Raw genomic sequence first — 72089 nt, 5'->3', positions numbered from 1 at the left:
TGCAATATTAAAATTTTTCTCATTTTGAATAAATTTTGCAAGTTTTATAAATGTGTGGAAAGCATCACTTTTATTAGCAAGAAATAAAGATCATGTATATCTAGAGTAATCATCCACAATTACTAGAGTATAGTAATTACCTCCATAACTCATATTTAAAAGATCCACGTGCAATAGTTGGAAAGGTCTATTTATTGAGATAACATTTTTAGATTTAAAAAAGACCCTTTCTTGTTTTCCCTTTTGACATGCATCACAAAGTTTTTTTTTTTTTTCAAATTTGAGTTTTGGTAGACCAATTATTAGATCTTTTGAAACCAATTTATTTAAATGATCCATATGAGTGTGTGCAATTCTTCTATGCCATAACCATGAATCATCTTCCTTACTCATAAGACAATGTGCATGATTTGAAGGAATATCTTTTAGGTTTATCATATATATATATATATATATATATATATATATATATATATATTGTTTATTATATGTCCTATAAATTTTATTTGTCTATCATTTTTACTTTTAATAAAGCAATAAAGTGAATCAAATAATACCCAATATCCTTTATCACATAATTGACTAACACTTAATAAACTATGTTTGCGACCATCAACAAGTAAAAAAATTTCTATAGAGGTAGAGAGATCTTTAATGACATTATCGACTCTAAGGATTTTTCCTTTATTGTTGTCTCCATATGTTACATGTTCACTATTTTTCGAAGTAATGTGTGTAAATTTTGATGCATCTCCAGTCATGTGCTTAGAACATCCACTATCAATGTACCAACTTTGCTTCAAGAGATCCTTTAAATCAATATCACAATTTTGATTTAGGTACCCAAATTTCCTTGGGTCCTTGAAGGTTAGATTTGGGCAATGTGCCCTTCAGAACCCATATCATTTTTCCTATTGTATTTTCATTCTTTCTAATGGAACAAGTTGATACTTTACGACCTTTCTTTCCATAATAAAAACATATTAGGAATGGAGAGTTAGTCTTTTTAGATGATACAAAGAAATTTTTATAAAACTTTTGTTGACTTTTTTGGATTGTATCCTAATCCAGCCTTATCAAAAACACATCTTTGTTTTCATAATATGATGTCTAAATTATTTTTACCAAAGGTAAACTTTACAAGATTTTTTTTCAAATCATTTAGTTCTTTCTCAAACTTGTTGCAAGATGAGCATGAGTAGGATTTAATAGCATTCTCATACATCAAGCATTTAGTACATGATGAGTTTGCATCAATTAATCCTAAGGTTTCATTTTCAAGTTTAAGTTCCTTTATTCTTTGTTGAATTTTGAAATTTCTTTTTCTAAGTTTGGAACAACTTTCTTATTGGATGAAATAAATTTTGCAAGTTTAATGGATTCTTTATGGAAATCATTAAATGCATATGGAAGTTCATCAAATGAAATAGATGAATTAAGATTGGAGGATGTTACCTTTTCATCACTTTCACAATCTCTAGCCATGAGACTTAGATTTGCAACTTCATTTTCAGAGTCACTTGATGAGTCCATGGCATTCTCCTCCCATGTTATGTATGCTTTCTTTTCTTTGAGAGATTTCTTCTCAAGTTTTTCCATTTTATTTTTGTAAGTAGGGCATTTCATTTTCATGTGTCCTAGTTGATTACATTCATAGCATCTTGGATTTGGAGAGGATTTTTCACTCTTCTTCAAATTCTTCTTAGGGTTGAAATTTTTTGTAAGATCCTCATTTGGAATTGTCTTTCCCAATAAGGCAAGACGATTAACAATATGAGTAAACCTCTTTTGCATGTCTTGAATGGTTTCATTTTGATTCATTTTAAAGAGTTCATATTCATGTGTGAGAGTGTTTATTCTAGATACCTTGACATCACTCATTCCTTAATGTGTAACTTCTAAGGTGTCTCACATTTCTTTTGCACTTTGACAATTTGATACTCTAAAGTATTCATTAATTCCTAAGCGGATGTGATTATGTTTTTGGCTTTTAAGTTATGTCATACCTTCTTTTTATCATCATTACTCCACCTATCTCTTGGTTTATCAATTATTTGATCTCCTATCCTATTTTTAGGGATCTGTCAGACCCTAATTTCGTTCGGGGACTATCATTCATTGATATTTTGATTCTTGCTAGTTGAATTACAGTGTTTGACACCAGTTACAGTGTGAAGCAAGGAATCACTCCGTGTTTTGATCAAGAAAACAAAAAGATACCATGGAAGGGCGCAAAAGGTTTTTTTTTGGATTTTTCTAGACCCTAGCTCGCCCAGGCTAGCATCTGGCTCGCCTAGGCCATGAAATAGCTTCATGCCTAAGAAAACGGCTTGTTTGGGCGAGCTCATTCCTTCAGGGCTAAGCATTTGCTCCCTTGGGCAAGCTTCGACCGCCCCAAAATGACTTTTTTCCTATAAATAGGTGTGCTGAGGGAGGGGGGGGGGGGGTTAAGGGGTTCCAAGGTTCAGGAGTTGAAAGAATTGAGAGAAAAGAAGGAGAAAGAAGAAGAAACGAAGCCGAGGCGCTACCGAATCGCGACCGTGATCATTCCCTACATCGTTCTCTTGTTCTGCCTGTTATTATGTGCATATTCATCTTCTTCATTTATCATCGGTGATCTCATTTTTATTTGTAAAGTTTAATCCTAACCGATCACTAATGCCGTAAAAAACTTTGTTGTCTTAAAAAGATTGAAAGCTAATAAACAAAAACCAAAATAAAAAAAACCAACTCATAACTAACTTCTCTTCATCAAATATCACTTGAGATCGTTTCAAGGTCCAATGCCTTAAAGACCTTTTTGTTTGTAATTAAAATGAATCTTTCGAAAGCATAAAACCAACTCAACACATAAACTTTCTTACTTTAAAGAACTACATAGGTTTAAATTGCTCATCACACCTGAGGATACATAAGAGCAGGGGCAAGCCCTTTGTCGACCCCAAAAAAATAAAAATATAAGAAATGGAAAATAAATATTATTGAACTCATGTTGTGCACACTCGATTAAAGGTTTCAATCCCTTGTGACGGACAAGTGGCCTCAGATATCTTAAGAAGGGGGGGGGGGGGTTGAATTAAGATATCACAAACTTTTCCAAATTAAAAAATTCTATTTTGATTTTAACCCGTAACCCTAGATTCCTTAACAGTAAACTCTTAAGAAAATATGCAAGATAAACTTACTGAAAAGAAAGAATAAATAATAAGCAATTAAAGGAGTTTAAGGGAAGAGAGATTGCAAACTCAGATTTATACTGGTTCGGTCACACCCTTGTGCCTACGTCCAGTCCCCAAGCAACCTGCTTGAGAGTTCCACTATCTTGTAAAAGCCTATTACAAGAACTGAACCACACAAGGACAACCCTTCCTTTGTGTTCAGATTTCTTTACAACAAGAGACCCTCGGTCTCTTAATTCCCTTTTCAGAATAAAGAAGAAGAGAAGAAGAAATCTCTCTTGAATGAGATAGATTGAACAATTTGAGCACTCAAATAATTCCTTATTGAATCACAAGTGTTTTGGCCAAGGAATTTGTAAGAGGATAAAACGATTTTGCTTTTTAAGAAGATAAGACCTTTTTGTTCTGAAAACTCTTCGCAAATTCGTGTCTCAAGTCACATATATATAGGCCTTTGATGGCCATTCAAGAACCAAATGAAAAGATGTGACTGTTGAGAATATTTTCTGAAAATCTCCTCTGGTAATCAATTACAGTATGTGTGTAATCGATTACAAGCTTTAAAATTTGAATTAAAACATTCAATAACTGCTGGTAATCGATTACCATATATGTGTAATCGATTACACAGTGCAAATTTTGAATTCAAATTTTAATAGCTGTTGTAAATCATTTTTGGCCACTGGTAATCGATTACATCCTCTGGTAATCGATTACCAGAGAGTAAATCTCTTGAAAAAGACTTTTTAACTTAAATTTCTTGGCCAAACCTTTTGCTACTTCAATTAGGAATTCCCTTCCTATTTAATATATCCTTCCTAAGTCTCTAGAGACTGTCTTGATCATCCATCTTGAATATCTTTAATTTCTTTGTCTTGAATAAAGCTTTGAGAAGCATGTGATCCTTTGGCATCATCAAAACATTCAGCTTGATCCTTTGTCTACACACGTGAGGTGCTAATACCTTCCCTATGCGTAAACAACTCTCGAACCCTTTTTTTCAAAATTCGCAGACCTCTTTTGGTTTTTTTTTCTTACGTTTTCCTTAAATAAACGTTGGTGGCGAATCCCATGTGTTTTCTTTTTAGAGGACGCACATTTTTGCTTTTTTGCCCACACGCCCGTTGTAGGGTAGGTTGCGATAGATGACGACTCCACTAGGGAGTTGCTAGAGAGTTAAGCCATTTGATTGATGCGTAATTTTTATCGTGACTTCTTCTTTATTTATGTTCCCTTTTCTCTTTTATCTTTTGTTTTGTCCATATTTGGGTATAACCTTCGCTATGTTATTGTCTTTGGTGAGTATCTGTGTATCTATTACATTTGTAGTTAGAAATATTTTTGTGACGTTGAATCCTATGGTAGACGACATGTGACGTACTTGTTGCATCTGCCTGGGAGTTGTTTGTTTGCTTGGCAAGTAGGGTGAGGTGATTCTTAGATTGCTCTATGCACACATGGCACTTACACTTTTGCACACATGTTGAGATGTTAGGCCTTATACCCGGGTCTGTGTGAGCCATAGGGAGTGGAGGTCGATCTGTGGTCATGCTAGGTCTTCGACTCGCTTGATAACAGTGAAGCCTTATCTAGAGTATTCCTTTTTTGATGATGAATTGTGTTCGGCTTCCGGCAAGTGCACCGGATCGCACAAGTAGTATAAACCGGTAAGAATCGAGTATCGAACACTCGGGGAACTTGTGTTATTTGGTAAGCTATTTCAGCAATTAGGCGTCTAGTGTGTAAAAGTAAGTGTGAATATGAACAAGTGTATAAAATATCTGTGCAAAAAGAAAGAAAATCATGTGAGAGAAATGATGTGTAAAAACAAGTAGAGAACACGTTGGTCTTCCTAATAGGTGCCTGATGCTAAAAAGATATTCTCTATCTAACAATGCTCATGTGTTCTTATGGTGTCTCCTGAGATACTAAACCCTTATTCCTCATGATAGTTTAGCCTAATCCTGATCAAGCCTTGTCCGCAGATTCCTCTTGTAAGACTAAACTCAACCAGGACTGCATTAAGACACACATACTCAACTAACTTATCGCACCCCGATTCCTCGTGAAAGCACGACAACTCAGCCCTGTACTATCAAGGACTTTAGAGTCAAACCAGTTTCCACTATTGAATGACCCTAACAAAACATGCATCTACGTGATCAAGGTAAAGGCATACTAGAATGAAAAGCAGATAGCACAGAGAACACACAAAACATCATTAAATAGATAGAAATATATTTACATCAGGTACCTACAAGGAAGATCCAATAGAGGATTTAGCTTTCCATGCCAGGAAGCCTTCTTAACAACAAAGAGAAGAACAAGATGAAATATTGCAAAAATACAAGTGGTGAGGATGTCTCCTTCACCTCTAGGATCTCACAATCACTCACAAACTCATCTCAAGCTCTCAAACTGGCTCCTGCTTCAAGCTCTGGTCTCTGCAAATCTTTACACAACAAAATCTCTCAAAACTCTCTGGAACTTGGACCTTTCTCTCTCTAGAAACCCTAGAGATGCAAAGCTCTGAATCCCAGTCCAAACTCCTTTCTCAAAATCTGATTTCAGGCTTAAATAGGTGGCCTTGTTCGTGCTCGTGCGCTTAGCGCACGTATGGACCGCTTAGCGCACGTTAGTGATTTTTGGCTTAGCGCGCCTTTCTTGCTTAGAGGATGAATTGAAGCGGTGCGCTTAGAGAGATGAAGTGGTGCGCTTAGCGAACCTGTATAGCTCATCTTCTTTTAGATTATTCCTCACGCTTAGCCCAAGAGTGTTGCGCTTAGCGGATGCTCGCTAAGCCAACATATTGGCTTAGCGAGAAGGTGAAAAAAACCTTTTCCAAAACTTGCCTAATTAACCTGAAATTGTGAGAAAATGATTATTAAACACACAAAATGAAAATACTAAGTATTTATTACCTATACTTAACAGAAAATACTTATAACATTACAAAATAACCATAAATTGGTAGAGTTTGATACAATTTATACAAGTTTTATACACAAAAGTTAGTCGTTTTCACCGACTAACAAATTGTCACTGGTAGTCCCTACCACCACAATATTGTTACCTAAGAGGATGATATCTCTAGAAGCCATTAAAAGTTACATAAAACCACCCTTGGGAGTTGTCACTGGATAGCGAACTTTTTTTATCCTTTCCATTAGGTTCCTGAATTAGGGACACAGAACAAACTCACCATGCTTTGTTTCCTTGATCAAATCATGTATATATTTATAATGTCATAATAGGACATATCATTCATGTATTTACCATTTTATCATGTTCACACGTGACATTTTGCATAAATCATTACATTGTCATACTCGTTCGTTTTGCATGTTTCTTTGTGCTACCAACCATATACCTTCTGTTGTCATTAGTCGTTATGTTCACTCATGCATACTCCCGCCATATAGTTGCTCATGCCTTGCATTATTTTTCTTCACCGTCAAAGTCACAATGAAGCATGAAAGTCTGCACCTCATTCTTAGTTTCATGTGTTGGGTACCATGGTAATAACTACAAACGAACCATGATTGGGTTTATATATATTTCTTTCTCTCGACGATGATCGAGAGTTGAATGAACATGGTGCCCAATCCATTGTTAATAAGAAAGGGTGGTCTTTCAGGCGTCTTGTGTCAGTTTGATAAATACGTTTGTCATGCATAACATAACCATGCCTTGATGCATTCATCATATCTCCTCTATGATAGGGTGTTGAAGTATTGGTCATCAAAATTTCCATTCTTGTGAACATGGGGTCGGACCAAGCGTCGTCTTTTAAGAAAAGGTTCTATCATGTCAAAGTAAAAAATCTATAAGTAGCCAGCTTGCGAAAACTAGGGCAGCGGATGGATCAAGTTCAATGTCAGGCTTTTAGCAAGGTATATGGGAAGATTTGGGATCTAGCGATGATAGAAGTGTCCATTGAAGCCATCACATCTCTCACTCAATACTATGACTAATCACTCAGATGCTTCACTTTTGGGGACTTTCAGTTAGCACCAACCATAAAGAAGTTTGAAGGGATCTTAGGATGCCCGATAGGAGGAAGGAAGCCATATCTTTTTTCTGGGTACTATTATTCTATGGCGAGAATAGCAGGAGTGGTCAAGATCTCGAAACGAGAATTAGATCAAGTAAAGAAAAGTAAGAATAGAGTAGCAGGAATACCAGGGAAGTACTTGGAGGAGAAGGCAGAAACTCTAGTAAGCCAAGGAGAATAGGCTTCATTCATCGACATATTAGCACTGCTAGTGTTTAGGACAATACTATTTCCGAATGTAGAAGGGGTGGTGGATCTAGCAGAAATCATTGCCTTTCTAACTTATCACCATAACAAGGAAAGCCCGATCATTGTTGTTTTAGCAGGTGCGTATGATACATTCGACTTAAGATGCGAGAAGAGCAGTGCGAGAATTGTCTGTTGTACGCCTGCTCTTTATGTATGATTGGTATCCCACATATTTAATCATGAAAGTAGATCTGTCTGCCCCCTACAAGGTCATCACATATGCTTAGGAAAGGACAAAACAAATTGGGAAGAACTCTTGGCAGGCATGACGTGAGCGTCCATTAGTTGGTTCCCACAGTGGTAAGAAGGAGGGGCAAGAGTGTTATGCTCATGTGAATGATTTACGAATGTCCCTTTGATAGGGACGAGGGGTTGTATTAATTATAATCTCATGTAGGCTGTAAGGCAGTTAGGATACCCTATGAGAGGTGCGCCATCAGAGGAGACCATCGCCTTTCATAATGCGAGGTTTCGATGAAGCTAATGCGAAGATACTTCAGAGGATCTGTAAGGCATGGAATAAAGTGGGAAGAAAAGATAAAGAACTTAGGGGAAGTAGCAATGGTGTCATAGGCGACTATCACAAATGGTTGAAATCTAGAACGCAAGGGATAACTTGGCTCCAAAAGCTAAAGTGTCTGAATGGGGAAGAGGCAGAAGTGCCTGAGGAGAGTGAAGAGATGCAAGCTTTGAAAGCTGAGCTCGAAAAGACAAGAGTAGCAAAGGAGAAGCCGAAGGTGGCAGTCACTAGAGTTAGGAAAGAATGTGATGAGTTGAAAGATATCAACATGACCACGGCTGAAGCGCTAGAGCGGGAAACAAAAAAAGCTAGAAAGGAAGAGTGGAGCAGGAACAAGTTCTAAGGGGCTTTGTTAGGTAGCAGTAATGAGCTCAAACTTAGAATGGCCAAGAGGGACAAATCAAGGATGGAGAGCATGATGTTAGAGCATAAGTTAAAGAGTTGTCAGAGGTCAAAGAGAAGTTTGAAAGAACAATTGAGCAAGACGGAAGAGAATGTGTTGATAATCATTTATCAATATAAAGAGAAGGTGAACCTAGTTGCTAGTCACGGGCAGATGCTGGAAGACGAACAGGCGAAGGTGTCGGCCTTGCGGGTTGAAAGGGAAGCGAGAGAAGGGGTGATAGAGTTATTGCATAAAGATGCCATGAAATGGATGGATAAATTTGCTCTCACTCTGAATAAGAGTCAAGAGCTTTCAAGGTTGTTAGCCAGAGCTAAGGCGGTGGCTGACACATACTCTGCTCCCGATGAAGTTCACAGTCTTTTCAATTATTGCCAACACATGGTCGAACTAATGACCCACATAATTAGGAATCACTGATGTGTCTATGTTTTATTTCTAGTTATGCTTTGGCTCTGACAAGATGAACAATGTTGTTTTTAATGAAAATTGGATTTGATTCGACCTTGTGTTCTACTGAATATCCTGTGTAAAATTAACAATACTTCAACAATTTATCATTGTCATGCATTCACGTTTATTTAGATGTTGCATTGCTCATTGCATTCTTTACTTAACAGTCGTCGTCATCGTCAAAATGTAATCATAGTAATAAAAAAGAACGAACTCGCTTTATGGCACCCTTACTGAACACATGCCAAGGCTAGAATCATGAGTGAGATAGAGGAAGTTCAAGAACAGATGAAGGCAGACATGGAGGCCATGAAAGACCAAATGACCACCATGATGGAGGTCATGATGAGTATGAGAAAAATGATGGAGGTCAACATGGCTATAGTCGCTGCCACAAGTACCGCCACTGAGGTGGACTCGACTCACCCATCTGGTATCAATCAAGTAAATCGTCCAGTCTTGAATATGGTAGGTCAGGGAGGCGAAGCATTAGGAAGTATAGGTAGCCCCCATTTTGTGCAGGTCCAGAGCAAGCATCATTTCCTACCATATGGCTTGCCTCCCAACTATGCACCACCCAATGTTGCATATGCGCTCGAGGATAATGTCGACAACTCCACTCCCATACCCATTGAGAGCCAACAACCCCGGTCTGGTCATGCACAGGTCCCTCAGCCCATGGGGGAGACACATGAAGTACCTCGAGACCACGCTCTAGTCGACTTTGAGCCTCACCTCGGATATGCCACTGAGGGGCAAGCATTTGGTGGCGTACCTCTGCCAAACTCTTTGGGGGGCCCTCGGTATCACCCAAAACCATAACCACAACCCTTACATTTTGCAGTGGGAAGACTACCTCCTGCCATGTGTTGGATCGAGTGGCCTCAGAATAATTAAGAAGGGGGGGGTTGAATTAATTATTCCTAAACCTTTACTAATTAAAAATTAATCTTTTAAGGCTTTTGCTAAATTGTTAAGAGAATGAGGAGTAGAAGAGAAACTTAACAGAAAGTAAAAGCGAAAATTAAATGCACAGCGGAAAGTAAAAGAGTAAGGAAGAAGGAAACAAACACACAAGAGTTTTTATACTGGTTTGGCAATAACCCGTGCCTACATCCAGCCCCCAAGCGACCTGCAGTCCTTGAGATTTCTTTCAACCTTGTAAAAATCCCTTTACAAGCAAAGATCCACAAGGGATGTACCCTCCCTTGTTCTCTTTGAACCTAGTGGATGTACCTTCCACTAGAACTGATCCACAAGAGATGTACCCTCTCTTGTTCTAAGTCAAACCCAAGTAGATGTACCTTCTACTTGTACCACAAAGGATGTGCCCTCCAATGTGTTAAGACAAAGATCTCAGGCTGTTAAACCTTTGATACTTTGTGAATGGGGATACAAAAGAATTCTCAGGCGGTTAGTCCTTTGAACACTTTTGTATAAGGGAATAGGAAGAATCAAAAGAATTCTCAGACTGTGTCGTTTTGAATTCTTTGACAAGGGAGAAGGGAGACACAAAAGAATTCAGGCGGTTAGTCCTTCGTTCTTTTGGAAAAGAGAAAAGAGAGACACAAAAAGAATTCAGGCGGTTAGTCCTTGGCGAATTCTTTTTGGCAAAGGGAGAAGAGAATGAAAAAGATGAATAGCACAAGTTTTCAAGGTTTGGAAAACCAGAAAACTTCAGAAAGCTTTTGGTACAACGAAGAAGAAAAAGTTCAAAGAGATTCAAGGCTTGTAAAGGATTGATTGAATGAATGTAAAAAGTATGAAAGAATGAATTGATTGAAAATGCAAAACAAAGCCTTGTTTTTATAGACTCTTCATGTCTGGTCAAGAAGACCATTTAGAAGAGTTGTAACTTTTAGAAAAACTTAAAACCAATTTGAAAAAGTCAAAACCTTTTTGAAGAGTTACATCTTTTGATTTATTCAGAAACAAACACTGGTAATCGATTACCAAATTAGTATAATCGATTACACAAAGCTTTTGTGTGAAAGGATGTGACTCTTCACATTTGAATTTGAATTTCAACGTTCAAAGGCACTGGTAATCGATTACCAAAACATTGTAATCGATTACAGCTTTTTGAAAATAATTGGAACATTGTAAATTCAATTTGAAAACGTTTTCAAAACAATTTTGCTACTGGTAATCGATTACAACAATCTGGTAATCGATTACCAGAGAGTAAAAACTCTTTGGTAAAAGGTTTTGTCAAAAACTCATGTGCTATTCAAAGTTTTGAAAAACTTTTTAATACTTATCTTGATTGAGTCTTCTCTTCATTCTTGAATCTTGAGTCTTGAATCTTGATCTTGAATCTTGAGTCTTGAATCTTGATCTTGATTCTTGAGATCTTGAACCTTGAATCTTGATTCTTGTCTCTAGACTTTCTTCTTGAGTCTTGAATTCTTCTTGATTCTTATCTTGAACTCTTGAATTGTTCTTGATTGATCTTTGATTTACTTGAGTTATTCTTTGATTGATCTTTGAGCTTTTTGTCATCACCTTTGTCATCATCTTTTGTTATCATCATTGTTATCATCAAAACACCTTTGAATCACCTTTGATTCACCATGAAGCTTTGCTTCTACACCATGGTGGAAAGGGGAAACTTCGATCATATAGAAGAAAGGATGAGGGTCATTGAAGGAGGCGGAGACTATCCTTTTGCTGACATGGTGGAACTGTGCCTAGTGCCCAACGTCATCATTCTTCCGAAGTTCAAGGTGGAGGATTTCGACAAGCACAAGGGGACTACTTGCCCCATGAATCACCTAAAGATGCATTGCTAGAAAAGGGAGCATACGCAAAGGATGAAAAAATCTTGATGCATTTTTTTCAAGAAAGTTTGGCTGGGGCAGTTATCACATGGTACACCAATCTGGAATCTTCCTGGGTCCGTTCCTGGAAAGACCTAATTATTTCCTTCATCAAGCAATACCAATACAATTCTGATATGGCCCCAGATAGAATGCAGTTGCAGAACATGTGTAAAAGGGAGCATGAATCTTTCAAAGAATACGCCCAGAGGTGGAGGGATCTGGTGGCTCAAGTAGCACCTGTTAATTATGCAGGTTTTGATGATGCCAAAGTATAATCAAACAAGATTGCTTCAAGAAACATTCAAGTTTAAGCAAATAGAGATTGCTTCAAGATTAATTCAAGGTCAAGCAAACAAGATCTAGAAAAAGATAAGGTCTTAGATTATTTGTTAAAAGAATCTCAACGGTTGATTAGTTTTTTCCTCTAACAAATTGTTTCCAAAAACTCAAAGGCACTGGTAATTGATTACCAGACAGTGTAATCGATTAAGAGAGACAAGATTTCAAATGAGCTTTTTAAAAGGGTTTTGAAATTTGAATTTTAAATCTTGTAATCGATTACCAAATTTTTGTAATCGATTACCAGTAACGACACTTCTGAAAACACTTTGAAAAGTCATGACCCTTCAAAATATAACTGTGTAATCGATTACCAGAAACTTGTAATCAATTACTAGTGAGAAAATTTTAGAAAGGCCTTTTGAAAAGACACATCTCTTCAAACCATTTTGAAAAGGCACGTTGGGCCTATATATATGTGTGTCTAAATTCAAAAAGTAAGAGAGAGATATTCTAAGAAAACTTAATTGTCAAATGCTCTCTCAAAAACTATTGGCCAAACACTTGAAAATCTATTGAGAATTCTTTTATGATCTTCAATTTGTATCATCTACTCTAAAGGAGAGAAATCTTTCTGTTCATATCTTGAACTCAGTTGTAATCAAGAGACGGTGTGTCTCTTGGAGTGTGAGAATCTTGAACACAAGGATGAGGGATCCCAATATGTGTTCAAAGTCTGTAAATAATTTACAGAGATAGTGGAAAATCTCAAATGGGTTGCTTGAGGACTGGACGTAGGCACGGGAAGTGGCTGAACCAGTATAAATCAAGTTTGCAATTCTCTCTTCCCTTATCTTATTTATTTTATTGCAATCAATTTTGTCTTGCACGTTTAAAAAACATTATTAAATTGATTGTTGCTTCTTCTTCTGCATTATGACCCTATCTTTTAAAAAGAGGGTTAAAAGTTTGTTAGTGAGAAATTTTGTAAGACTTAATTCACCCCCCTCTTAAGTTATTAAGGCCACTTGTCCAACGAGCCCCCAATAATGGAAAGGGAAATGATAACAATGATAGTAGACATATTACCTATGAGACGATGGTGGAATGCATGCCTTCGAGTTTTGCAGATTTGGTGTTTGCAGGCGAAAGGATCGAGGTAGGCCTAAGAAGGGGCAAATTTGATTATACTGCTTCGATAAGTTATTGCAATAGGAGGCCTGGGGTAGGTGAAGCAAAGAAAAAGGAAGGAGATGTCCACGCCGTGACCACAACACCAACATGGCCAAGATCCTCACATACCCTTCACAACCCCATGTATCAATGTCCCCCGCACCAATATAATTACTTGGCCAATATTGGCTCTCCCCCTTGCTCAATGCCCTTCCGACCGAGAATTACCAATCAACCACAAAGACCTCCCCAACATCACCCACAAAATCCATTCCCTACACAACCCAGGCCGAGTGCAAATCCCAACCCCAATGCAAACACCAACCCAAGGAGGAACTTCCTAGCGAGAAAAGTCGCGGAGTTCACCCCAATCCTAATGTCGTACGTCGGTCTGCTACCATCCTTACTCAGAAACCAAATGGTCGTAGTGAGCTCGAGAAAGATCTATCAACCTCCATTTCCCCGATGGTACAATCCTAATGCCATAGGCGCCTATCATGGTGGCGTCCCGGGGCACTTCATCTAGCAATGTGTAGCTTTTAAGCACAAAGTACAAAGTTTGATCGATGCGGGATAGCTTACATTTCAAGAGGATTCCCAATGTAAGGACTAATCCACTTGCAAATCATGGAAGCTCGTCGGTGAATGCGGTGGGAGAAGGGAAATCTTGGGAGTTGAAACAGATAGGGGATGTGTCGACTCCAAAATGATTCATATTGGAGGCGTTCCGTGAGGCCGATGTGATTGAATATGACGGAAATAAGGGATATCCATTCTTGATGCATTCAGGGGCGTTGCACGATGTAGAAAGGTGCCCAATAGTTGAGGAGTTGCTGCAGGGACTGATAAGTAGGGGTCAAATTGAAATCCACAATGCAAAAAAGGAGGAATGAGAGGTATTCATGAAGTCGAGTGACAAAATTCCAAGTAAGCCTAAGCCTTTGGTAATTCATTTCACCAGAGATATTACCACTCAGATACCTTGAGGTTTTTAGCCCTCTGTAGCAAAGACGCCAACACCCTTCCCTTATAAGAGTGAGAAGGCAGTACCGTGGAATATGGTGTACAGGGATCCAACAGAAGGTAGGATGCATCCGTCTGCATGTTGGGATTGGCATTTCGGCTGCTAAGATCATGAATATTTCTGGTACGAGCGGCATGACTCGTGGTGGAAGTATTTTTGCTCCTCCCGAACTACTGGCAAGGTCGAAAGACAAGGGGAAGGCAAAGGCAAATATGGGCGAGAGAAAGAAGACAGGCCTGACCGCGGATAACGAGGCCCCTGTCAAAAAGTTTGAAGAGAAGAGGATGACCTTAGCAAGAGAAAGATATTGGCTGAGGAGGCAGCTGAATTTCTAAGAATCATTCAACAGAGTGAATTCAAAGTAATTGAGCAATTGAACAAAACGCCAGCCAGGATCTCTCTATTAGGGTTGCTCATGCATTCCGAGCCTCATCGGGCATTGTTGGTAAAAATCTTGAATGAGGCCCATGTGGCGCAAGACATATCGGTGGAGGGTTTTAGGGGAATAGTGAACATCACCACAAACAATTACTTGACTTTTGCTGACGAGGAGATGCCAATTGAGGGCAGGGGACACAACAAGGCTTTGCATGTATCCATCAAGTGCATGGACCATATATTGGCTAAGGTATTCATTGACAACGACTCTTCTCTCAATGTCATGCCCAAAAAAACATTGGATAAATTGCCATTTGATGCGTCATATTTGAGGACAAGCTCCATGGTGGTAAGGGCTTTTTATGGTAGTCGTCATGATGTGAGAGGAGAGGTCAATCTCCCGATTCAGATTAGGCCACACACATGCCAGATAACTTTCCAAGAGATGGATATAAACCCCGCCTACAGTTTCTTGTTAGGTCGGCCTTGGATCTATTCTGTTGGGGTGGTCCCATCAACATTGCACCATAAATTGAAATTTGTGGTGGAGGATTAGCTGATTATAGTGTCGGGCGAAGAGGACATACTAGTGAGTTGTTTGTCTTCTACACCTTATGTTGAAGCTGCAGAGGAGTCGCTAGAAACATCCTTTCAAGTATTGGAAATTGTGAACAATGCTTATGTGAAGTCTCCTCTGGTACAACCACGTTTGTCTGTTGCCTCTTTGATGGTAGCCCGAGTTATGATGAAAGATGGTTATGAGCCTGGAATGGGTTTGGCCCGGAACAGTGATGGCACGACAAGCTTGTTGAAGTTTTCTGAAAGCCATGGGAGGTTTGGTCTGGGATACGAGCCTACAAATGCTGACAAGAGGAGGATTTCTTTAGAAAGGAAAGAAAGAAGGTTGGCTCGTTTACAAGGGCGAGGACCACAGGTGGAGAGGGTCCCTATTTGTCACATCAACAAGAGCTTTGTCAGCGCAGGGTGGATGCATGAAGATCAAGCTGCTATGCTGGACGAAGAAACCAATCAAGATCAACCAAATTGGGTGCATCCATGTTCCTCGAGCTTTGAATTGAAAAATTGGCAGATCATAAAGCGACCCAAGATTTCTGTGTCAAATCCAATGTAATCAAGTAGTTTGGACCCTATTGTTGGGCCTAGGCTTTAGGGTCTGCTTCTCTTGTATAGCATACTTTTCTTTAATGTCATAGCGAATATCAATATACAACATTTTATTGATATGTTCCCTGTCGCACCTTTATTCGTTTCATTTTTCTACATATTTATTTTCGTTGCGATTAAATGATTTGATGCAGATTTGACAATGAGTCTTGTGAAAGCAGTGATACCGAGGACCCAGATGTTGACTTTGAGCGGCTAGTAAATCAAGTCGAGGAGGAAGAAAATGAGGATTGGGGACTGTTGGATTTCCCCTGTAGTTACTTTTTGGTCCAATTTTTCTTTATACAAATATGTTCAAGGGAAATCCGATTCGCTGAAAAGCGCACCGGATCATCAAGTATTTATAATTAAAATGGATGAATCCGAGTATCGAACACAAGAAACTAGTATTGGACAGGGTTAAATTCAGAAATAAGGCATTGTTGAAAGAAACATTTATAATTGATGGTTTAAACAAAATTAAACTAAGTCTAGGCTAAAAATAGTAAAAAATGCAAGTAAGTAAGATTGATAGTAGTAGGTAAAAGTGTTAGGTCTTTCTAACAAACAAGCTAATGTATATAAAGATGTTTCTCTAATCAATCATGCTTTTGTATTCTATGTTGTAGCCTAAATTACTAAACCTCGATCCCTAGTTAGGCTGAATTAGTCCAAGCTTCGTCCTCAGATCCCTCTTGTTGGACTAGGCTTAATTTAGACAGCCCTCATAGGTTTAGACTAACTTAAACTAAGCTTCGTCCGCAGATCCATCATTTGAGACTAGGCTCAGCTTAAATAGCTTACAAAAGTTTAGACTAATTTAACCTAAGCTTCGTCCGTAGATCCCTCATTTAAGACTAGGCTTAGACCAAACAACATTATTGTAACAACATATTTGAAACCAAAACTTAATCTGCAGATCCCTCATTTAAGACTAAGTTTCAATCTTGCTTCAATCAAGTTCTAAGGCAACAATACATTTCCCAATGCTAAAGTCACCTAACTATGCACACAAATGGGTGATCAGACCAAGAGCATATAAAATTTAAGCACTAAAAGAAGCATTGAACACAATAAACACAACCAATTAGATATTAAAGGAATTACATCAGCTATTCTTTAGAAATCCCCAACAAAGGTGTTTAGCTAGCCATTATAGAAAAACCCTAACAATAATGAGATTAAGAGTAGAGAATAACCGCTCCTTACACAAGAAGGGGGATCCCTCCTCCTCTTCTTAGCATCTCACAATCACTTTGAAACTCACTAATCTCTCTCTAATTACAAAACCTAGGTCTCTCTGCAAAAGCTGCTCCTCTTGGTACCTCCAGAGCTCTTTTCCCGAAATAGGCACTATGGTGTGCTCTGGAATTCTCTGCAAAAGTTGTCTTTTCTCCCTTTTACCCTAATTCTACAGAAGACAGGCTTTAAATAGGTTCTGAATTCGCAACATTGTGCTTAGCGCCACCCTCGTGCTTAGCGCGAGTAAGTGGATTTGAGCTTAGCGCCAGTCATGCGCTAAGCCTGGCTGAAGACAACTGCTGCACTTAGTGCACTGATCTCGCGCTTAGTGCGGGGCCTTCATATTGATGCTCTGCCATATTCTTCTGTTGCGCTAAGCACACTGAAGCTACGCTTAGCGATGGATGCACGCTTAGCCCAACTGATGAGCTGAGCTCAACTGTCACTTTTAGCACATCATGACTTAGCCTCTTTTTAACCTGAAATTGCACGGATTGCATCATTAAATCTAATAGAAATATTCTAGAGACAGCTTTAACAATAAAACAAGATTTAATTACAAACTGCTACAAAATAACCATAAATTGGGGAACTATACAAGTTTTGGAAAATGTTTTCTATACAAAAGTTAGTCGTATAAGACGACTAACAAACTCCCCAAAATTTACAGTTTTGCTTGTCCTCAAGCAAAGAAAGAACAGTTCACTTATCCTCAAGTGACAAACTACAGTGGTCACTCAAAAATGGTGTTTGCTTCACAGAGAAATTCAACCATATGAATTGAATATCATGGAATGCTTCAATCAATTGCTTTTCACAAATATGCAGCTTTTCAAAGATAGGAACACATGCATTAGAGTCACAACTGAAATAAGCTAGTAAGGATGGCAGAAATCAAGGAAGGATCATCAACCAAAACCTCACAGTCATTGTTTCACTCAAGCTCAAGTGTTTAGGCTCATTCCATCATAAACAACTAACACAAGTCCCAACCTTTGCATTTCATCTCATATCATACAGAAATAAACACACAAATTGAATCCGAAGGACTTTCTAGGCTTGTAATGGGGTTAGGCTGCCAACAAATCATGGTTTTTCTAGGATTCAAAAGCTTAGGTTCTAGGAGAGCATTCATCCATAGATAAACCTTCACTTTTTCATTCATTCTTACCCCATACTTGCCTTTTATTTAGGCACTCAACTTCATTTCATTACTTTGCAACATACACACTTATTAATTTCATTTGTACTTACATTTTTTTGAACACGTATATACAGAAAAATTATGTGTATATATAGAAATAGTGTGTGTATGCTATTTACTTTGACCATTTCAATTCTTACCCAGTGTCTCCCCCAAATTTGGAACAAAATTACCTTGATAATTACTCCCCCAAATTTGAGACAAATTTGCTTTGAACCATGCTTCCCGTGGATGATGCTCTCCTACAACTTAAGACAAGATAGCAGGAGATAACATTGTATAGGCTCAGGCTTCAATCAATCAATAATTCATTCAGCTTAAACTGGGTGCAAGGGATAAATCATTCAAGCACGTGATCAACTTTTTGGTTAAGTGGCTATCACAATCAAACATGGCCTTCATCATCCTCAATTTCATGCATTTAGTCCATACTTCAGAGATTCATGCAAAAATCAGTACTAAATGATAGTCATTTCTCTCAAAATTTAAGGATCACACTCTCACCAGGATACGACCAATGCATTCCTTCACAATCAATCTGACAAACTGACTAACTTTTTCAGTCATACTTCCAATCACATGCTCATTCTTTTCTAATGGCTGCAAGCTTGATCAAAACAAACATCTAATCATTCCAATCCACTCAATTCATACATTTTCTCAATCAATTCATTCCCAAAAACTCATTTCATGCAAAACAATCCATTGCATAACATTTTCAATCAGTTCACTGTTCAAACAAGCTTTTTGTACAAGCAGTCAAACAACTACACTACAACTGAAATTTAAATAACTGAAACATAAAGACTAAAAGTTAAATGATTGAACATAAATCATAAAATAACTGAAATAAACTAAATTGTTCAAAATGCACAAATTAAAATGTCATGCTCCTGTGATTGCCCCTGTGCATGCTTATTGAGATCCAACACCTGAACTGTGACATCCTGGAAATTTCTACCCGAAATTTTGTAAACGATATATTTTGAATAATTATATATATATAAGTATTATTCAGTGTGTGTGTGTATATATATATATATATATATATATATATTCCTGGTAGAAGTATGTACATTGGGGGAAAGATACGCGGGTTAGGCTAATTAAGGAAGAGAAATCCATAACTGGACAATTATAGATTAATTCTCAATTAATTAGTCTAAAAATTATCATTTTACATGCAACTAAAAATTTAAAAAAACCAACCTCTGAACCACGCTCAGGGTTTCATTCTGAGCGTTTTGATATATATATATATATTGCCTACTTTCAAAAACGGGCCCCGACGGGTGCAAAGAAACGCGAGGAATTGAAACCCGAGAAGCGGAACGCAAACCGAGGAATGATTTAAGCATTCAAAAGGTCAAACTTTTCTCTCCTTGTGGCTGAGTATGAAGTCACCTCAAAGGGAAGAGGTTGGCCCCTTTTTGTTCCACTCAAAATGGGATAAGTGGCAAGTGCTTTATGAGAAGAAAAAAAATATAGGAAAAAGAAAATCATTTTTCTTAAAAAGCCACATTCTCTCTCTTCCTTCAACAGAAAATTCAGAAGCTCTTCTTCTCACTCCCACGTTGCTTTTCTCTTCTTCTTCCTCTCCATTGAAGCCTCCATTAAAGCTCAAAACTTTGCTCACCATTTCTACTCCAAATTGCAAAAGGAAGCCATTTTCAGAGTCGTGAAGCGCACCTCTACGTTGTGGGACTTCGAATTTCAGGTTTGGGTAGACTTCTTCTCACATGAATTTCGTGGGTATTGGGTTTTTGGGAGATATGATGGGTAGTTTTACTAGGTTAATGCCTTATGGTAGTTATTTGTGAAGAAATTTGTTGAAAGCATGCTAAACTTGAGATGTTTGATGTGAGTCAAATTTACCCATTCTGTTTTAGGGTTTTATGATGATGCTTTTTGATGTTTGTGTGCTGAGATTGTTGATGGAAAACTGGTAGAGATGATGGGGAAAGTTAATTTAGGGCTAAATGTGAGAATGACAATGTTGTAGATAGAAAAGTGTGAGATTCTGAGGGTTAGAGAAGCTAAATTTGGGGTTAGTGTAAATTGGAGTCTAAAGTGAGGTGATCCTAGTTTAAAATGTCAATTAGGACTTGTAGAAAAACTTGGGCAGAGCAAATGAGAAAAATGAGTGACAAATGTGAAAGCAAGAGTCATTTCTAGGGTAAATTGGGTGTTGAGGGGTCAAATCTTGAATTGGTGGAGTTTTCGCCTTAAAACCAGTTTGAGCAAGTTTAAATTAATGTTATAGACTTGTTTGAGATGAGAGTTTACTCCAAAATTATCCCATTCTCATTTTCACTTCTCAAACCTTGAAAATCCACTAAATTGATGGGTTTTAGGTACCTAGATTTTGAATTGCCTTGGTCTGAAGCTTGTTTTTGATTTAAATATGATTTATACATGATTTAGGACTTGTAGGATCCAATTTGTGCAAAATTGGATGTGGGCAAGATGGATTTCGAAATCTGCCCTATTATGCAGAAAATTGCTGTCAAATTTGTGCAGCAGAATTTTTGTTCATGTGCAGAAAATGTTTGTGCATTGCTGGTTATGGGAAAGGTAGTACATATTGGGTTCTAGAAATTTACTAGCAGATCCCAACGGTCAAAATGTAGACTTCTGTACTAGCAACCTCCAGTAATATTTTCAAGTCGATCCAACGGTTAACGAATCAGAATGAAGAGAATGTTACTGGGGTATTTGAGTAAGGAAAGCTGTAATATGTGAATTTGTTTTGGGCAGAGTTTTCTACCTCTGCCCTGTTTTCTTGGTTTAGGGTAGTTCGTGAGGTTTGGAAATTGAATTGCTTGGATATTGTGGAAGCTTGGAGGGGTTGATGGGGACCCGGTGCTGAGAGGAACGAGGATAAGGGCTACGTGGGAGTACATGAGCTCAGTTGAAGGTGGGCAACTGGGGATGGTGGGTTCATGTTTGATTTGTGAAAGTGGGATAGTTGATTTGCGCCATCGCCCGATCACCACCTTGTACCACATATGACGGGTACCCCATAATCCAACAAGCTTGAAGTGAGAAAGCGTGGAAGAGTCAGTCTTCCTACTTTTGTTTGTTGACCACAGAGGTTGTACCTGGAGATATGTCGCGGGGGTCAGGAGACCTTGGGGACGTCAGGTGGGGTGCTATTGTCCAAAACCAAGCTTGACCAATCCTGACCCAACCCGGGCATAGTCAGTCAGTGAGAACCTGTGACGTACCTAAACAGGCGAGCTCCTGGCAGTCAACCAATAAATGAACAAAGTCCACAAAGCAAGGAGGCTTGTGTGGCGGCTGGCCAGCTATGAATCTTGAGTGGTATCTGGAATATGGCCTCTGGTAATCGATTACCAAGGGTGTGTAATCGATTACAACGCTTAAAAATGGAGGAAGGATGTTAATATGGCCTCTGGTAATCGATTACCAGGGGGGTGTAATCGATTACAAGGCTTAAAAATGGAGACAGGATGTAAAAATGGTCTCTGGTAATCGATTACCAATCGTGTGTAATCGATTACACAGAGTAACAGGGCACTAGTAATCGATTACCAGTTGGGTGTAATCGATTACACAGGGAGATAGGACACAGGTAATCGATTACCATTTAGGTGTAATCGATTACACAGTGTAATTTGTAGGTTTCCATGTGCAGAAGCTGTGTAACTCGAGTTTGGGCACTGGTAATCGATTACATACTTTGGTAATCGATTACCAGAGTGGAAATCCCTTGAGAAGGATATTTTGACTACGCGTAGCCGTTATGGGACGCATTGTATTGTTGTCTGTAGTTAGATTTTTTGTGAAAGAGTCTACCATCTTTCTTTTATTTCTTGTAGATCGCGATGGCAACACAGTTAATCCATGATCGCGTGGTGATGGAGTGCCTAGAGGGAGTTTGGGAGACCCTCGAAGGCAATGAGAGGTGCCGATTCTGTGGCAAGATTCGACTCACTGCTACTTCATTAGTACATCCGGAGGAACCCGCACGCACGCTTCAGCAGCCTGTGGAGTGGATACTACCTACACCTACTCCATATCGACTAGTGGAGCCAGTTCAAGTGATAGAGGTGTCATCCTCTGAAGAAGACCCTGAAGAGGACCCAGAGGAGTTACCTCCTGAGCCTATTGTGGATGCTCTTGACTTTCCAGAGGATGATGAAGATGCACTCCCTGATGTGGATTCTCCAGAGGATATCATGTCAGCATCTGAGGCAGACTCTACAGAGGAGAGCGGCCCTAGAGGGACAACGAATAGTGAAGACTCTTCATCATAGCAGACGACTCATTAGACTAGGTTTACATACTTTTTGTGGGTGGGTGTATCTAGTTCAGACTGCTAGAGAATCCACATCAGGGAGTGGGTTCTCATCATCCTCTGGAAAGTCAAGAGCATCCACAACAGGCTCAGGAGGTAACTCCTCTGGGTCTTCCTCAGGGTCTTCTTCAGAGTATGACACCTCTATCACTTGAACTGGCTCCACTAGTCGATATGGAGTAGGTGTAGGTAGTATCCACTCCACAGTCCGCTGAAGCGTGCGTGCGGGTTCCTCTGGATGTACCAATGAAGTGGCAGTGAGTCGAATCGTGCCACGGAATTGGCACCTCTCATTGCCTTCGAGGGTCTCCCAAACTCCCTCTAGGCACTCCATCTCCACGTGATCATGGATTAATTGCGCTGCCATCGCGATCTACAAGAAATAAAAGAAATGGGGTAGACTCTTTCACGAGAAATCTAACTATGGGTAACAATACAATGTGTCCCATAACCGCTACATGTAGTTAAAAGGTATGTCTCAAGGGTTTTTTTTCTCTGGTAATCGATTACCAAAGTATGTAATCGATTACCAGTGCCCAAACTCGAGTTACACAGCTTCAGCACATGGAAACCTGCAATTTACACTGTGTAATCGATTACACATGACTGGTAATCGATTACCAGTGTCCTGTTACTCTGTGTAATCGATTACACAACATTGGTAATCGATTACCAGAGGCCACCTCAACATCCTGTCTCCATTTCTTAGCCTTGTAATCGATTACACCCCTTGGTAATCGATTACTAGAGGCCATCTTAACTTCATGTCTCCATTTTTAAGCCTTGTAATCGATTACACACCCTTGGTAATCGATTCCCAGAGGCCATCTTAACTTCTTGTCTCCATTTTTAAGCCTTGTAATCGATCACACCCTTGGTAATCGATTACTAGAGGCCAAATTCCAGATATCACTCAAGATTCATAGCTGGCCAGCCGCCACACAAGCCTCCTTGCTTTGTGGTCTTTGTTCTTTTATTGGTTGACTGCCAGGAGCTCGCCTGTTTAGGTACGTCACAGGTTCTCACTGACTGACTATGCTCGGGTTGGGTCGGGATTGGTCAAGCTTGGTATTGGGCAATAGCACCCCACATGACGTCCCCAAGGTCTCCTGACCCCCGCGACATATCTCCAGGTACCACTTTGTGGTCAACAAAAAAAAGTAGGAAGACTGACTCTTCCACGCTTTCTCACTTCAAGCTTGTTGGATTATGGGGTACCCCTCAACACCCAATTTACCCTAGAAATGGCTCTTGCTTTCACCTTTGTCACTCATTTTTTTCTCATTTGCTCTGCCCAAGCTTTCCCACAAGTCCTAAATGACATTTTAAACTAGGATTAACTCACTTTAGCCTCCAATTACCACTAACCCCAAATTTAGCTTTTCAAACCCTCAAAACCTTACACTTTTCCACTCACATCACTACCATTCCCACATTTAACCCTAGGTTAACTCTCCCCATCATCTCTACCAGTTTTCTACCAAAAATTTCAGCACACAAGCATCACAAAACATCATTATAAAACCCTAAAACAGAATGGGTTAATTTGGCTCACATCAAACATGTCAAGTTTAGCATGCTTTCAACAAATTCCTTCACAAATAACTACCATAAGGCATAAACCTAGTAGAACTACCCATCATATCTCCCAAAAACCCAATACCCACGAAATTCATGTGAGAAGAAGTCAACCCAAACCTGAAATTTGAAGTCCCACAACGTAGAGGTATGCTTCACGACTCCGAAAATGGCTTCCTTTTGCAATTTGGAGTAGAAATGGTGAGCAAAGTTTGGGGCTTTGATGGGCAACAATGGTGGAGGAGAAAGGGAGAAGAAAAGCAACGTGGGAGATGAGAAGAGCTTCTGAATTTTCTCTGCTGAGTCAAGAGAGAGAGAACGTGGCTTTTTATTTTAAAAAGACTTCCTCTTTCCTTTTCCTAAAAGCTATGCCACATGTCTCCTTTTGAGTGGAGCAAAAAGGGGCCCACTTTTTCTCTTGATGTGACTCATACTCAGCCACAAGGAGAGAAAAATTTGACTTTTTGAATGTTAAAATCCTACCCCGGTTTACGTGTCATTTCTCTGGTTCCAGTCCCTCGCGTTTCTCTGCACATGTCGGGACCTGTTTTCGAAAGTAGGCAATATGTATATCAAAATGCTTAGAATGAAACCCTGAGCGTGGTTCAGAGGTTGGTTTTGTCAAATTTTTAGTTTCACGCAAAACGATAATTTTTAGACTAATTAATTGAGAATTATTCTATAATTGTCCAATTATGGATTTCTCTTCGTTAATTAGCCTAACCAGCGTATCTTTCCCCCAATGTACATACTTTTACCAGGAGTATATATATATATATATATATATATATATATATATATATATATATATACACTGAATAATACTTATATATATAATTATTCAAAATGTGTCGTTTACAAAATTTCGGGTAGAAATTTCCAGGATGTCACAATACTCCCACCCTTTAAGGAATTTCGTCTCCGAAATTAACTACTCTAGGAACAAACTTGGGTACAATTCTCTCACCCTATCCTCTAACTCCCAGGTTGAATCACCCTCGTCGGGCCCCCACTGCACTTTCACCAACGCGATCTCCTTTCCTCTCAGCGACTTCATTCTTCGATCAGTAATCTTTTGAGGTTGTGCTTTATAGGTGAGGTTATCCTTCACTTGTACTTCGTCCAGTGCAAGTACATGTGATGGATCCAGGTTGTATCGTCTCAATTGAGAGACATGAAATACAGGATGCAAATTCGATAAACTCGGGGGTAAAGCGATTTGATAAGCTACAGGCCCAACCTTCTTCAAAATTTGATACGGACCTAGGTACTTGGGCATCAACTTCCTAGATTTGAGAGCTCTCCCTCTCCAGTTACAGGAGAAACCTTCAAAAACACATGTTTTCCTTCCTGAAAATCTAATGGCTTCCTCCTTCTGTCATAATAGCTCTTCTGCCTATCCTAAGATGCTTTTATTTTCTCTCGAATCAATTTCACTTGTTCGGTAATCTGTTGTAGCATTTCAGGCCCAAGGAGTACTGCTTCCCCATCATCGTACCAACAAATAGGAGTTTTGCACTTTCGTCCGTATAGAGCTTCAAAAGGAGCCATACCAATGCTGGCTTGGTAGCTGTTGTTGTAAGTAAATTCAATCAATGGAAAACATTCCATCCAACTGCCTTGTTGCTCTATAATACACGCCCAAAGTAGATCTTCTAAAGTCTGAATGGTTCGTTCAGTCTGACCACCTGTTTGAGGATGATAAGCTGAACTGAGCTTCAGCTTTGTCCCCAATGCTTCATGCAGACTTGTCCAAAATCGCGTGGTAAACCTCGGGTCTCTGTGTGATACAATACTGGAAGGAATTCCATGCAACCTTATTACTTCTTTAATATACAACTCTACTAGCTTCTCCATTTTATACTTCATATTCACCGGAATAAAATGAGCAGATTTGGTGAGTCGATTTACTATGACCCACACAACATCGTGTCCACGACTAGTCTTGGGTAAACTAGATACAAAATCCATAGATATGCTCTCCCATTTCCATTCCGGAATTTCTAGTGGCTTTAATTCTCCTGATGGTCGCTGGTTTTCAGCCTTAGCCTTTTGACATGTCAAACATCTTGCTACATATTCAGCTACGTCTTTCTTCATGCCATGCCACGAAAAACTTCTCTTCAAATCTTGGTACATCTTAGTTATTCCTGGATGGAAACTAAGACGGCTTTTATGTGCTTCTTCCAAGATCTTAACTTTCAAATCATCTAAAGGTGGTACACATATCCTCCCCTTGAATCTAATTAACCCAGTTGTGTCCTTCTTAAACTCCACATCCTTATCTCCCATTGCATCTAACACTTTGCCTTGCAAAAACGGGTCATCCTCTTGAGCCTCGCGTATGTGATCTACGAATTCATTGGTGATCTGCTACGCTCCCACAAATAAGCTCTTGGGTCGCATCTCGATTGCTAGATTCAGATCTCGAAATTCCTCTATTAATCTCTTCTCCAAACTCATCATAGTCGCAACATGTAAGGACTTCCAGCTTAGCGCGTCGGCTACTACATTAGCCTTTCCTGGATGGTAGGAAAGACCAAAATCATAATCCTTGAGGAACTGCATCCCTCTTCGTTGCCTCATATTGAGTTCCTTCTGATCGAACAAGTATTTGAGGCTCTTGTGGTCGCTGAAAACTTCAAAACGAGTACCATATAAATAGTGCCTCCAAATCTTTAAAGCAAAGACCACCGCTGCTAGTTCCAAGTCATAGGTCGGATAGTTAACTTCATGAGGACGCAATTGACGTGAAGCATAAGCCACTACTCTTCCCTCCTGCATTAACACACACCCCAAGCCTTGCCCGCTCGCATCGCAATGCAATACACTTCAAATGGTCTCTTAGGGTCGGGCGGGTTCCTCTGGATGTACCAATGAAGTGGCAGTGAGTCGAATCGTGCCACGGAATCGGCACCTCTCATTGCCTTCGAGGGTCTCCCAAACTCCCTCTAGGCACTCCATCTCCACGCGATCATGGATTAATTGCGCTGCCATCACGATCTACAAGAAATAAAAGAAATAGGGTAGACTCTTTCACGAGAAATCTAACTACGGGTAACAATACAATGCGTCCCATAACCGCTACATGTAGTGAAAAGGTATGTCTCAAGGGTTTTTTTTCTCTGGTAATCGATTACCAAAGTATGTTATCGATTACCAGTGCCCAAACTCGAGTTACACAACTACAACACATGGAAACTTGCAATTTACACTGTGTAATCTGAAATTCTGATACCAGGGGACAGATGTCGTACAGGATGTCACGACATCACGCTTCAGAACATGCAGTTTATATGTGTCTGTATGAACAGATTAAACAAGTAAATAACACAAGAGAATTGTTAACCCAGTTCGGTGCAACCTCACCTACATCTGGGGGCTACCAAGCCAGGGAGGAAATCCACTCTCAATAGTGTTAGTTCAAGGTCTAACAGCCCCTGTTTACAACCTTCTCACCTAACCACTACCCGTGCGATCTCTACCTAAGAGCCACTCTTAGATATGAGAACCTCTGCTCACTCCCTCTCACTCACACTCCCGTGTTTACAATTAAGTCAAAGACACACCAGAGATCAACTCTGAACAAAAGAGATCAACTCTACACACTAGAGATCAACTCTAGACACAAGAGATCAACTCTACACACATAGGTCCAACACTTGATGTTAGGGTACCATCAAGGTGGCTCACAAAAGACTCAAGTCCCAAAAACTCACAAACTAACTCTTCAATCCCGGACTTGGTACAGAACTCGTGCAGCCTCCATGATTATATAGCAATTTGCGTTTCTGGGCTGCAACGGCTTGTGCTGGAGGAGATCTATCTTCTTCTGAAAAAATCTGCAGTTAAAGAACTAAAAGATAACTTTTGATCTTTTAGTTTGAATCTTTAATCTTTAATCTTTAATCCCTGAACGAACTCTTCTACTTTGAAATTCGAACTTTAATGATCTTTTAATTCGTTCCTAAAGATAGATCTTCTAATCTCTTGCTAACTGCACAATAATCTGTTAAAGATATAACAGATTTATGCGTCCAGTATTTTCGGGCAAGATGTCAGGACATCGTATCCGACATCGTGGATCCTGCAGTTTCACTTCTGCACTTGACTTTTATCTTGCATTGTACAGCAACTCCAGTATTCTCGGGCAGGATGTCAGGACATTGTATCCGACATCGTGGATCCTGCAACTTCACTTCTGCACTTGACTTTTATCTTGCATTGTACAGCAACTCCAGTATTCTCGGGCAGGATGTCAGGACATTGTATCCGACATCGTGGATCCTGCAACTTCAATTCTTCATTTGACATTTTATCTTGCCTTGTGCATTGTGCAGCCCGATCTCATTCCTTGACATAACGTTGGACATCATGTGCAGCAACTCCAGCTTTCCTTCATTGTCTAAGTGCTTATGTTTTAACAAAATCTTAGCCAATCTTTTAAAGCTCAGTAGAGCTAAACACTAACAATCTCCCCCTTTGGCAAATTTTGTCTAAAACATACTTAGACACTTCCTGAGCAGGTACGAGCAGTTATGCAAGTGGGATCAGCAACTTCCATTATCAGAGTAATCAAGCACAGCGGAAATTCTTCAAGTTGCAAATCTACAAGTCTTCTCCAGGATGTCAAGACATCTCTCGTGACATCAGCTTTCTGCTTCTGCTCCCCCTGTCTCCATGCTTACTGCAGCATCTTCTATCAGCTACTAGTCTTTTCCAGGATGTCGAGACATCTCATGTGACATCCGCTATCTGCTCCCCCTGTCTTCATGCTCTTACTGCAGCATCTTCTAGTAGCTTACAACAGTTATCATCAGCAGCAGTCTCCCCCTCAAGATCGTGTACATACAACTCCCCCTCAAGGTCATGAATCATGCATACATCGTATCCTACTATCCTACTGCCATACATCATACATTCAACATAATCATGCATAATAGCAAGCATAATACTATTACTCCCCCTTTTTAGACATAAATTTGGCAAAAGTAGGATGCATGAAATTAATGTGCGAATATTACAGACCAATAACAATCAATTGTTCAAAGGGACATGCCCCTTTAGCTAATAAAAGTGAAAAGCAAACATAAGGGTCTGATGATCATGGGGTGGCTTCAGAATCATCATCTGATTCTGTCTCTTCTGCTGCATCTTCCTCTTCCTCAGCAGCTTCTTCTTCTTCTTCAGCTGCTTCTCCTTCTTCCTCAGCTGCTTCTTCATCATCAATGCCACTCTCTGAGAGCCTTTTGATCAGTAGTTCCAGCTCCATTTTCTTCTCTGTGGAGGCTTTGATGGTTGCTTCCAGCACCTTGCATGTGTCCTTGAGTTCAGCAATCAGAGCATCCTTGGACACAGCACCTGAAGCAGCAGCTTTCCCTGATGTCGAGACAATGTCTGGGACATGTGTCCCCTCAAACAATTTGTAATGCAGGGATAGAGGAGATTCTCTCTTTATCACAGAGTCAGTGTAGTTTAACATATTGGGATGCTGACTCAACATAATGCCACACAATACAGTAGGGAAGGCAATGGGTAATTTGATAGCAAATGATTCTGAATGCTTAACAGTTTGATCAAAGATATAGTTTCCAAAATTAAATTTGGATTTGGTTCCAACAGCATACAGAAATTTACCCAAACCTGTGGCAATGGTGGAAGTATGATTGGTGGGTACCCAGTTTGCAGCACCAATCCTGTGTAGAATTGCATACTTCACACTTAGCTTCCCTGCTGAAAGCTTCCCTTTCTTTGGCCAATGCTGGACTCGTTTGGCAGTGATTTCCTTGGCAATTTGATGCTCAGAAACATCAATATCTATCACTCCATCAGTAGGTCTGCCCAGATATTTGTTGATCACAGCAGGGGAGAATCTAACACACTTTCCTCTGACAAACACTCTTTGATAATCATCACTTTTTCTGTTTGATATGTCAGAGGGAATGTTGACAATGAATTCCCTGACTAGGCCTTCATAGCAATCTCCCAACTTGCTGACAGTCTTCAGCAGTCCAGCAGCCTTAATGAGGTCCATGGTCTCCTTGCAATCCAAGGAATTTCTTCCCAGTTCTCTTTCAACCGCAAGTCTGCGTTGATACACATATTTCCACTTTTCAACATTGCCAATGGAGTGGAAAGAGATGTTGTCCAATGGTGCATCAGGAACATTTTCAGGCACCTTTCTTCCAGATTTCTTGGCCCTCTTAGATGTCGAGACATCTAGTTCGACATCATCATCAGAATCAGATGAGGAAATTTCTTTCCTTTTCTTGGAGGGGATAGCAACCTTGCTTCTTCTGGATGTGGTAGGAGTGACTGGAGTGCTCTTCTTCTGGGCCATAGTCTTGATTCGTCCAGACCTCTTAATGGGGGTTTTTCCCTTTCTGCCTTGTAACCTTTCTGCAATGCCAGGTGCCAACCTGTTGGCAATGGGTTCTTCATCAGATTCGACTTCTTCCAGGTCAATGAGGTCACCTGGAGCAGTTTCTGGTGCCCGTGGTGCAGGAGTCTCCTCTGAGGCTTGATCCTCTTCTTCTGTTGATTCCTCTTCACTGGGTGAAGGGAGGGCTTCAGCATTTGGCCCGGAAGATGTTGGAACATCTTTCTCAACATCCGGCACAGACACATTCGGGGTGGAAGATGTTGGAACATCTTCACCAGCATCAGGAACAGAGGCGTCTTTCAAAATGCTACTCACGATACTGCGGATTTTCTTGTCCATCTCCGTATCTACTTCCCTAGGACTTGTTGCAAGGCTAGGGTTTTCATAAATCTTCACTCCCTGTTGTCTTCTGGGAACCAGTTTCTCAGGGACAGAAGCTTGACCAGGAATTATTTGTATGGGTTGGATGTTGAATTCTGGTTGTTCCTGGTGCGGAGATGATGGTACAGCGGGTGAACCAGAAGCTGAAGTTTCTTTTGGTGAGGAAGCCATGGAAAAACAGAGCGTTTGGAATGATTTCGTAAATCTCAGAAAACTATTGGGAAATGCTGGTAAAAACACGAATGCCAAGCAGATATAAATTTGAATGAAGAATGTAGAGGGGCGTGTGAAGCAACGGTCGAATTTGCTTTGTAGTGAACGTGCTATTAATGTTAAGTGATTCGTTTGGGCACGTTCAGATTGCAGTAGCTGCTATAATTCCTCTAGCAAACAAATGCCCAGCTTGCCCCTCAGTTTTTCAAACTGATTTGCATCCAAAGCCTTTGTGAAAATATCTGCTATTTGTTCCTCAGTGTCAACATGCTTCAGTGTGATCACTTTATCATCAACAAGATCTCTGATATAGTGATGTCTAATGTCAATGTGCTTGGTTCTGCTGTGTTGAACAGGATTTTTAGAAATATTAATAGCACTCATGTTGTCACAGTACAATGTCATGACATCTTGTTCGACATTGTACTCCTTCAGCATCTGCTTCATCCAAACTAGTTGTGAACAGCTGCTTCCTGCTGTAATATACTCGGCTTCTGCAGTAGATAGGGACACACAGTTCTGCTTCTTGCTGAACCATGAAATAAGGTTGTTTCCCAAATAGAAACATCCACCAGAAGTGCTTTTTCTGTCATCTGCACTTCCAGCCCAATCAGCATCACAATACCCAACCAGCATTGAATTTGAACAATGACAGTACATAATCCCATAGTCACTGGTGCCATTTACATATTTCAGAATTCTCTTTACTTGAGTCAAGTGACTTATCTTAGGATTGGCTTGATATCTTGCACAAACACCTACTGCATAGGTGATGTCGGGTCTGCTAGCTGTTAAATATAATAAGCTCCCAATCATGCTTCTGTACAGACTTTGATCAACACTGGTGCCTGCTTCATCCTTTGACAGCTTCAAGTGAGTAGGTGCAGGTGTCCTTTTATGACCGGCATTCTCCATCCCAAACTTCTTGACAATGTTCTTTGTATACTTGCTCTGTGAGAGGAATATGGAGTCTTCCATTTGCTTCACTTGAAGTCCCAGAAAATAAGTCAGCTCTCCAACAAGACTCATCTCAAATTCAGATTGCATCTGTTGAACAAAATGTCGAAACATCTCATTCGAAATCCCTCCAAGCACAATGTCATCAACATATATCTGTGCAATCATCAAGTTTTCAGCATCTTGTTTGACAAAGAGAGTCTTGTCAATTCCTCCCTTCCTATACCCTTGCTGAGTAAGGAATTCTGTTAGCCTTTCATACCAAGCTCTTGGAGCTTGCTTCAATCCATAGAGAGCCTTCTTGAGCCTGTATACATGATCTGGATGAGTTGGGTCTACAAATCCCCTTGGCTGCTCCACATAGACTTCTTCATTCAGGTATCCATTCAGAAATGCGCTCTTCACATCCATCTGGTACAGCTTGAATTTGAGGATGCAAGCTACACCAAGTAATAATCTGATGGACTCAAGTCTAGCAACTGTGGCAAAAGTCTCATCAAAGTCTACACCTTCAATCTGAGTGTAGCCTTGAGCAACCAGTCTGGCCTTGTTTCTGGTTATGACACCTTCTTCATTGGTCTTGTTCTTGAAGATCCACTTGGTGCCAATCACATTAGTTCCCTCGGGCCTAGGAACTAGCTCCCATACTTCATTCCTTTTGAATTGCTCCAATTCTTCTTGCATAGCATTGATCCAGAACTCATCTGTCAGTGCCTCTTTCACATTCTTGGGCTCAATTTTGGAGACAAAACATGAGTTTGAGACGATCTCAACCTCCCTTGATCTTGTAGTGACCCCTCTGTTTGGATCTCCTATAATCAGCTCCTTGGGATGCATTTTCTGGATTCTAATGGAGGGTCTCTTGTCAGGTTGGTTGATGTTTGATTCATCTGTAGCAGAATCAGAGTTTTCTGCATTTTCTCCACTTTTAGCTGCATCTGCTACATTGTCTCCCGATGTTCTGACATCTTCTTCGACATCCTTCTTTCTTGCTAGAGACAGATCATCAACAACCACATTGATGGATTCCATCACTGTTCTGGTTCTGGAATTGAATACTCTATATGCTCTGCTGTTTGTAGAGTATCCCAGGAATATTTCTGCATCACTCTTGGGATCCATCTTTCTCCTTTGCTCTCTATCTGCCAAAATGTAACATGGACTTCCAAAGATGTGGAAGTGCTTGACAGTTGCAGAGGTGTCTGATTTCTCTCTGATAAAGTTGACCCAGGTAAATCTGGAGAAATCATCCACACCCACATAGGCATACCTCTTTCCTCCAAGGCTTTCAACCTGCATAGGACCCATCAAATCCATGTGAAGTAGTTCCAGCACCCTGGAAGTGGTCTGATGTTGAAGCTTCTGGTGGGACATCTTGACTTGCTTTCCAATCTGACATTCACCACAGATTCTGCCTTCTTCTATTTTCAGATTGGGAATGCCTCTAACAGCACCTTTGTCAATGATTTTCTTCATGCCTCTTAAGTGCAGATGTCCAAATCTTTGATGCCATATTCTGACTTCATCTTCTTTGGAGGATAGACATGTGGAGGAGTAGCTGGTTTCTTGAGGTGTCCATAGGTAACAATTGTCCTTTGATCTGCTGCCCTTCATTAGAACTTCACTCTTCTCATTTGTCACCAAGCATTCTGACTTTGTGAAGTTTACATTGAAACCTTCATCACACAGCTGACTGATGCTGATCAAGTTTGCAGTCAGTCCCTTCACCAGCAGTACTTTGTCCAGACTAGGAAGTCCATCATGAACTAGCCTTCCCATTCCAATGATCTTTCCTTTAGAGCCATCTCCAAATGTCACATAGCTAGTGGAGCAGGGCTCAATGTTCACCAGGAATTCTTTAACTCCTGTCATGTGTCTGGAACAGCCGCTATCTAGGTACCAATCTTCCTTAGCTGATGCTCTAAGTGAAGTATGAACAACAAGACTGACAATCTTGTGTTTTGGAACCCACATCATCTTCTTTCTGCTGTTGCTACTTTGAGTTCCATGATGTGGATGGCCATGTAGATGATAGCAAAAGGGCTTTATGTGACCATACTTGCCACAGTAGTGACACCTCCACTTCTTTCTTTTGCTCTTTTTCTGCTGCGTTCCATGATGTCGAGACCGATGTTGTGACATCGTGGCTCCAGTCCTGTTTTTGGCAGGAACAAATTCTGTCATGGTCGTTCTGCCAGCAGACTTAGGATTAAATCCAAGTCCTCTCTGGTTTCCAGCATTCTTTCCAAGCAGCAGCACCTCATTAAGCGTATCTGAGCCTTTATTCAGCATCTTTATTGAATTTGTCATGTTTTCCAGCTTAGAGTTCAGAAAACCGACTTCTCCTTTGAGCTCAGAGATCTCCTCTTTATGTGCCTCCTTTTCAGCCTCCAGATCTGCAATGACCTTCTTCAGTTGTGCTTCTTGCTGAAGAATCTTCTCACTTTTGAAGCATAGTTCTCTATAGGATGTAGCAAGCTCATCAAAAGTGATTTCACTGTTTGTATCACTTGAATCTTCAGCAGATTCAAATCTCCCAGTGAGTGCATTCACATCTCTGTCAGAGTCACTTTCTTGTTCATTCTCTGTATCAGAACGACATACAGAAAGTCCTTTCCTCTGCTTCTTGAGATGAGTGGGACATTCAGCTATGATGTGTCCATAGCCTTCACACCCATGACATTGAATTCCTTTGCTGTGACTGGGCTTTACATCTGACCTTTTCTGGTATTTGCTGCCTTTCCTGATGTCGAAAGGGATGTTCTGGACATGTGGCTTCTGCCTCCTGTCCATTCTGTTCATCACTTTGTTGAACTGTTTTCCAAGGAGCACAACTGCATTAGTCAGACCTTCATCAGTATCCAGGTCATACTCACCTTCTTCTCCTTCATCATTTGACACGAACGCCAGATTCTTGCTCTTCTTTTCAGCCCTATCTGAGAGTCCTAGCTCAAAGGTTTGAAGGGAACCAATGAGTTCATCCACTCTCATGTTGCAAATGTCTTGGGCCTCCTCTATTGCAGTGATTTTCATGTCAAATCTCTTAGGCAAGGATCTGAGGATCTTTCTCACCAGCTTTTCATCTGTTATCCTCTCTCCCAAGGCAGTGCAAGCATTGGCAATTTCAAGAATGTTCATGTGGAAGTCATGAATACACTCTTCCTCCTTCATCTTCAGATTTTCGAATTTTGTAGCCAAGAGTTGCAATCTGGACATCTTAACTTTGGAGGTTCCTTCATGAGTGGTTTTCAGGATCTCCCATGCATCTTTGGCCACTGTGCAAGTGTTGATTAGTCTGAAGATATTCTTGTCAACTCCATTGAATAGAGCATTCAAAGCTTTGGAGTTTCCAAGTGCCAATTCGTCTTCTTCTTTAGTCCAGTCTTCTTCTGGCTTCAATTCTTCAGTGGGCTTTCCTTCTGTGTCCAGCATCTTGGGATGTTCCCAGCCTTTGATGACAGCTTTCCAGGTTCTGCTATCCAGTGATTTGAGGAAGGCCACCATCCTTGCTTTCCAGTATTCATAGTTGGTTCCATCTAGGATTGGTGGTCTGTTCACTGGTCCTCCTTCTTTCTCCATGTTCATCAGAATTTATCTCCCCAGATCTCACTCTGTGATTTCGAGTGTTGGCTCTGATACCAATTGAAATTCTGATACCAGGGGACAGATGTCGTACAGGATGTCACGACATCACGCTTCAGAACATGCAGTTTATGTGTGTCCGTATGAACAGATTAAACAAGTAAATAACACAAGAGAATTGTTAACCCAGTTCGGTGCAACCTCACCTACATCTGGGGGCTACCAAGCCAGGGAGGAAATCCACTCTCAATAGTGTTAGTTCAAGGTCTAACAGCCCCTGTTTACAACCTTCTCACCTAACCACTACCCGTGCGATCTCTACCTAAGAGCCACTCTTAGATATGAGAACCTCTGCTCACTCCCTCTCACTCACACTCCCGTGTTTACAATTAAGTCAAAGACACACCAGAGATCAACTCTGAACAAAAGAGATCAACTCTACACACTAGAGATCAACTCTAGACACAAGAGATCAACTCTACACACATAGGTCCAACACTTGATGCTAGGGTACCATCAAGGTGGCTCACAAATCACTCAAGTCCCAAAACTCACAAAATAACTCTTCAATCCCGGACTTGGTACAGAACTCGTGCAGCCTCCATGGTTATATAGCAATTTGCGTTTCTGGGCTGCAACGGCTTGTGCTGGAGGAGATCTATCTTCTTCTGAAAAAATCTGCAGTTAAAGAACTAAAAGATAACTTTTGATCTTTTAGTTTGAATCTTTAATCTTTAATCTTTAATCCCTGAACGAACTCTTCTACTTTGAAATTCGAACTTTAATGATCTTTTAATTCGTTCCTAAAGATAGATCTTCTAATCTCTTGCTAACTGCACAATAATCTGTTAAAGATATAACAGATTTATATGTCCAGTATTTTCGGGCCGGATGTCAGGACATCGTGTCCGACATCGTGGATCCTGCAGCTTCACTTCTGCACTTGACTTTTATCTTGCATTGTACAGCAACTCCAGTATTCTCGGGCAGGATGTCAGGACATTGTATCCGACATCGTGGATCCTGCAACTTCAATTCTTCATTTGCCATTTTATCTTGCCTTGTACATTGTGCAGCCCGATCTTATTCCTTGACATAACGTTGGACATCATGTGCAGCAACTCCAGCTTTCCTTCATTGTCTAAGTGCTTATGTTTTAACAAAATCTTAGCCAATCTTTTAAAGCTCAGTAGAGCTAAACACTAACATAATCGATTACACATGACTGGTAATCAATTACCAGTGCCCTGTTACTCTGTGTAATCGATTACACAACATTGGTAATCGATTACCAGAGGCCACCTCAACATCCTGTCTCCATTTCTAAGTCTTGTAATCGATTACACCCCTTGGTAATCGATTACTAGAGGCCATCTTAACTTCTTGTCTCCATTTTTAAGCCTTGTAATCGATTACACACCCTTGGTAATCGATTCCCAAAGGCCATCCTAACTTGTTGTCTCCATTTTTAAGCCTTGTAATCGATTACCAGAGGCCAAATTTCAGATATCACTCAAGATTCATAGCTGGCCAGCCGCCCCAATGGCCTCCTTGCTTTGTGGTCTTTGTTCTTTTATTGGTTGACTACCAGGAGCTCGCCTGTTTAGGTACGTCACAGGTTCTCACTGACTGACTATGCCCGGGTTGGGTCGGGATTGGTCAAGCTTGGTATTGGGCGATAGCACCCCACCTGACGTCCCCAAGGTCTCTTGACCCCCGCGACATATCTCTAGGTACCACTCTGTGGTCAACAAACAAAAGTAGGAAGACTGACTCTTCCACGCTTTCTCACATCAAGCTTGTTGGATTATGGGGCACCCTTCATACACCCAATTTACCCTAGAAATGGCTCTTGCTTTCACCTTTGTCACTCATTTTTTTCTCATTTGCTCTGCCCAAGCTTTCCCACAAGTCCTAAATGACATTTTAAACTAGGATTAACTCACTTTAGCCTCCAATTACCACTAACCCCAAATTTAGCTTTTCAAACCCTCAAAACCTTACACTTTTCCACTCACATCACTACCATTCCCACATTTAACCCTAGGTTAACTCTCCCCATCATCTCTACCAGTTTTCTACCAAAAATTTCAGCACACAAGCATCACAAAACATCATTATAAAACCCTAAAACAGAATGGGTTAATTTGGCTCACATCAAACATGTCAAGTTTAGCATGCTTTCAACAAATTCCTTCACAAATAACTACCATAAGGCATAAACCTAGTAGAACTACCCATCATATCTCCCAAAAACCCAATACCCACGAAATTCATGTGAGAAGAAGTCAACCCAAACCTGAAATTTGAAGTCCCACAACGTAGAGGTATGCTTCACGACTCCGAAAATGGCTTCCTTTTGCAATTTGGAGTAGAAATGGTGAGCAAAGTTTGGGGCTTTGATGGGCAACAATGGTGGAGGAGAAAGGGAGAAGAAAAGCAACGTGGGAGATGAGAAGAGCTTCTGAATTTTCTCTGCTGAGTCAAGAGAGAGAGAACGTGGCTTTTTATTTTAAAAAGACTTCCTCTTTCCTTTTCCTAAAAGCTATGCCACATGTCTCCTTTTGAGTGGAGCAAAAAGGGGCCCACTTTTTCTCTTGATGTGACTCATACTCAGCCACAAGGAGAGAAAAATTTGACTTTTTGAATGTTAAAATCCTACCCCGGTTTACGTGTCATTTCTCTGGTTCCAGTCCCTCGCGTTTCTCTGCACATGTCGGGACCTGTTTTCGAAAGTAGGCAATATGTATATCAAAATGCTTAGAATGAAACCCTGAGCGTGGTTCAGAGGTTGGTTTTGTCAAATTTTTAGTTTCACGCACAACGATAATTTTTAGACTAATTAATTGAGAATTATTCTATAATTGTCCAATTATGGATTTCTCTTCGTTAATTAGCCTAACCAGCGTATCTTTCCCCCCATGTACATACTTTTACCAGGAGTATATATATATATATATATATATATATATATATATATATATATATATACACTGAATAATACTTATATATATAATTATTCAAAATGTGTCGTTTACAAAATTTCGGGTAGAAATTTCCAGGATGTCACAATACTCCCACCCTTTAAGGAATTTCGTCTCCGAAATTAACTACTCTAGGAACAAACTTGGGTACAATTCTCTCACCCTATCCTCTAACTCCCAGGTTGAATCACCCTCGTCGGGCCCCCACTGCACTTTCACCAACGCGACCTCCTTTCCTCTCAGCGACTTCATTCATCGATTAGTAATCTTTTGAGGTTGTGCTTTATAGGTGAGGTTATCCTTCACTTGTACTTCAACCAGTGCAAGTACATGTGATGGATCCGGGTTGTATCGTCTCAATTGAGAGACATGAAATACAGGATGCAAATTCGATAAACTCGGGGGTAAAGCGATTTGATAAGCTACAGGCCCAACCTTCTTCAAAATTTGATACGGACCTAGGTACTTGGGCATCAACTTCCTAGATTTGAGAGCTCTCCCTCTCCAGTTACAGGAGAAACCTTCAAAAACACATGTTTTCCTTCCTGAAAATCTAATGGCTTCCTCCTTCTGTCATAATAGCTCTTCTGCCTATCCTAAGATGCTTTTATTTTCTCTCGAATCAATTTCACTTGTTCGGTAATCTGTTGTAGCATTTCAGGCCCAAGGAGTACTGCTTCCCCATCATCGTACCAACAAATAGGAGTTTTGCACTTTCGTCCGTATAGAGCTTCAAAAGGAGCCATACCAATGCTGGCTTGGTAGCTGTTGTTGTAAGTAAATTCAATCAATGACAAACATTCCATCCAACTGCCTTGTTGCTCTATAATACACGCCCGGTGTAGATCTTCTAAAGTCTGAATGGTTCGTTCAGTCTGACCATCTATTTGAGGATGATAAGCTAAACTGAGCTTCAGCTTTGTCCCCAATGCTTCATGCAGACTTGTCCAAAATCGCGAGGTAAACCTCGGGTCTCTGTCTGATACAATACTGGAAGGAATTCCATGCAACCTTATTACTTCTTTAATATACAACTCTACTAGCTTCTCCATTTTATACTTCATATTCACCGGAATAAAATGAGCAGATTTGGTGAGCCGATCTACTATGACCCACACAGCATCGTGTCCACGACTAGTCTTGGGTAAACTAGATACAAAATCCATAGATATGCTCTCCCATTTCCATTCCGGAATTTCTAGTGGCTTTAATTCTCCTGATGGTCGCTGGTGTTCAGCCTTAGCCTTTTGACATGTCAAACATCTTGCTACATATTCAGCTATATCTTTCTTCATGCCATGCCACCAAAAACTTCTCTTCAAATCTTGATACATCTTAGTCATTCCTGGATGGAAACTAAGACGGCTTTTATGTGCTTCTTCCAAGATCTTAACTTTCAAATCATCTAAAGGTGGTACACATATCCTCCCCTTGAATCTAATTAACCCGATTGTGTCCTTCTTAAACTCCACATCCTTATCTCCCATTGCATCTAACACTTTTCCTTGCAGAAATGGGTCATCCAATGTACATACTTCTACCAGGAGTATATATATATATATATATATATATATATATATATATATATATATATATATATATACACTGAATAATACTTATATATATAATTATTCAAAATGTATCATTTAAAAAATTCTGGGTAGAAATTTCCAAGATGTCACAGGTAGACCTATTGTATAGAAATTTTGATGATTGTATATATGTGGCTGAAGCCACCCCAGTTGATACCTTTGCTCTGGATGTCACTATGTATTTTGCAAACTCCTATATTTTGGACAGTTTTAGATGATGAATGTAATTATGTTTAATCTTATTATTTAAAAATGAAGTGTTAACAAACTTTATTGAAAAGAGTTTGTCGACCGCATTTTATTATTTTTCACGTGACGACCTAAAATGATGGCTGGTATATTTTTCTTTTTGAAAGAGCAAAATAGTTTAGAGGTTATGAGTGATCAGAAAGAAATGACTCCGAATAGAGTTGTGAACTGGCTATTCAGGACTCTATAGCGATAATTTTCCTTCTAATTCAATTACCGTGAAAAGAGAGAGAAAAGAAAAGAAAAAAAAATTCCCATGGTTTCTGTTATTTAAATTATTACTATTAAACCAGTCATTATTTAGGGACGCCACAATTGGTGGTATCAGAGCAAAAGTTGGATTCTAGTGAACCTGTCCATGGTCTTACAATGTGAATGTTGTGTATCACTGAAACTTGGAAGTAGGTTTCGGGGAGTGACGTTAAGTCACAAATTGTGTGTAATTCTACTTTCTGTCTTAAGCAAGAATGTGTAATTGATTTAGTAGAATTGTTGTGTATATATATATATAGAGAGAGAGAGAAATAGGGATATTGTTGTAACTGTCATAGCCTATATGGTACACTCTCTCAGTAGAATTTCTTGGATACTAATAGTTTCCCTACAGGTTAGGTATGGCAGGACGTGGTAGGGATCAGAATTGTGATGTCCTAGACCGCATCACAACTTTGCTGGAAACTCTAGTGCAGGAACGTGATGTGGAGCCGGCAGAGTATCGGGGACTCATGGCTTTCCGTAAGAACCACCCGTCGAAGTTCAGTAGGGACTATGATCCGGAAGATGCTAGGCTATGGTTAGTGGAGACTGAGAAGATTTTTGAGGTGATGGGTTGTCTCGAGGAGCATAAGGTCCCTTATGCGACGTTCATGCTCCAAGGAGAAGCTGAGAACTGGTGGAAGTTCGTGAGACCTACATTTGCTGCACCTGGAGGCGTGATTCCTTGGAATGCCTTCAAGGACAAATTCCTGGAAAATTATTTCCCACGAGATCTCAGGAAGCGAAAGGCGATGGAATTTCTGGATTTGAAGCATGGAAACATGTCCGTTGGAGAATACACGGCCAAATTTAATGAACTTCTACAGTACTGGCCTCAATACCAAGACGCTCGGAACGAAGAAGACTTATGTGCTCAGTTTGAGAATGGGCTTCGACTGGAGATTCAACAGGCAGTTAGCTACATGCAGATCACGGATTTTAATCAACTGGTGACCAAGTGCAGAATATTTGAGGACAAGATGAAAGAGAGGCAAGCTAGAGGCTTTGGAGGACCACAGAGAAGCCATCCTTTTAGAGGAAACAGTAATAAGAGGATGAAGCCATATTCTAGCAACAAGGGGAAACAACCTATGACTACATCCAACATGAGCCAGTCAAGGGGGACTGGGGTACAGTGCTTTCAGTGCGGAGGACCGCATCTTAGGAGGAATTGCCCACAACTCCAGCAGACATAGGAGAATCATTGTTATATTTGTGGCAAGGTAGGCCATTATGCTCGAGAGTGTAGGGTGACTGGGAGACCGACGGTAACTGCCAATTCCAACACAGTCAATCGTGGGTCTACTAATCCCACAAGGAGCGGTAATGTTAGCAACAACAACACTAGTGGTGGAAGACCAAAGATACCCTCCCGGGTATTTGCTATGAGTGGATCAGAAGTTGCTGCCTCCGACGATTTGATACAGGGTAAGTGTTTGATTGCTGATAAACTACTAGATGTACTCTATGACTCGGGTGCCACACATTCGTTATTATCTCATGCATGTGTGGAGAGGTTGGGGTTATGTACGACGGAATTACCATATGATATGGTAGTGTCTACTCCGACTAAAAATTATCATTTTTCGTGCAACTAAAAATTTAACAAAACCAACCTCTGAACCACGCTCAGGGTTTCATTATGAGCATTTTGATATATATATTGCCTCCTTTCGAAAACGGTCCCCAACGAGTGCAGAGAAACGCGAGGAACTGGAACCAGAGAAGCAACACGCAAACCGAGGCAGGATTTTAGCATTCAAAAGGTCAAACTTTTCTCTCCTTGTGGCTGAGTATGAAGTCACCTCAAAGGGAAGAGGTGGGCCCCTTTTTGTTCCACTCAAAATGGGACAAATGGCAAGTGCTTTATGAGAAGAAAAAAATATAGGAAAAAGAAAATCATTTTTCTTAAAAAGCCACATTCTCTCTCTTCCTTCAGCAGAAAATTCAGAAGCTCTTCTTCGGACTCCCACGTTGCTTTTCTCTTCTTCTTCCTCTCCATTGAAGCCTCCATTAAAGCTCCAAACTTTGCTCACCATTTCTACTCCAAATTGCAAAAGAAAGCCATTTTCAGAGTCGTGAAGCGCACCTCTACGTTGTGAGACTTCGAATTTCAGGTTTGGGTAGACTTCTTCTCACATGAATTTCATGGGTATTGGGTTTTGGGGAGATATGATAGGTAGTTTTACTAGGTTAATGCCTTATGGTAGTTATTTGTGAAGAAATTTGTTGAAAGCATGCTAAACTTGACATGCTTGATGTGAGTCAAATTTACCCATTCTGTTTTAGGGTTTTATGATGATGCTTTGTGATGTTTGTGTGTTGAGATTGTTGATGTAAAATTGGTAAAGATGATGGGGAAAGTTAATTTAGGGCTAAATGTGAGAATGACAATGTTGTAGGTAGAAAAGTGTGAGATTCTGAGGGTTAGAGAAGCTAAATTTGGGGTTAGTGTAAATTGGAGTCTAAAGTGAGGTGATCCTAGTTTAAAATGTCAATTAGGACTTGTAGGAAAACTTGGGCAGAGCAAATGAGAAAAATGAGTGACAAATGTGAAAGCAAGAGTCATTTCTAGGGTAAATTGGGTGTTGAGGGGTCAAATCTTGAATCGGTGGAGTTTTCACCTTAAAACCAGTTTGAGCAAGTTTAAATTAATGTTATAGACTTTTTTGAGATGAGAGTTTACTCCAAAATTACCCCATTCTCATTTTCACTTCTCAAACCTTGAAAATCCATTAAATTGATGGGTTTTAGGTACCTAGATTTTGAATTGCCTTGGTATGAAGCTTGTTTTTGGTTGAAATATGATTTATACATGATTTAGGACTTGTAGGATCCAATTTGAGCAAAATTGGATGTGGGCAAGATGGATTTCAAAATCTGCCCTATTATGCAGAAAATTGCTGTCAAATTTGTGCAGCAGAATTTTTGTTCATGTGCAGAAAATGCTTGTGCATTGCTGGCTATTGGAAAGGTAGTACATATTGGGTTCTGGAAATTTTCTAGCAGATCCCAACGGTCAAATTGTAGATTTATGTACTAGGAACCTCCAGTGAAATTTTCAAGTCGATCCAATGGTTAACGAATCGGAATGAAGAGAATGTTACTGGAGTATTTGAGTAAGGAAAGCTGTAATATGTGAATGTGTTTTGGGCAGAGTTTTCTGCCTCTGCCCTATTTTCTTGGTTTAGGGTAGTTCATGATGTTTGGAAATTGAATTTCTTGGATATTGTGGAAGCTTGGAGGGGTTGATGGGGACCCGGTGCTGTGAGGAACGAGGATAAGGGCTACGTGGGAGTACGTGAGCTCAATTGAAGGTGGGCAACTGGGGATGGTGGGTTCATGTTTGATTTGTGAAAGTGGGTGAGTTGACTTGTGCCAACGCCCGATTGCCACCTAGTACCACATATGACGGGTACCCCATAATCCAACAAGCTTGAAGTGAGAAAGCGTGGAAGAGTCAGTCTTCCTACTTTTGTTTGTTGACCACAGAGTGGTACCTATTGATATGTCGCGGGGGTCAGGAGACCTTGGGGACGTCAGGTGGGGTGCTATTGCCCAAAACCAAGCTTGACCATTCCCGACCCAACCCGGGCATAGTCAGTCAGTGAGAACCTGTGACGTACCTAAACTGGCGAGCTCCTGACAGTCAATCAATAAAAGAACAAAGTCCACAAAGCAAGGAGACTAGTGTGGCGGCTGGCCAGCTATGAATCTTGAGTGGTATCTGGAATATGGCCTCTGGTAATCGATTACCAAGGGTGTGTAATCGATTACAAGGCTTAAAAATGGAGGCAGGATGTTAATATGGCCTCTGGTAATCGATTACCAAGGGAGTGTAATCGATTACAAGGCTTAAAAATGGAGACAGGATGTAAAAATGGTCTCTGGTAATCGATTACCAATCGTGTGTAATCGATTACACAGAGTAACAGGGCACTGGTAATCGATTACCAGTTGGGTGTAATCGATTACACAGAGAGATAGGACACTGGTAATCGATTACCATTTAGGTGTAATCGATTACACAGTGTAATTTGTAGGTTTCCATGTGCAGAAGCTGTGTAACTCGAGTTTGGGCACTGGTAATCGATTACATACTTTGGTATTCGATTACCAGAGTCGAAATCCCTTGAGAAGGATATTTTGACTACGCGTAGCCGTTATGGGGCGCATTGTATTGTTGTATGTAGTTAGATTTCTTATGAAAGAGTCTACCCTCTTTCTTTTATTTCTTGTAGATCGCGATGGCAGCGCAGTTAATCCATGATCGTGTGGTGATGGAGTGCCTAGAGGGAGTTTGGGAGACCCTCGAAGGCAATGAGAGGTGTCGATTATGTGGCACGATTCGACTCACTGCTACTTCATTAGTACATCCGGAGGAACCCGCACGCACGCTTCAGCAGCCTGTGGAGTGGATACTACCTACACCTACTCCATATCGACTAGTGGAGCCAGTTCAAGTGATAAAGGTGTCATCCTCTGAAGAAGACCCTGAAGAGGACCCAGAGGAGTTACCTCCTGAGCCTGCTGTGGATGCTCTTGACTTTTCAGAGGATGATGAGGACCCACTCCCTGATGTGGATTCTCCAGAGGATATCATGTCAGCATCTGAGGCAGACTCTACAGAGGAGAGCGGCCCTGGAGGGACAGCGAATAGTGAAGACTCTTCATCATAGCAGACGGCTCCTTAGACTAGGTTTACATACTTTTTGTGGGTAGGTGTATCTAGTTCAGACTGCTAGGTTTACTCTTTTGATTTTTGGATGGGTAGACCTATTGTATAGAAATTTTGATGATTGTATATATGTGGCTGAAGTCACCCCAGTTGATACCTTTGCTCTGGATGTCACTATGTATTTTGCAAACTCTCATATTTTGGACAGTTTTAGATAATGAATGTAATTATGTTTAATCTTATTATTTAAAAAGGAAGTGTTAACAAACTTTATTGAAAAGAGTTTATCGACCGCATTTTATTATTTTTCACGTGACGACCTAAAATGATGGCTGGTATATTTTTCTTTTTGAAAGAGCAAAATAGTTTAGAGGTTATGAGTGATCAGAAAGAAATGACTCCGAATAGAGTTGTGAACTGGCTATTCAAGACTCTATAGCGATAATTTTCCTTCTGAATTCAATTACCGTGAAAAGAGAGAGAAAAGAAAAAAAAATTTCCCATGATTTCTGTTATTTAAATTATTACTATTAAACCAGTCATTATTTAGGGACGCCACATGAACAACTGGTGAATCTTGAGAGATAGGTTGCTCTAGCTCTGATGTTGGTGCAGATGGCATGGAATCATCTGGTATGGGTACTGGAGATGGCTCTGGAATCTGGTTTGTGGAAGTCTCCTCCTCATGAGCCATGTGTACATGTGCATCAAAATAAAAGGGCTCAGGAGGAGTGAACTCATCCTCCCCCTCTACTGCTGATGTTGGCTCCTCTGGCTCAGGCTCCTAGGCTGCGGAAGCCCCACTCCCTCCAGAAGGAGAAGGCTAGGCTCTTGGCTAGGCCACCTGCGTGTCAAACTCATCCATGCTCATGATGGATGAAGCCATGAAGGCTTTGCATGATAATGGTTTGCCCCCTATGTATGCTCTGGAGCATGGAATGAAGCATCTGTGGTGTAAATAAAAAATCCAAGGGTCCAAAAGATAAAGGAGCTAGAAGTGGTATCTGAGCAGATGGAGCAAGAATGGCTAGAGTCTGTGCTGGAGTCGAAATGGGAGGTGCTGGAGCTGTGGAAGAAGAATGAGTTGTTGTCTTTGGTGTTGTTGAAGTAGTAGGGACCTCTGATCTCTTACCCCTAGCCTTCCTTGGCCCTCTAAATGTCACTGTTGGATCATCTAGATTCCAATAGTTCTTCTTAATGTATGCCAAGTTAATGGTAGGGCTCAGGCTCTCCAGGGATCTAGAATCTGATTAGACTCCTCTAGCCTTGCACAGAGCTGTGATCAAAGCAGGGAATCCAAGTCTGGATGAATCATGTTGTGTGGTAAGAGAAATCTGGTGGGAGATGAGGTATCCCACATTCATATCCATCTTCATAATGATTCCATAGATTAACTTGGCTCTGTCTAATGTGACATCAGATGTGTGGGAGGTAGGAATTAAGTTAGAAAAGGAAAGAACACTCCATGTCTGAGCTAAAGTGGTCATGTTCTTCCTTAATATCTTCAAAGGCTGACCATCAACGTTTAGCTCGAATCCCCTCCCTAGGATACAAAGCTTAACAGCCAACTCCTGAGGATCAGGCCTCAGGAGTGCAAACCTGAAATAAGAACAAAGATTCTCCCCCTATTCCAGAATTACAAGGGTCTTCAGGAAGGTGTTTAAAGTATCTTCATCAAATTTGATTAGATGACCTCTGACCCTCACTTGCTTAGGTGACTTGTCTTTCGGGTCGTAGAGGTTTGCATAAAATTCCTTCACAATGGCAACATCAATGCTGCCGTCAGCAAAACTAGTCAGCTCCTCATCCAGTGTCTTTTTTCGAGTTCCTCCTTGAACTCATTGAACTCAGTATAATATACTACTACATTTCTCTCTGGTAGTAGTTTCCTCGGCACAATTATAACAATATATCTCTCCCAAGCTTCTTGAGAGGTGAACCTAGACCGATCATATCTGACTTGGGAAGGTGTAGAATGAGCCTTTCTTTTCTTATATGCCATCTACAAAATATAAGATAAAACACAAGAGATTAGCACAAGATATTTTCAACAAAAACAAAAATAAAATTGAAATTGTGACTGGGCACTTAGCGCGCCTTATGAAATTTATTCATGGGCTAAGCGCAGCAGACTTGCGCTTAGCCTAAAGACACAAAAATATTTTTCTGCAGATTAGGCTTAGCGCAGCAAGCTGGGCTTAGCCTAAGTCTACAATTTTCAAAATAGAAGAGAGTCTGGGCTTAGCACAGCATGGCACGCTTAGCTCAGCCTCACCAGAATGACACTCAGGCTTAGCGCACATGGCGTGCTTAGCCTAACTACAAAAACTCAAAAACAGTGAGAGAGTTGAGCTTAGCACAGCAGGGCACGCTTAGCTCAACCTCCTCGACACACAACAAGGGCTTAGCGCAGTAGCTGCACTTAGCCTTATTCAAAGGACTGACTACAGAAGCAAAGTGGTGCTTAGCTTGACAGGCCAGGCTTAGCGCTGAACAAAAATTTCAAAAATCTGAATGTCTGAACACTAGGCCCGCTTAGCGCATAGACACGCTTAGTGGGTTCATCACTTTCGTTCATCAGCAGGGATGAATGCGCTTAGCGCGACATGGTCCGCTTAGCGCGATCATCTGGAAATCCAAAATTTTAACAGTTGCGATGAACAGGCTAAGCGCAGCAGGTGCGCTTAGCCCGTTCATCGCGATTTCCAAACAGAACCACAGGGGTTTTCACCCCTTTCAGCCACATTGCCCCTAATGGGCTTCTAAAATACTTAAAATCCTAAAATGGCTAACCCTAAAGCTAAAAACCCTAACTTAACAACATTACTAACTAAGAAAGCAAGAAATCATCTATCCTATGGTTTGAAGAATGAAAAATAAAAATGGAAATGTACTCACTTGGATTGTGATTGGAATGCAGAATGAAACAAGGAAGATGCAGACAATCAGTACAAACACACAGTAGAAATGCACAAATGCTCAAGGGTAGCAAAGGCAGAGGCTAATGATTTTTGGGTAATACCCAAATGCCTCTACCTTTGGTTTTTAAAAACTGAAATTCGTATGGTACGCTTAGCGCAGAGCTGCGCTTAGCGTGCCCACGTGTCGTTTGAGTTTAAAATCCAAGCACTTAGCCTAACCTCGCACTAAGCCCAACTTGAAGTTGCAAATTCCAGTGAGCATCCGGGGCTTAGCGCAGCAGGTTGCGCTTAGCGCTTTCTGCAACACAAAATTTTCTGCAATATGCGCTTAGCCTGAGATGTAAGGCTTAGCGTGCCATCAAGCTTCAACTTACAGAGAGTAGTTCAGGCTTAGCGTAACAGGCGCGCTAAGCGCATTTCCAGGAATTCAAAAATAGCAAGAGATTGGGGCTTAGTGCATCCTGCCCCGCTAAGCCCAGCTTAAAAGCTCAAATTACAGAATAGATCTGGGGCTTAGCTCAGGATAACGCATTTAGCGCTGCTACAATAAAATTTTTCCAGAGAAGAAGTGGCGCTTAGTGCATCATCCACGCTAAGCCCACTAATTAAGATTCAATTACAGTGAAGATGTTGGGCTTAGCGCAGTGATGTGCGCTTAGCTGAACTATTTAGCCAACCAAACAGGGGTCTCTACGCTTAGCGCAAGCAAGCTCGAGCTTAGCGCGTGAAGACTGAGCGCTTAGCACAAGGTTTGTGCTTAGCGGATAGATGTTAGTCGATGAATACGACTAACTTTTGTGTATAAAACCTGTGTATCTTGTATCAAACTTTCCCAATTTATGGTTGTTTTGTAATACTATAAGTACTTTTTGTTAAATATAGGTAATAGATAATTTATACTTTTGTTTTGTGCGTTTAATAATCAATTTCTGTCAATTTCAGGTTAAATAGGCAACTTTGGCAAAGTGCTGTTTTTCACTCTTTCGCTAAGCCAAGCTGCTGGCTTAGCGAGAATTCGCTAAGCGCAACCTTCAATGGCTAAGCGCAAGGAAGAATCCCAAAGAAGATGAGTTGTCAAGTTCGCTAAGCGCACCGCTCCAGGTCATCAAGCGCACCGCTTCAGCTCATCCGTTAAGCGTAACAAGCCCACTAAGCCAAAATCCACTTATGCGCGCTAAGCGATCCAGATCTGCGCTAAGCGCACGAGCACGAACAAGGCCACCTATTTAAGACTGAAATCAGATTTGCAAAGGGAGTTTGGCACTTTTCTTGAAAAGCTCTGCATGTACGAAGGTTCTAGAGAGAGAAAGGTTCAAGTTCCAGAGAGTTCTGAGAGATTTTGCTGTGTGAAGATCTGCACAGACGCGAGTTAGAAGTGGAAGCCGTTCTGAGAGCTTGAGATGAGTTTGTGAGTGATTATGAGATCCTAGAGGTGAAGGAGACATCCTCACCACTTGTGTTTTTTGCAGTCTTTCATCTTGTTCTTCTCTTTGTTGTAAAGGAGGTTTCCAGACTATGGAAAGCTAAATCCTCTGTTGGATCTTTCCTGTAGGTACCTGATGTAAATATATTTCTATCTATGTAATGATGTTTTATGTGTTCTCTGTGCTATCTGCTTTTCATTCCAGTGTGCTTTTACCTTGATCACGTACATGCATGCTTTGTTAAGGTCATTCAACAGTGGAAACTGGTCTGATTCTAAAGTCCTTGATAGTACGGGACTAAGTTGTTGTGCTATCACGAGGAATCGGGGTACAAGAACTTAGTTGTGTATGTGTGTCTTAATGCGGTCTTGGTTGAGTTTAGTCTTACAAGAGGAATCTGCGGATGAGGCTTGATCAGGACAAGGCTGGGCTATCATGAGGAATCGGGGTCTAGCAGTCCAGGAGACAACATAGGAATGCATGAGCATTGTTAAATAGAGAACATCTTTTTTAGCATTAGGAACCTATGAGGAAGACCAACGCATTCTCTACTTGTTTTTACACAATATTTCTCTTGTGTGATTTTCTTTCTTTTTGCCTAGATAGTTTAAATACATGTTCATAACCACAGTCATATTTTCATACCAGATGCCTATTTATCGAAATAGCTTGCCAGATAACACAAGTTCCCCAAGAGTTTGATACTCCGTTCTTACTGTTTTATACTACTTGTACAATCCGGTACACTTGCCGGTTGCGAACAATAGACAATTGCAAAAAAAATTTAAGTCTTGTTTTGTCTATCTCTTCGCACAAGCTTAAAACCCCTTGTTCATTACTAAACAAGCTGAAATTAATCACAATCACAAGCAAGGTATCCTAACTACATGCAAGAGATAAGAATGAAAAATAGAAAAGGGAAAGAAAAGTTGGGTTGCCTCCCAGTAAGCGCTCTTTTAACGTCACTAGCTTGATGCATCATCCTGTTATCCAGGGTCCAACAAAGTTCCTACTTCAAGGACCTTCTTCTCGGGTCTCCTTTCCTCCATCTCATGCACTTTCAGACAGACATTTTGGCTGGGTGGATCTTTGTCCTCATGGAACAAATCAAAGCTGATCTTTTGATCTTCTATGCCCATCTGCAACATCTTCTTTCCCATGTCTACCACGCAGCTTGCAGTAGACATGAATGGATGGCCAAGAATGAGAGGAATGTTAGCATCCTCTTCTATATCTATGAGAACGATATCAGCTGGAAATATAAGGTGCTTAACCTTCACCAAAACATCTTCAATGACTCCATATGGCCTTGTGATGGAGCGGTCAACTAACTGGAGGGTCATGCGTGTGGACATTATCTCTATCTCTCCAAGTCGCCAACACATGGATAGAGGCATTAAATTGATACTGGCTCCGAAGTCTATGAGAGCTTTGCCTATAGCAACCTCGCCGATAAAACACGGTATCGTGAAAACTCCAGGATCTTTGTGTTTGGGTGGAAGAATGCGTTGAATGACAGCACTACAATTACCTTCCACAACAATTTTGTCACTATGAATGTACCGGTTCTTCTTGGTTAGCATATCCTTCAAAATTTTGGCATAAAGGGGCATTTTCTGAAGTGCTTCTCCAAAAGGCAAAGTAATTTCCAGTTTCTTGAAGATATCAAGAAATCTGGCCAAATGTCCCTCTTTATGTTTCTGGGAGGGTACCAATGAATAAGGTACCTCCTTGCATTCAATAGAAGTAGCCTCTTTCTTATTTTCTATGTTGGCCTCACTCTTGCCCTTTTTCTTCTCAATCTAAACAACCTTCTCTTTTTGTTTTTCATTTTTCAACTTTTTTTCTTTTTCTTCTTCTTCTTCTTTTATTTCTTTTTCTTCTTCTTCCTTCTTCTTTATTCTATCTAGATAGTCTCTTATTGGTGTCTCTTCTTCTTCATCACCTTCTGCTTCCTCAACAATTTCTTCAAGTTCAACTAAATCATCAACCGGTTCCAGTGCCAGTTCTCAGCCAGCTGTTGTTTAAATCCCTCTGCCTTCTGATCAGCTTTACTTTCCTCAGCTTGAATCGCCATTCTGCTTCTAGTCATCACAGCTTTGCACTCTTCCTTAGGATTTTTCTCTGTGTTTGTTGTAAAGCTGCTGGATGGTCTTTCAGCTAACTGCTTTGCAAGCTGGCCCACCTGAACTTCAAGATTCTTAATTGCAGACTCCGTGCTCTTTTGGTTAGACATTGACACTTGCATGAATTGAGCTAGAGTCTCTTCCAACTTTGTGGTTCGGTCATAGAGACTTGGCATCTGTTGTTGTGGCCTTGTAGATGAACCACCTTGGTCTCTGTTGAATTGGTTACCAGGGTGATTTTGCCACTGTCTCTGCTGTTGATATTGCTGGTTGTTTTGAAATCCTGGAAATCCACTTGTATTGAAATTGCCTATGGGCTGATTCCCCATATAATTGACTTCATGTGCAATTTGCTCTTCATTAGGGATACAACATCCATATTCATGAGCTCCACCACAAATTATACATCCTGCAACCTGCAAAATAGAAGAATGTGAAGTTTGTGCAGAATGAAGCTGAGTTGGCAACTTACTGAGTGTTTTTGTTAATGCCTCTAGTTGCTTGGATAGCAACTTGTTTTGTGCCAACAAAGCATCCTGTGAGGTTAGCTCCAATAAGCTCTTCTTGGTAGGAATGTGGGCTCGGTCTCTCAGAATGGCAATGTCACTAGCATCCATGCTTTCAATCAAGTCCATTGCTTCCATGGGGGTCTTCATTTTGATCTTACCCCCAGCTGAAGCATCCAAGAGATGCTTAGATTGTGGTCTCAATCCATCTATAAATATGTTGAGCTATATTGGTTCTGAAAAACTGTGAGTGGGAGTCTTCCGCAATAAACCTCTAAATCTTTCAAGTGCCTCACTTAATGATTCATCTGGAAATTGGTGAAAGGAAGAGATGGTAGCTTTGCCTTCTACAGTCCTTGATTTAGGGAAGTACTTCTTCAAGAAATTTTCTACTACTTCATCCCATGACTTCAAACTATTTCCTTTAAAAGAATGAAGTCATCTCTTAGCTTCTCCAGCTAAAGAAAATGAGAACAGACTCAACCTGATTGAATCTGCAGGCACACCCGCCAGCCTAATAGTATTGCATATCTCTATGTAGGTGGCCAAGTGAGCATAAGGGTCTTCATTGGGTAGACTATGAAACAAATTATTTTGAATCAGTTGCATCAAAGAAGGAGGATAAGTGATTGTCTGAGCTTGAACTTTTGGCTGTGCAATACTAGTGAAAAATTTGTGGCACAGTAGAACTTGAATAATCTTCCAGGGTTACTCTTCTTGGCTCTTCAGCCATGGTTAGGTTTTCAATAGGTTCTATATGAGAATGCCCTGCAATAGGAAAACTAGAAGCTGCCTCAGAAGATCGAGGATCTTCTTCTAGAGTTGCTGCTGCTTCTAAATCCTACAAAAAAAATTTGATTCTCTTTGAATTACGCCTTCTACAAGTGGCGTTAATCTCCAAATCAATGGGTATCAAATCACCTGCAGTAGATCTTCTTTGCATACAAGAAAACAGAATAGCAATTATCCAATTCAAAAGAACAATGAATGTATAGTAACTAAAATATGAACAAAAAGAATCAATGAATCAAAGAGATAAATATAAAGTAATGCCATAAAACTGAACTAAACTCTTTTAATGAATCTAGATTCCCTGGCAACGGCGCCATAAATACTTTGTTGGATTTCCCCTGCAGTTACTTTTTGGTTCGATTTTTCTTTATACAAATATGTTCAAGGGAAATCCGATTCGCCGGAAAGCGCACTGGATCGTTAAGTATTTAAAATTAAAACAAATGAATCCGAGTATTGAACACAGGGAACTAGTATTAGACAGGGTTAAATTCATAAATAAGGCATTGTTGAAAGAAACATTTATAATTGATGGTTTAGACAAAATTAAACTAAGTATAGGCTAAAAACAGTAAAAAATGCAAGTAAAATTGACAATAGTAGGTAAAAGTGTTGGGTCTTTCTAATAAAAAAGCTGATGTATATAAAGATGTTTCTCTAATCAATCATGCTTTTGTATTTTATATTGTAGCCTAAATTACAAAACCTCGATCCCTAGTTAGGCTGAACCAGTCCAAGCTTCGTCCTCAGATCCCTCTTGTTGGACTAGGCTTAATTTAGACAGCCCTTATAGGTTTAGACTAACTTAAACTAAGCTTCGTCCGCAGATCCCTTATTTAAGACTAGGCTCAGCTTAAATAGCTTACGAAAGTTTAGACTAATTTAGCCTAAGCTTCGTCCGCAGATCCCTCATTTAAGACTAGGCTTAGATCAAACAGCATTATTGTAATAGCATATTTGAAACCAAAACTTAATCCTCAGATCCCTCATTTAAGACTAAGTTTCAATCTTGCTTCAACCAAGTTCTAAGGCAACAATACATTTCTCAATGCTAAAGTCCCCTAACTATGCACACAAATGGGTGATCAGACCAAGAGCATACAGAATTTAAGCACTAAAAGAAGCATTGAACACAATAAACATAACCAATTAGATATTAAAGGAATTACATCAGTTCTTCTTTACAAATCCCCAACAAGGGTGTTTAGCTAGCCATTATAGAAAAACCCTAACAATAATGAGATTAAAAGTAGAGAATAATTGCTCCTTACACAAGAAGGGGGATCCCTCCTCCTCTTCTCAGCATGCGCTTAGCGCACTGATCTCATGCTTAGCGCGGGGCCTAGATATTGATGCTCTACCAAATTCTTCTGTCGCGCTAAGCATGCTTAGCCCAACTGATGAGCTGAGCTCAACTGTCACTTTTAGCACTTCATGACTTAGCCTCTTTTTAACCTGAAATTGCACATATTTCATCATTAAATCTAACGGAAATATTCTAGAGATAGCCTTAACAATAAAAAAAGATTTATTTACAAACTACTACAAAATAACCATAAATTAGGGAACTATACAAGTTTTGGAAAATGTTTTCTATACAAAAGTTAGTCGTATAAGACGACTAGCAGGGACTTCCCCCAGATTTGGGGAGAATGGTGGAACAGGAAGAAAGAGAGATGAAGTCGTATCAAGAGGAGACAGAGGTCGTGAATTTGGGCACTGGTGGAGAGAAAAATGAGGTCAAGATTGAGACTTGTGTGTCCATGAACATCCGAGATGAGTAGTGGCTCTGTTGCGAGACTACCAAGACATCTTCGCTTGGTCTTACTAGGATATGCCTGGTTTGAGCTTAGAAATTGTGCAACACAAGCTACCTTTGAATCCCGAGTGCTCCACAGTGAAGCAAAAATTGAGGAGAATAAAACCTGAGATGTCTCAAAAGATAAAGGAGGAAGTGAAGAAACAATTCGATGCAGGTTTTTTGGTTGTTGCCCTGTACCCAGAATGGGTCGCCAATATCATGTGAGTCCTAAAAATGGATGGGAAGGTGCGAATGTGTGTGGACTATTGAGATCTAAACCGAGCCAGTCTAAAGGATAATTTTCCTTTATCGCGCATCGACGTTCTCTTGGATAACATAGCCAGTTTTGCCCTATTTTCTTTCATGGATGGATTTTCAGGTTATAACCAAATAAAGATGGCACTAGAGGATATGGAAAAGACAACTTTCATTACTCTATGGGGAACCTTTTGCTATAAGGTGATGTTGTTTGGGCTGAAGAATGTTGGGGCAACCTACCAGTGGACCATGGTGGCATTATTCCATGACATGATGCACAAGGAGATTGAGGTCTACGTGGATGACATGATCATGAAATCAAGAACGGAGGAGGCTGAACTACATTGCAAGATTCATATCACAGTTAATTTCCACTTGCGAGCCTCTTTTCAGATTGTTGCGTAAGAATCAGTCTGTCAAATGGGATGATGATTTTCAAGTAGTGTTTGAGAGAATTAATTGATGTTTGATGAATCCTCCTGTGCTCATGCCACTGGTGTCTGGGAAACCTCTTATTCTATACATGACAGTGTTAGATGAGTCAATGGGATGTGTGTTGGGACAACACAATGAATCAATAAAAATGGAACGAGCCATCTATTACTTGAGCAAGAAATTCACAACATGCCAGATGAACTACGCGTTGCTAGAAAGGACATATTGTGCCTTGGCGTGGGTAGCTCATTGTTTGAGGCAATATATGTTGAGTTACACTACTTGGTTGGTGTCCAAAATGGATCCCATTAAGTACATCTTCGTAAAGCCTGCTCTTACTAGAAGAATAGCTCGGTGGCAGGTTTTGTTGTCGGAATTCGATATCGTCTATGTCACTCAAAAGGCAATAAAAGGGAGCGCCTTGGTAGCTTAACAACCCATAAATGATTATCAGCTTATGCATCCAGAATTCCCTAACAAGGATATTATGGCCTTGTTTGAGGAGGAGGTTGAAGATGAAGATAGAGATAAGTGGGTTGTGTGGTTTGATGGTGCGTCTAATGCATTGGGTCATGGAATTGGGGCAGTGTTGGTTTCGTCGGACAAACAATGTTTGCCTTTCACGGCTAAGTTGTGTTTCGACTATACAAACAATATGGCAGAGTACGAGGCATGCACCCTAGGGATCCAAACAGCAATTAACTTTAGGGTCAAGTTGCTCAAAGTATGCGGGGACTCGACATTGGTAATTCATCAGTTAAAAAGTGAATGGGAGGCTAGAGACCACAAGTTGGTGCCTTACCAGGCTTACATCAAGGAATTGATGGAACTCTTTGATGATATATCACTTCATCACATTCCTAGAGAGGAAAACCAAATGGCTGACGCTCTTGCCACTCTATCATCCATGTTCAAAGTAGGCCCTCACGGAGATTTGCCATGCATCGACATCAAATGTCGTGTTGAGCCTACACACTGTTGTTTGATAGAAGAAGAGAATGATGGTAAACCTTAGTACTTCGATATCAAACGATACATTAAGGACAAGGAATACCCACCTGAGGCCTCTGACAATGATAAGAAGACGTTACGGAGGATGGCGGCCAACTTCCTCCTGGGTGAGGATGTCTTGTATAAAAGAAACCATGATATGGTATTATTGTGATGTGTGAATGTGAAGGAGGCCGACCAGATATTATTGGAGGTGCATGAGGGATCCTTGGGTACCCATGCCAATGGACATGCCATGGCCCAAAAGATTATGAGGGCAGGATATTACTAGCTCACTATGGAGAACGATTGTTGTATTCACGTGATGAAATGCCATAAATGCCAGACCTTCGCTGATAATGTTAATGCTCCACCTGTACTGTTGAATGTGTTGGCAACACCGTGGTTGTTCTCAATGTGGGGCATAGACGTGATTGGGGCCATCGAACCCAAGGCTTCAAATGGGCATCGCTTCATCTTAGTCGCCATTGATTACTTCACCAAATGGGTGGAAGCAACGTCATGCTAATGTGACTAGGAATGTGGTGATTAAATTCATTAAGAAGGAAATAATTTGTAGATATGGGCTGCCCAGAAAGATCATCACTGATAATGCCACCAATTTAAACAACAAGATGATGAAGGAAATGTGTGAGGATTTCAAAATCCAACACCATAATTCAACGCCTTATCGGCCCAAGATAAATGGGGCAATTGAGGCTGCAAATAAGAACATCAAGAAGATCATTCAGAAGATGACCGTATCCTACAAGGATTGACACGAGATGTTATCCTTCGCATTACATGGTTATCATACTTTTGTACACACATCTACTAGGGCAACCCCATTCTCTTTGGTGTACGGGATGGAAGTTGTGCTCCCGTTAAAGGTGGAGATTCCTTCTTTGAGAATTCTAGCAGAGTCGGGATTTGAAGAAGCAGAATAGGCCCAGGCACGTTTTGACCAATTAAATCTTATTGAGGGAAAGAGATTGGCTGCCATGAGCCATGGACAACTATACTAGAGCAGAGCGAAAAACGCTTTTGACAAAAGAGTATGAATTTAACGAATTTGTGACTCTTGAATATCAAACTGATTTATTAATTTTTTATATGGTATTCTATCTTTCTTTGACAAATAAGACAACAATCTTTTTCGTTTTCCCAAAATTTTACATAAACCTCTTTGAGATAAATAGTCTTTTCGATGCAATTCAAAATGTGAAGTAAGTCTTTGTATTCTATTGGTAAATTTGAATATTTGAAATTCAACTGATCTTGAGTTTTTTCTTTTTTTTCTTGTGAAATAACACGCAGGTTTAGAAGGATCATCGAGGCAAATAGGCCCCAAACTATGAAGGACCATTTGTGGTGAAGAAGGCTTTTTCGTGAGGAGCATTGTTGCTCATGAATATGGATGATGAAGAGCTACCTTCGCCTGTGAATTTTGATGTCGTCAAGCGATATTATGCATAATACTTGGGGCAATTCAAGAGCTCAACCAGGGCCTCCTCGAGGACTCATTAGGATCTTCACATCTTAGGCTATTGTTGTAACAGTAATCGCAATGCTAACGAATATAGATTGATGATTTGTATCTCTCCCTCTAGTTTTGTGTCCTTTTGCACTTTTTTATTGTCATTGGGCATGAATATACACTCTCATTTTTGCTCACTCACATGACCAGCACTCCAAAGCCAATGGTCGAATCTGCCCGATCAAAAGTTGCAGATTTGACACATTCAGTAGAGGTGCCGTAAGCATGCGACTGCATCTTATCATCTAAGTGTTTTGGAAAGAAAGAGTGAATGAAGAGTCATTTTGGGTTATGGTCGATGCCACACCAACTTGCATAAACCTAGGAGCAAATGGGAAAGACAATACGAGCATTTCATAGTATTTTAAACATTTGCATGTTAACATTCTCTTTGTCAAGGCATTAGAGCAGGTGCCAACAAGTGTTAAGTCCATGATCGGATTTGCTCATGGTCTAAGAAAAGAATTAGGAGGGATGAGATGGCGAGGCATCGACTACAACCACGCATCGGGCTAAAGACGTTAAAGAAGCGCTCCTAGGAGGCAACCTAGTATCTCTAAACTTTGCTCTTTAATTTTATGTTTTATAGTTGATATTGTTCAATTTTCTTTTTGAATTATTTCATGAATTCGCATAGGATTTATAGGTAATTATAAAGCTTATTAAATGATTATAACCCTTTCTTTGCAAAAAAAAAACCTTTTTTAAAAAAAATAAATAAAATTATTTTAACTCGCTTGGGCGAGTGATTAGCTCACCTGGGCGAGTGTACGCTGAAGATAAAAATAGGAGGAAGGGGTGAAATTAGATTTCACCCCATTTTCTCCAAGAACTTCAAAAGCTTCATCACTCAACCCACGGGACCTCCATTGTGGCAGGAGCTTTGAGCCTTTTTTGTGCACATTTGCCTCAAACTTTTTGCATTCCTTTCATCTCATCCAAATGGCCCTGAAGAAACTTGTTGCTAAGAGAGCTAGAAAGGCCACTGCAGGGGAAGGATCCAGTGCACCCTACAAGCAAAAATTGAGTTCGATAGGCACCGCTTCCGAAGTGAGGAGCATCAGTGTCGTTTTAAGGTGATTAAAGATTGGTCTTTTCTCAAAGAAAAACGGGTCCAGCTAGCAGAGGGAGAGTATATGGAATTCCAAGACGAAGTTGCCAGGAGGCATTGGACACAACTGACAGAGCCTATGGCAAAGTATGATCCCGAAGTAGTCATGGAGTTTTACGCAAACGCCTGGCCCACTGAAGAAGGAGTCTTGGACAAGTGCTCCTGGGTGCGGGGCCAATGGATCCCATATGACACAGATGCTATCAACCAATTCTTGGGGCATCCATTCGTCTTAGAAGAAGGACAGCGATGCGAGTAGGCTGAGAGAATAAGTCAATTTTCAGGTTTTGATGAAGAGGCCATAGGTCAACTACTTTGCTCTCCGGGACATGATTTTTCACGGAGCGAGCAGGGAGGCGGGTATGGATCATGCACATTAGCATGACCACTCTGACTCAAATCTAGATGATGTGCCTGCTCAGTAACACCTTCCCAGTGACCATAACTCTGATCTCCCTCTACCCAAATGTTAGTTGGTCTACAGTATCATGACCCATATCAGTGTTCATGTGGCATAGCTTATCTCAGATGCCATCCACCAGTTCATAGGTATTGCACCTCTAACACACCCAGTAGACCCAGATAAGTCCAACAGGGCACTGGGATTTTCAACATTGATCATAGGTCTCTGCCAATTCTATGAAGTACCAGTCGCATCAACAAAGCTCATCCGACCTCCCATTAACAGGACATTCATTGAGAAATATTCATGCCGAGGCAGGTACAACAGTCGGGGCAAGACCAACAGCAGTAGCCAGCCATAGACACACCACCACCGCCTCCACATCAGCCACCATCTCTAGAGTCCATCTCAGCTCACATGCAAAGGATGGAGCTCCATATGCTCGTGTACATGCATCATTTGGCTGACCAGCAGGCAGCAAACCATAAGGGCCAGATGCAGTTCAATGACAACTTCTATTAGTATACACTGCACCAGCATCGCTAGGACCCTAACCCTTACCCATGGCCTACTCCCGAGCAGTTCAGAGCCACTGTCGCATGACCTGGGGATAGGCCTAATTTTTTGGAGGAGGCATGTCCTACATATGCTCAAGGAGATGCCTAAGGGGACGAAGGTGGAGTTGAGGATGATGGAGATATGGTAGATTTGCTTGATTTCTTCGTTGAAGGAGGATGAGCTAGCCAACCGCATTCTTCTAAATTTGTGAACTTGTCTTTATCTTATTTATTGCTTTGTTATGTTATTTTGTTGTGATGATTGTTTAAAAAAGAAAATTTATGCATGGTTTATTTTTTATTTATTTTTGTGCGTGCTCTGATGTTTGATGCTGTAGTTTTGGATTATAACTTTGTCCAGGATACCAACCTTTTTCTTAAAACTAACGTGCTTTTGAAAGAAACAACCACCAGTGCCCTTCGAAAATTTTGTAGATCAAAACACAACAAAAAGGGTTTTTGAAAAAAAAATGTGTATCTTGAGGATGAGAATAATGAAGGACTTTCTCGAATACCAAAATGGACTCAGATGTTTTGCATGGACTTGATAAAAAAAACAATTGTTGAAACACGAATTTGATCTGAATATGGAAATAAGCCCTAAGCTTTAGTGACTGTGTGACCATAAATTTTATATTGAGTGTCTGCATGGATATGTTCTACGATTGGTTTTGCATGAATTTCTAATTGTCATAACATATGATTCATGGAAGTGATCTGGGCATTCTTTATTTCTAATCCATTGTCCAAACAACTTTCCCAATATATATTATTTTTTCCATTTGCAAGCCCTTTGAGCCAGACACTTGATTATTATTTGAACACTAACCTAGGATGAAAGTTTCCTACCTTACCTTAGGATAGGAGAGCAAGGGTGTTTTCAAAGGAGATTTATATCATTTTTGTGGCTAGTCATGGATTTTGAAGGAAGTTAGATATTTATCAAGAAAGAAAGGAAGAAAAGAAAAAAAATCAATCAAAAATGGAAAAGAGAAAAAAAGGAAAATAGAAAAGAAAAACAAATTCTTTGGAATAAACAAGTATCTGAACCATGTACAAAGTTGTTGAAAAGAGTAAAAAGGAAGGAAAATAATAGTAACTAGGTCAAGGCATGAAAGGATAGGAAGTGATCGCTCATTTAAGTTACTAGCCAAATCTTTATGTCTGCTCTCCTATTCATAAAAAAACCCAAAGCAACCAAAAGTCAAAATTTCCTACAAGTCCAACCTTAAAAAGACCCATTGATTCGTGATGATTATGCGCATTACCCCTTGATTTGATGGGAAATGACTTGCAAAATCAATTTATGACATATTTGTGATTTGGAATCGAGAGGAGACACTTGCCTGTCTAAGAGATTTGATACACCTTTGAGTGATTTTCCTCTATCTAATTGAATTCAGTGTTTCTTCTAATGTTTCTTTAGAAACGAATGAAAAATGTCTTAATCTCATTCTTGGTTATGAGAAATTCTATCTTTGTGCTTTCATTCCTCATTTGTCGCATTATTCTTTGGAAAATGTGTGTTTTGATTGGTTTGGGGGTTTGGTTTCATCACCAAACATGTTATCATTTAGTGAAAGTTTTCAGAGACTTCAATGTCTTCTATCTTTTACATTTCAGAGACTCCAATGTCTTCTGTCTTTTATATTTTTAGAGACTTCAATGTCTTCAGTCTGTTACATTTCAAATACTTCAATATCTTTTGTCTTTTACATTTCAAAGACTTCAATGTCTTTAGTCTTTTACATTTCAAAGACTTTAATGTCTTCAGTATTTTACATTTCAAAGACTTCAAAGTCTTTTGTCTTTTACATTTTCAAAGACTTCAATGTCTTCTGTCTTTTACATTTTCAAAGACTTCAATGTCTTTTATCTTTTACATTTCAAAGACTTCAATGCCTTCAGTCTTTTACATTTCAAAGACTCCAATGTCTTCAGTCTTTTACATTTCAAAGACTTTAATGTCTTCAGTCTATTACATTTCAAAGACTTCAATGTCTTTAGTATTTTACATTTTGTAAGACTTTAGGGCTAAGCATCAGCTCGCCTGGGCGAGCTTCGACCGCCCCAGAATGGCTTTTTTCCTATAAATAGGTGTGTTGAGGGGGGGGGTTAAAAGGTTCCAAGGTTCATGAGTTGAGAGAATTGAGAGAAAAGAAGTAGAAAGAGAGAAAGAAAAAGAAGAAACGAAGTCAAAACGCTACTGAATCGCGACCGTGATCATTCCCTACATCGTTCTCTTGTTCCGCGTTCCTTGTGCAACAGTCGGTTAGTTTTGGTTTTAAGGGTTGAATATAATCTATGTACCCTTAGGGGTCCCCTCTGTTATTGTGTGCATATTCATCTTCTCCATTTATCATCAGTGATCTCTTTTTTATTTGTAAAGTTTAATCCTAACCGATCACTAGTGCCGTAAAAAACTTTGTTGTCTTAAAAAGATTGAAAGCTAATAAATAAAAACCAAAATAAAAAAAAACCAACTCATAACTAACTTTTCTCCGCCAAATATCACTTGAGATCATTTCAAGGTCCAACTCCTTAATGACCTTTTTGTTTGTAATTAAAATGAATATTTCAAAAGCATAAAACCAACTCAACACACAAACTTTCTCGCTTTAAAGAACTACGTAGGTCTGAATTCCTCATCGCACCTGACGATACGTAGGAGCAGGGACAAGCCCCTTGTCGGCCCCAAAAAAATAAAAATATAAAAAAGGGAAAATAAATAATATTGAACTCACGTTGTGCACACTAGATTAAAGGTTGTCGTCCCTTGTGATGGGCGCGTGGGGTGCTAATACCTTCCCTATGTGTAAACAACTCTCGAACCCTTATTTTCAAAATTCGCATATCTCTTTTGGTTTTTTTTCTAATGTTTTCCTTAAATAAACATTGGTTGCGACTCCCATGCGTTTTCTTTTTAGAGGACGCACCATTTTGCTTTTTCGCCCGCACGCCCGTCGTAGGGTAGGTTGCAACAGGATCAAATGGACATTTTCTACAACATCCCATTTATATAAAGTTTTGCGTGTGAGTTTTGCAATAATGATAACCATCACCATTAAAAATAGGAGGCCTATTTATAGAGTTTTCTTCAAGAAAGAAAGAGTTTGATGTGGCCATAATTATTCTTGAAGCATTTAAGACTTATACAAGAATCCTACTCTGATAGCACTTGTTATCCAAGTGGCCCAAATGAACTCAAGAGAGGGGGGTGAATTGAGTCTATAAACTGTTTCTTTGTTAATACACTCTAATTCCTTTTTATATGATAAATATGATAATGCATCAAAAACTTGATTAAAAAAAGAAAAAACAAGCAATTAAGATCTCTATCAATATAAATAAATACAGTAAATTTACAATAAAGTAAAGAGATAAAGGAAGAGCGAATTTCAAACTCAATTTACATACTAGTTTGGTCACTTCTTGTGCCTACGTCTAGGCCCCAAGCAACTCGCTTGAGAGTTTCATTATCTTTCAAATCCTTTACAACAGCAGAGCCCTCTTACACTTTGGGATTCCTCACCCTTTGTGTTTGAGTCTCTTAAGAATCAAGAGATACTACGCTCTTGTTCTTACAAGGGGTGTTTCACCATTTTCAAAAGTTTAGACAAAGAATATAAGAATTCACTCTCTCATTTAGAGGAAATGTTACAAATTGAATCACTATAAGGTTTCTCAATAATAAGTGTATTTGACCAAGTTTTTGATTAAGAACTTGATGAATGACAATGATTGCTAACAAGATTTTTTCAAAAGTTTCTCATATATATAAACGTGTTAAAATGATGAATATGTATATACAAAATTTGTGTAAACCGTTAGGGGTCATTCCTAAAAGATGCAACTCTTCAAAACACACTTTTTGGTGTAATTTCAAATTAAAAAAAAACTTTTATATCATTGCTTCTAGTAATCGATTACATGATGTGGTAATCAATTGCATTAATTCTAGAACTTGAAAAACAATTTTAACGCTTTTAGAAGAAACATGAAGACTTGATTGAAATTAAGCAAATGGCCAAATATAATTATTGGAAAAACCTTTTAACAATATAACCTAAGTCTTGAATCTTCTAATTGCTTGACTTGTTCGAGTTCAAAATTCTTCATGTTGTTTTGGCGTCATCAAAACCTATGACATTACATAACCACACCTCACACTATTAAAATCCCCCATAACACACCATGTTATTGTGTTAGAGTTCATTTTGCAGCCCTTCAAACCTTGCCATAATCTTCTCTTTCCCTCCAAACTGCAAGGTGAGTAAACATTGATTATTACCACCTCTTTTCAACCACACACCTTCTAAAGCAAGGAATCCCTCTCCTATAGAGGAATTGTTGACTTGAAAAGCCTTTTTATTCCACAAACATAACATTCCCTCGATACTATTTATAGAAGTGTACTTTTCCTATAAAACCTCATGGTCACCCCATAATGCATAATACATTTCCTTCTTAACTTCCTCCTTTTTAGTTTCTTGAATTCACACTAACTGGACATCCTCTTTCTTAATATTATACATCATGAGCTTCATAAAAACTTGTCGTGTGAACCCTTCATCTGATTACATGTCTAACCCTTTTTCTATTTTGGATCCCTTTGTTCCATCACAACTAATTGTTGCACCATGCTTTCTTTTTTGTATTCCAAAGAAACACCCATAGCTATTCCCCTTTCCAACAACTTCTATGCCTCTTGAATGTCATAATTAATCTTAGTAGAACACGTGTTAGGGTAAAGGTCGGGAAACCTAACTCCCATTAAAGATGAGGTTGGATACCTATTTTCTATTCTTGGTTGGAATTGAGGTCAAGGATGAGTATGATTTAAGGATTTAGGACACGGATGGGAAAGACCAAATTTGTCCCGTAATTTGTCAAACCTAACGATTAAACTTTAATATGCAATCATGTACCCAGGGATCGATCCATGAAACCATCAAAGGCAGTTGACTTTTTTTTTGTACTTTAATTATTTAAATATCTAACTTCTAACAAATAAATATTTAATAAATAATAACTTTTATAAATTCATTTCTTAGTTTTAAACATAAAATTATTTTTTTTTATTTCAAATAATATAAGAAGAAAATACATGTGTTTACAATTTCTTTAAGTTTTGAAATATTTTTACATCTCACAAGCACAATAACAACAAAATCAAACATGACTCACATTGATAATCTTTAAAAAAAAAAAGCTCATCAAATATAATATACCTAAAACTAAAAGTCATCAAATTTTTTAACAATTATATGTAATAAATATAAATATGTTTATCATAATTAATGTTAATAATTAGATATATAGATAAATAAATGAGACTTATAATGATATACAAAGTATAGTTAGCCTAGATGATATAAATTGATAAAAAAAAATCATAGAAATATCATTCTTATGAAATCTATTAATGACACTACTAAAAAAATAAGTTTTAACATCGTCTTATTAACATTGGTTATTTGAAAATCGATGTCGTTAAGCACTTACAACAACGGTTTTCAAATAACCGATGTTAACAGCTCGATTTAGTACGATTTTAACATTGATTATTTTAAAATCGATGTCGTATAAGCACTTACAACATTGATTTTAAAATAACAGATGTTAATATAAACTCTTTTGCTTTAATTATTTATATATTTTTTAAATATATATATATATATATATAGTGAGTTATTAATTATATTTTAATTAAAAAATATAATAATTAATAAACAATAACAAATTCAAAAGGTAAGCATTTAAAAATTAAACTAAATTTTTAAAATAAATTCTATAATTTTAATTTTATTATTTAATGATTATCATTTAAATATAACACACATTTATATTAATTATTTCATATTAGTTCATTTGAAAATAAAAAATATCTATTTTTAATAGTAGAGTTTAACTTTTATAGAATTTTTATAGAATATTGGTATTGTCAAACAATTAAAATTTATTATTAATATATTTTATTTAATTATTATAAAAATAAAAAATTTATCATACTAAAACATTTATACAGACAATGTAAATATTATTTATTATCGAAATGTCTAATAAATATTTAAAAAGTATTTTTTATGAGATATTTGTCACCATTCAATAAATAAATATTACATCATTATTATATTTTAAAATATCTACAAACTTATACCTACGGCTACTTTTACTTATGGATATAATTAATTGTAGATTAAATATATATAATTTATTATTTAAAAAATTAAGATTATTTATTAAGATTATTTATTAAATTTTTTATTTTATAGAAAAATATAAAATTTGTAACTTAGTTATAATATTTTATTTATTTAAATAATTTATTTCAATGAAAATAAATAAATTTAACCTATCAAATTTTTTATTATTCCAAAAACATACATCACAAAATTCCTTAAAATATATTTTTACAACCACCTAAATAAAATATAAATTTAATTTTTACAAATAATAAAAAAATCATACATTTGAAAGATAATTCTTAAAATAAGAAATATAAAATTTACTATACTTTTTTACTGCAAACTCACTAAACTTATACTACATAAAATATATAAAAAAAAGAGACACCTAATATCGGTATAAGAAAAAATGTTGACAGCATTTTAATAATAATTCCAGAGTTAATATAAAAAAAAAAAGAGTGACACCTAGAATTAATATAAAGAGAGAAACCTATAAAGAATATAAAGCTCCAATTTTACCAAAGGAAGAGCAAAACGCAATCCTTACACCCTGCAGCACACCATTTTTGCGTTTCTAAAACTGGAGAAAACCCTAGAAACCAAACCCTCTCTCACACTGCCATCTGCCTCCATAATGATAACACTGTGCTTGCTACAATCATGGCGAACGTCATGGTAATGAAGGAGATCAAGGGCACGGTGCTGCGTCTCGGTGTTGATCTCTTCACTCTCGATCTCGACGCCATTCGCCTCCCTCCCGGCGAAGATTGCAGCATCGCCAGGTATCAACTACTTCGCCCTTTTCAGGTTCTGGTCATTGAAACAGAACCCTAGGGTTGTAGTTTTCTTACTCTTTTCTTTTTTATAGTGATGACGAGGTGGTTTACCGAGAGGAGAATCTCGAGTTTGAGTCTGGATTTGGTAACATCATTATCGTGGATAACCTCCTTGTGGTTCCGAGGGAGAAGTTTGAGAAGCTCGAAGGAGTGGTTTGAAAAATTTATAGTCAAATTGGTGTTATCAAGGAGGATGGCCTTTGGATGCCGGTTGATCCTAAAATTGAGAAAACCATAGGTTACTGCTTCATTGAGTACAATACCCCTCAAGTATACACACTCTTTCTTCAATGTAATCTAAAAATAATTGTTGTCCTATATTGTGTGTTGCTAGTGTTTTGATGTCAATTGTGTTTTTAGTCGATGTTGAATTGTATGTTGTTTTTGTGGAAGCAATGCCTTCCAAGATTATTTTGATAATGTCAAAGAATCAAGAGTTAAGTAAATTCCAAAGATTCAAGAATCAAGTTTCAAGAATCAAGATTCAAGAATAATCAAGATCAAGATTCAAGACTCAAGATTCAAGAATCAAGAGAAGACTCAATCAAGATAAGTACTAAAAAAGTTTTTCAAAAACAAAATCATTACCAAAGAGTTTTACTCTCTGGTAATCGATTACCAGAAGGTAGTAATCGATTATTAGTAGCCAACATTGTTTTCAAAACTAATTTACAAAGTTGTAATCGATTACCATGAGCATGTAATCGATTACCAATGTTTTAAAACATTAGATTTGAAATTTCAAAAGTCACAACTAGTGATAAAACATTTTCAAATCATTTTAAAATTGTGTAATCGATTACACAATACTTGTAATCGATTACCAGAGTTTCTAAACGTTTTGATTTTCAAAATTTAAACATGAGGAGTCACATCTATTGATGTGTAATCGATTACACCTTGATGGTAATCGATTACCATTGACTGGTTTCGAAAAATAAATTTTCAAAAGTCACAATTCTTCAAGTGACTTGTTTCTGAAGATTTTTTTCAAAAGTCACAACTTTTTAAGTGACTAGTTTTCAAAAGAGTCACAAATTTTAAAGGGTGACTAGTTTTAAAGAAATTACCAAGAGTCACAAACTTTAACTTCACTCATCAAGAGATTATAAATATGTGACCATGGCATGAATTTCACAACATCTTTCAACGCTTTCTATAGAACTTTCTAACTCATTTCTCTTCATCTTTTCAACAAGTTTTTTTACAGAAATTGTTGATTCATTTCTCAACTTTTTCTAAAAGTTTTTGTTCATTACTTTCTCTTCCAAGAAAAGTTCATTGTTCAAAAACTTATGCTATTCATCTTTTTCATTCACTTCTCCCTTTTCCAAAAGAATAGAAGGACTGCCTGAATTCTTTTGTGTCTCTCTTCTCTCTTTCCAAGAGAATTCAAAGGACTAATCGCCTGAGAAATCTTTTGATTCTTCCCTTCCCCTTAAGAAAAAGATTTCAAAGGACTAACCGCCTGAGATATCTTTTGTTTCCCCTTACAAAGATTCAAAGGACTAACTGCCTGAGAATTCTTTGTCCCAACACATTGGAGGGTACATCCTTTGTGGTACAAGTAGAGGGTACATCTACTTGGGGGTTGTTATACTGAGAACAAGAGAGGGTACATCTCTTGTGGATCAGTTCAAGTGGAGGGTACATCCATTTGGTTATTCAAAGAGAACAAGGGAGGGTACATCCCTTGTGGATCTTTGGCTTGTAAAGGATTTTACAAGGTTGAAAGAAATCTCAAGAACCGATTGGTTGCTTGGGGACTAAATGTAGGCACGGGTTGTTGCCGAACCAGTATAAATCTTGTGTTTGTCTTTTTCTTCCCTACACTCTTTAATTTTCGTTGTGTTCTTTTATTTTCGCTTTACTTTTGTCTAAGTTACTTTCTTTGTTCTTTACATCCTCACAACTTAGTAGTAAAGCCTAATTGAATCTAGTAACATTAAGAAGGATAGATTTTTAATTAGTCAAGACACGTTCATAATTAATTCAACCCCCCCTTCTTAATTATTCTGAGGCCACTTGATCCAACAGTTTTTTTATTTGGGTGTGGTTAAATTGGGTGTTTATTTTTTCTTAGGAAGCTGAGCTTGCTAAAGAGACCAAAAACATCATATCAAAGCCCTCAGTACTCATGGGATTGGTAAGTTATGCTATTAGTTGTTATTACAAGTACGTTGTGCTAGAAATTTGTTGTGTTACATTAGAGTTGTGAGCATTCAGTTTGTGAGATGGCTGAGAAAATGTAATGTTGGCCAAATAACACCAACTAACTAAACTACTGTGGAAATTAACAGGACCTTTGTTCCTGAAATTTTAGTTTTCCATTGCAATATCTCAACTATAAGGTGATAAATTCTTATTTGAGCAAAACCACAAGGATGTTTTGGTAGTGGTTGATACAGAAGACTACCCTTCCTTTCTGGAATTTCTTAAAGGAAACCAGGATGATATAAAGTTCAAGATAAAGCTTGCATGGAAAGCTTTTAACATGTTGCTTCCTATGACTCAACAGTATCTGAGTGGTTGTGGAAACAGAGTGTGGGAGGTACTTCTGTTTCTAGTTTGTGAGGATTATTAATTCACACTCATTGTGAGATGGAAATGTCAATTACTGGAAAATGCAAATAATTTATAAATATAATCCTAGAATGGTAAAGCTCAATCTACAACCAACAGATTAATTGGTGTACTAATTTTCATATATTTTCTAATTTTGAAGTTTTTGAAGTCAGTGAACAAAATTGAAATCATATATTTAATTCTAAAATAACTTGCAGAATGCATTTAGTTTAAATATCTCAAGTGATATTATTAATTTTGATGTGCTCCATTCATTGACTTATTCTCATTTTGATGACAGATAAATTCCCTCCTAGCTTGACAATGCCCCTCTCACTCAAAAGTCCTCTCGGTTATGGTGAAAATCCTCATCAAAAAGCTGCATTCTATGTTGACAAAAGCCTTTCTGAAGTTAATGCTGGTGGAATTGCTACAGCCATCCAACACCATGGAAAGGTGGGAATCAACTACTAATTTCTTGTCTAAATGATCTATAATCACTATTTGCTTATATAGAATTTATCACTTTGCCTCTGTTCTCTCTAAGATTCCATGGTATTGCACCTCATCTCTAGTGTAGAATCCATATCTGGATGATATTTGTAGGACTTTAGAGATCCAACTTGACAGCCAGGTTTAGGTATTGGATGGAAAGCCCATACTTCTGTTCTAAATCAGTGATGTAGCATCTTAAAGCAAGTTCCTACAAGCTTTTGTAATTCATTGAGAATCTGTCTGGCACTGTGATTCGATTCATGCAAGCTCAAAAATTTATAGAAAATGAATGAAATTCGGAACTATCATCAATATCATGCATAATTCTTTCGCTTTGAGATGTTTGACCTGTAATTTGAGCTTTGTTTTTATCTGAAACTTGATTGATGAGAGATGTTCCTTGTTTGTATGAAAAATAAAGCCTTTGAACTGACTGAACCTTTGTAATTTGTTGCATTTACTTGAGATAGGTTTTGTTTTTGCATACTTTTGACTGAGATGCAAGCTGAGTTAATATGAAAATAATCTTGTTGCATTGGTTTGAAGTTTAGATTGAACTCACAGTTCAACTCATCAGAATTGAATGCAAATATAGAAACTAGACTTGAGAGTTAGGAAACTGAATTAATATGTGCCTTTTAGTTTCACTAAGTTATTCTTAAATCAAATTCAAACTAGAGTTACATGTACATATATTTCTCCGTGCATCTTGCTTAGAATTAGTTCATTTTGGCTTTCAATTGACCAATTCCATGGTTAAATCTTATTAATTTGAATAACTTGTGTTTGTAACTAGTGGTTTTGATAGTGCTATGAATTTACTCATGATTTAGAGACTGAAATTGGAGCCAATTGACTTGGTTCAAAATCAAAATGATAGCTTGGTGTGATTTGTTAATAAATGCATGAATCTTCTATCATTGTTTGGTACTTTGGTTTTGGTTTTTTTTTTCCATACTAATGATTATTAATATTTATAGGTAAAACTTATTGATTAAAAAACCGATGTTGTTAGTGTCAGTTAACATCAGTTTTTTAAAAAATTGATGTTGGTATGTAGATTTATAACTTTCTTTTTTCATAATTCTTATCATCTAACATTGGTTATTTAAATAACTGATATTGTATTTATTAGTTAAAATCGATTTTGAAAAATCAATGTTAATGATATTACTTTCAACATCGGTTAATAACCGATGTAAAAATCTTATTTTTTAATAGTGTGAGTATACATATCTCTTTTAGTTATATTATAATTAGTAACAATATATATTATTAAAAATATTAGTATTTTTCAGTATTAAAAAAGATTATTATATAATCAGTGTTGACATATATTAATTATCAGACTTATTAATTAATATATTTATTTTATTTTATTTTTACTGTATGTAGTATTTAATTATTAATTATTCTATATTATTTTTACTAAAAATAGTGTATTTATTATTACTTAGTATATATTATTTATTATTATTATTATTATTATTATTATTATTATTAGTATTTTTTTATTAAAAAAGTATATTATTATTGAAGGAAGTTTGAGGGAAGGGGCTTTAGTCCGCTCACCCTCAAACTTTTTAAAACTATTTATATAATAATTTTTTTGAATAAAAATATTATTAATAATATATAATAACAATTAATAATATATACTAATTAATAATAATATATTACGTCTAGTATAAATAAAATTATATATATTGATTAATAAATCTAATAATTAATATCTTATGTACTAATCTTTTTAATAATATATATTGTCACTAATTATAATATAACTCAAAAGATATATACACTTATTATTAGATCTTGTTTTTTA

At 38.8% G+C, this 72089-nt stretch overlaps 5 protein-coding genes across 5 annotated transcripts; 3 read left to right on the top strand and 2 right to left on the bottom strand.

Moving 5' to 3' along the window:
* Positions 1–24974: 24974 nt before the first annotated feature.
* On the bottom strand, positions 24975–25322 carry LOC100801503 (uncharacterized). The gene has a single exon (XM_006577466.1). The coding sequence runs from the start codon at positions 25320–25322 to the stop codon at positions 24975–24977; it is 348 nt and encodes a 115-aa protein (XP_006577529.1).
* Positions 25323–41108: 15786 nt separating this feature from the next.
* LOC102668622 (uncharacterized) lies at positions 41109–41834 on the top strand. The gene is made up of 2 exons (XM_014774175.1): positions 41109–41281; positions 41378–41834. Exons 1-2 carry the CDS (start codon positions 41109–41111, stop codon positions 41832–41834), a joined length of 630 nt encoding a protein of 209 aa, XP_014629661.1.
* An 8813-nt stretch (positions 41835–50647) lies between these two features.
* Positions 50648–51274, bottom strand: LOC102668760 (uncharacterized). The gene has a single exon (XM_006577468.1). The coding sequence runs from the start codon at positions 51272–51274 to the stop codon at positions 50648–50650; it is 627 nt and encodes a 208-aa protein (XP_006577531.1).
* Positions 51275–55727: 4453 nt separating this feature from the next.
* LOC102669031 (uncharacterized) lies at positions 55728–56594 on the top strand. Its single transcript, XM_006577470.1, has 2 exons — positions 55728–55940; positions 56034–56594. The coding sequence occupies exons 1-2, from the start codon at positions 55728–55730 to the stop codon at positions 56592–56594; spliced, it is 774 nt and encodes a 257-aa protein (XP_006577533.1).
* Positions 56595–67028: 10434 nt separating this feature from the next.
* Positions 67029–70243, top strand: LOC121174565 (bifunctional purine biosynthesis protein PurH-like). The gene is made up of 5 exons (XM_041013921.1): positions 67029–67150; positions 67237–67357; positions 69288–69350; positions 69576–69774; positions 70071–70243. The coding sequence occupies exons 1-5, from the start codon at positions 67029–67031 to the stop codon at positions 70241–70243; spliced, it is 678 nt and encodes a 225-aa protein (XP_040869855.1).
* Positions 70244–72089: the final 1846 nt, after the last annotated feature.

Source organism: Glycine max, chromosome 3 (genome assembly GCF_000004515.6).
Source record: "Glycine max cultivar Williams 82 chromosome 3, Glycine_max_v4.0, whole genome shotgun sequence".
Lineage (NCBI taxonomy): Eukaryota > Viridiplantae > Streptophyta > Magnoliopsida > Fabales > Fabaceae > Glycine > Glycine max.
The sequence above is the reverse complement of the archived record's forward strand: the minus strand, read 5'-3'. Positions and strand labels throughout refer to the sequence as shown.

Bases quoted from the DNA above. Each gene is read 5' to 3' on its own strand.
- LOC100801503 (XM_006577466.1), bottom strand. From the start codon at position 25,322: ATGCCCAAGTACCTAGGTCCGTATCAAATTTTGAAGAAGGTTGGGCCT.
- LOC102668622 (XM_014774175.1), top strand. From the start codon at position 41,109: ATGGCTTTCCGTAAGAACCACCCGTCGAAGTTCAGTAGGGACTATGAT. The intron at 41,282-41,377 runs GTTCGTGAGACC...ACGAGATCTCAG, and splicing joins GAAGCTGAGAACTGGTGGAA to GAAGCGAAAGGCGATGGAAT.
- LOC121174565 (XM_041013921.1), top strand. From the start codon at position 67,029: ATGGCGAACGTCATGGTAATGAAGGAGATCAAGGGCACGGTGCTGCGT. The intron at 67,151-67,236 runs GTATCAACTACT...TCTTTTTTATAG, and splicing joins GAAGATTGCAGCATCGCCAG to TGATGACGAGGTGGTTTACC. The intron at 69,351-69,575 runs GTAAGTTATGCT...TTCTTATTTGAG, and splicing joins CCTCAGTACTCATGGGATTG to CAAAACCACAAGGATGTTTT.
- LOC102668760 (XM_006577468.1), bottom strand. From the start codon at position 51,274: ATGCCCCTTTATGCCAAAATTTTGAAGGATATGCTAACCAAGAAGAAC.
- LOC102669031 (XM_006577470.1), top strand. From the start codon at position 55,728: ATGGAACGAGCCATCTATTACTTGAGCAAGAAATTCACAACATGCCAG. The intron at 55,941-56,033 runs GTTTTGTTGTCG...AATGATTATCAG, and splicing joins GAAGAATAGCTCGGTGGCAG to CTTATGCATCCAGAATTCCC.